Source organism: Leptonychotes weddellii, chromosome 9 (genome assembly GCF_054177405.1).
Source record: "Leptonychotes weddellii isolate Sample4059 chromosome 9, ASM5417740v2, whole genome shotgun sequence".
Taxonomy (NCBI): Eukaryota; Metazoa; Chordata; class Mammalia; order Carnivora; family Phocidae; genus Leptonychotes; species Leptonychotes weddellii.
In genome coordinates this window covers 39,168,567-39,240,655 of record NC_138377.1, presented here as the reverse complement: position 1 = coordinate 39,240,655, position 72,089 = coordinate 39,168,567, and positions in this window count along the sequence as shown.

The following is a 72,089-nucleotide window of genomic DNA, read 5'->3' as shown; positions in this document are numbered from 1 at the left end:
TCAATTCAGGGCTTGAGGAGGCAAAGCAGACAAGGTGTGTTATGAACATGCTGTGCAAGTAACAGCATTTCTAAGAAAGGCTTTATGATTATGATTAGTCCTGAAATGTTTCTGTGAACATGACTCCCCTCTAACCAGCAGCTTAAGATGTCAGGTTTAAGCAGAGAACAGAAACTGAAGGCTCATCCTAGCAGTTGAAGAAATTGTCACCACTCAGTGTTTTGTTTACCATTTACATAAGAAATCACAGTCTGCCAGAGCTGTCTGATGACTGAGCCAGGCTAACCAGATGATAGTTTGCCCTTACATGAAAACTGAGCTGCATTTGATTTATCATCCTCGGTTGTCACTTCTCACCTCCACCGAACCTTTCCTGAGACCACTGTTGATGTCACTTCAAAGGATCAGACCTGGATTTCATCTGTGAAGAGTGTATTAATCCTAAAACAGCCTCCTTCAGACAAAGAAGCATCTGTAGTTAGTGTTGGGGGTGGGGAGAGCATATGGAGAAAGTTCCTCGAACTTTATATCATGAAGGAAGCATTGGGCAAATTGTGAGGTTAACTTTATCCACATCCCACAAGACCAAGAGGCTCTGGCGCTATAACCATGTTCCTGGTGCTGGGTTGTGTCTTGGGACCCACTAGAGTCCAGATGCTTCCAGTTACTTTAAAGACAACAAATTCTTGTCTTGTTGGAGGAAATTGGGGCTGTTTGGCTGGAAAAGAGAAAGTTTGGTGGGAGAGGGCAGATATTTGACAGCTTTGGGAAAAGGAATTACTCGTTCTGTATAGTTGAAAAGCGCAGAGTTAGAACACAGTTTTAGCTCAGACTAAAGACATATTTAATGAGATTGTGGCATCATTAATAAGACACAGACATCAGACTGTTTCCCTATGGAAACATTTATTGAGTACCTATTTTGGGTCAAGCACTGTCACTTATATTATTTCATTTAAATTTCACAGCATTCCTGCAAGGTAAGTCTTACTAGCTTGTTCTAAACGTGGTGTGTCCCTGCCGCAAGGCCTGATGACAGCAGCTGGGGGTGAGGAAGCCATTCGCCCTGTTGCTGGGACCTGCTGAGTACTCAGCTTTCCCAGCAGGCTCTGTGCCCCAGACAGGAAATCAAATGTAAATGTCATTTGCTTTCTGTGCTGGATGGGAAAAGAGAAAATGTGTGTGTTCTGTACAGCGGAACTTGAATTTAACATGAGAGAAACACTAAAACAACTAGCACAAAGTTGCAGAAGGTTTTTATTTAAACCAGTACTTCCCATTCTCACTAATAATGTATGTCATGTCAGAGTCTAAATTCTCTTCTCTATGTGCATTTTAAACTTTTTTCTAGCCTGTACAAATTGCATGTCCATAATCACTTTTTTTTTTTCGATTTGTATTTATTTATTTGACAGAGAGACAGCGAGAGAGGGAACACAAGCAGGGGGTGTGGGAGAGGGAGAAGCAGGCTTCCCGCGGAGCAGGGAGCCCAATGCGGGGCTCGATCCCAGGACCCTGGGATCATGACCTGAGCCGAAGGCAGATGCTTAACGACTGAGCCACCCAGGCACCCCTCCATAATCACTTTTTTTGTTGAGATATATCATGTAGTGTCCATGAAAGAATATGTTCACAATGCAGTTCTAAAATGGATGTTGGTTTTTCTTTTGTCCTATAGGCAGAATGGGTTGAGGCTAGAGCTGCCTCCTAGCTCTTGTGGCAGGAAGTGGACATAGATATCTGTATGTGATACAAACATATAAAATATTAAATGGCTAATATTAACAAGTACTTATTATGTGGCAGGCATTGTTCTAAGGGCTATGGGTCTCAACTCATTGTTTCTGACTTATTTCCCATAACGTAGATACTGTTAGAACCCCCACTTTATAGAAGAGGAAACTGAAGCACAGAGAGGTACATCACTTGCCCGGGGTCACAAAGGTAGTAAGTGGTAGTCAAGATTCAAACCAGCTATTCTAACTCAAGACACCATAAACACAAGAGCTATCTTGTCTCTTGGTGTGGCATAGCATAATTTTTCTCCTACTCTAGCAGAGAACAAGCACACTCGTAAGGCCCTAATAGAGACTAGACTTGCATAGTCCAATGTGGTCACCACACATGACTAATGAGTGCTTGAAATGAGGCCAGTCCAAACTGTGATGTGCTATAAGAATAAAATGCATATTGGATTTTGAGGACTTCATATGAGAAAAAGAATGAGGGGTGCCTGGGTGGCTTAGTCGGTTAAGCATCGGACTCTTGATTTCCCCTCAGGTCATGATCTCAGGGCGCTGGGCATGGAGCCTGCTTGGGAGTCTCTCTCTACCGCTCCCTCTGCCCCTCCTCCCTCTCTCTCTCTCTATCTTAAAAAAAAAAGAATGCAAAACATCTCTTTTGTAATTATTTCATATTGATTAAATATTGAAATAATTCAGGAATATTGGGCTAAATAAAATCTATTAAAATTAATTTCACCCATTTGTTTTAACTTTTTAAAGTATGGCTTCTAGAAAATTTAACACATATGACTTGCCTTTGTGACTAACATTTCTATTGGACAGCACTGGCCTTGACATTTGCTTATTCACTTGTTCACTCCTTCGTTCCTATGTCTTGGTACCCAGGAGGCACGAAGGATGGAATCTAGCAGTCAACAAGACAGACTTGGCATCTGTTCTCATGTCGCTCAGTACCCTGGAGAGGCTGGTGGGTTGGGGGTGGGAATGGACTCTAAGAAGTAATTACCTAAGGAGTTAATTAGTTACCATCATTACTATTAAATAGGAGAAGGAGTTTGCTATGAAAGAATACGCCATGGGCACCTAACCCTTGGGTGCCACGCAATAAATATTATTCATTCAGTAAATATTTGTTGAGTGAAAGATTGAATCTGGGGGATTAAGGAGGCTTCCCTGAGGAAATAACTTCCAGAGAGAGTTCCAAGGAATGAGGAGAGAAGAGAAATATTGGGAGCTTCTGCTGTGAGCACAGGCCCTGCGGGGCTGGGTGGCTTTGGCTGATTCTCCCCTTACAACAGGAACAGACGACTCTGGGCTGGTTTGATGGCACAGCTGTGCCCACGCATTTTGTGGGGTGCGCAGACATGTGGGGGAACTGTGCTCTGCCCTGGAGGCATTTCAGGGAGCTGGGCAGGACGGGGGCACCCTTGCCTCCCCCCAGCCGCAGGCAGTGCTCAGCACCCCCAGCTCCAGGACCTCAGTTTCCTCACGTGGTGATGGCTGCCGGGGCTTCCTCTCCTGCTCCTCTGTGCCCCCACCACTAGTTTTGCCTCAGCAGCATTTCCCTTCATTGCATGATTTTATTTTGTTGTTGTTGCTGCCCAGTATAAATGAGACCTCGAGGAGGGAGAATGACTTTTAAATCTTTTGTGACCCTGGAGTACAAAATGTTCCCAATTTCTTCGCCTGAGCAGTTTGCATTTCTGTAGCAAGCAACAGAAGAGTGCTTATTCTTGTTGCTAACAGTGTAGCTTCCAGGAGAGGAGAGGGGAGGGGGTGAACCTGCCCTCTGGGTGCCCAGGCTGGGTGGCTGTAGCCTGCCCCAAGGAGGAGAGAGCGGGGAGCAGGGCTGGGGGCAGCGGGCGGCTTTGGGCAGCTTGCGAGGAAGGCTGGGCACTTGCCCTTGGGCTTCAGGTTGTGTGGAACCTCACGCCTGTGCAGTCTCTCGGGAGTTGATTCTTGGACGAGTCTCCTTCAGTTTTCTGTGCACCTGATCCCAGGTTGCCAAGTTACCCAATGAGCCAGAAAACAATAAAACCACCATAAACCCAGCTGGGGGTGGTTTTTTTGGGTTCTGAGCCTGTATATCTTGCCTGGATCTTATATTGGGCTTGAACACAAAGAGGGCTATCCCAGGGTGGGTAACGGTTTCAACAGGGAAATTACGCCTAGTGCCCTGAACACACTGGGCACCCGACAAATATTTGTTAAACCAACAAATAAGAATTTGCAGGAAGGAATACCATTTTAGTTAATTTGCTACACATGTACTATCTGGGCGGGAGGTCAAGCCAGCAAAGTATTATGTTGTGGTTTGGTAAACACTGTGTAGCTTTATTCTCATTGTCATGAAAACCCAACTGAGTCTCAGTTGGGCTCGTTTCTGAAGTCTCTTCCTGCTCAGATTCTGTGATTCTTTGAAGGATGCTTGGGCCAGGGACAGGCTTCAGATCTGTAGGAGGGTTATCATCAGGCTTTCTATCTAGCGGTGGCAACTGCTTCTTTGCTGCAGGGTGTTTCAACTTCACTACTGTCTTTGGGGCTGGATGATTCTTTGTAGTGGGGGCCACCCTGCATGTTGTAGGATGTTTAGCAGCATCACTGGCCTCCTACATTTCCCCATCTGACCCAAGTGAGGAAAAGCACGCCGCTTCCCGACATTCTCCAGTGCCGCCTGGGAGGCGAAACTGCCCCTTCCTGAGAACCCCTGTTCTGTAGGAATAAAGGAGACAGCACTGCAGACGGGGTGAAAAAGCCCATTATGCAAAAAGCAGTTTCTGCTGGAATCTCTCATACAGCATGCAGGTTTGTGCATCTATTTTCCCAAACCATTTTATTTAGCACACATTAAAATCGACCTTTCTTAGTGCTCACTGCTTGCGGTGGGTGGAGGGGTGGAGGGCCCCTGAAGCACAGCGAGGTTCTAGGGGTGAATAACTCAACATGGGCGATGTCTGCCCGCTGTGTCATCCTTCTGTCCATCCTTCCTCCTCTATTCCTTGTGTACGGTAGTGGTTCTAGACCTTGAATGTACACTAGAATCATCTGGGAGGCTTCTCCAAAAATAACATGCCTGGCTCCCTGGCCAGGATTCGGACTGGACATCCGTTATCAACTGTGAAGCTAGGGCTGGGAGCCTTTGGTGTGGCAAAGAGCGTGGGCCTTGGGACATGCTGGGCTTTAGTCTCAGTGGGCCAGACTTCTCTGAGTTTATTGTTCAGGAAACGGAGTAATTATAGCTTTCCTGTGTGGTGATAAGTAAATGATGTAACGTTCGAAGGAATGCACCTTATTGTGAGGTGTGTATGAAGTGCTCAATAAATGCCCTTGCCTTCCTGGCCTGTTTTTCCTGATCTACTTCCTCTCTGCCTGTCTTTTTCCCACTGGGCCCCAGGCAGTCGCAGGCCAGTCTGGTATCTCCGTGTGGCCGATGTTGTGAGGTTGTCTCTCACACAACTCACAGTGGAGCCACGCAAGCTCCCTGGCACCTGGAAAGCGGCAGTTTCTGCACATTTCTGAGGCACTAGGCCATGGCAGGGCTCAGGGGGCTCTGCCGGTGTATTCCTGGAGAAGTGATCAGGGGAGTCAGCAGTGAGCTGCCAGGTGGGACCAGGGAAGCACATTTCTGTCCAGGAGTGTGTCTTGATCACAATGTATTTTTGTTTGTTTTTGAACGGGGAGGCGGATGGCTGCGGCGGGGCCTGTGCACTCAGGAGTCTGAGTCAGCAGAAGCTGCTGTGAGGAGAGGTGCCATTTATTCTTTCATTCATTTACCTATTTAAGTCATTGCCTTTTTAAAGGCCCCTGGAATTGGAACAGCACCTGTGTTATGTTGACCTGGAAGGTGATAAATACCCTTGGAAATAGTGTTCTTGTGTATGTCTGTTGGCCCTCCTGGAGGCTACTGACCAGCCATAATGTTTAATCAAGAGCCGGGGGTCCCTGGGAACCTATCTGTGCCTGGGCTTTAGAAAACCCCACCATTTTATCAGGCAGAAATTAGTAGCCACAGATGTATTGGCTGGGAGTTGAAGTAGGCTTGTAAAGAAGTACAAAAGTTATACCCTCACCAAATTATTTCCCCCATTAATTCTCTTCCCTTGGAATGCACTGCTTATAAAAATATGAGAAGAATGTTTTTCAGTGGTTTGCCTGAAAAAGCTAACTCTGGGCAGGTGCTTTGTAACCAGAAGCTCTGGGTAGATTGTTTGACCCTGCCTAAGAAACCCACTATGGACGTTTCATTAGACCATGGTTCTCAACCAGGGGTGACTTTGTCGCTCAGGCAACATTTGGAGATGCCTGGAAACACTTTTGGTTGTCACAATTAGGGGAGGATGCTCCTGGCACCTAGAGACCAGAGGCCATGGATGCTGCTGCTAACCATCCTGTAAGGCACAGGACAGGCCTGTCCAACAAAGAACTACCTAGTCCAGAATGTCAGCAGCGTCAGAGTTGAGGAACCCCATGTTAGACACACCGGTGTCTAGGGCGGGCTCTGTGCTGGCGCTGGCTTGTGAGCCACAGGCGCCTCTGCCCACCCAGAGTCCGGCTCTCACCTGCTCAGACAGCTTGCTCGGCTTGCTGATGGTCCTCGTTAGATCTGGGCGCACTGTGGCCAAACCGTGGTGGTGACAACCGTATGCACAACTCTTTCGTTAATTCCTACTCTGTGCCTTCACCGACATTATCTTCCTGAATTCTCACAGCGGTCCCGGATCACAGAGAGGAGGGTACAGAGCCTCAGACAACTGAAATTGCCTGGCCAAGGCCACACGACTCCTAAGTAAAGGAGTCAGGGTTTATACCCAGGTCTTTTCCCTCCAGAGCTGGGGTCGCTTGTTCCTGAGAAAACCAAGGGGAATGGCAGTGGCTAAGCCATTCTTTTCCTCTTTCATTCAGCTTGGAGATAGATTTTGCCCAACAGTTGGTTTTCCCTTCCTTTAGGTAACCTGTAGTTGGACTAAATTTTCACCTTTGTAACTTTTTAACTCTCCCTCGATTCCTTATTTATGAGTAGTGATTTTGTCCAGTACCCTTACCTAAGTAACAGCAATATCATGTCACACAATGGGTAGGGTGACTTGCTTGAATTTCTCAATATGGAGGCTAGCTAAGGAAAGTGGGCTGCAGTGTTCCTTGGCTTTCTCTGGATACCTCCAGATGTTCCTCATCTGGCCAGGATGACACTGCTCCTATGTACATCAGCTGTGAGGAGGCAGAAGCTCGGTGACCCCCGCCCCAGGCTGCCCATGTCCAGTGTCTGGGAAGATTTGTCACCCACACAGCCATTGTGACTCTGAGACCCCTCTGAGCAGCTATGGGGAGGTCGCCTGGGGCCCTGGGTACATGGGTAGCCAGGCCATATACTTGATTCTAAGATAGGTTCCAGCAAGTAGGCTTGTCACACTGCCTCTTTGGGACTCAGTTTCTGTATCTGAAAATGAGGAGACGTGCTCTTTGCCACTCTGTGCTTTTCTATCTCTGTAATCTTATAGTTCAAGGCAGAGAGAAGTTTGAGTTCCAATGTAAGGAGTAGGGCTGGAGGGAAAAAGTCCAGAGAAATTTTTATTTGCCAAATCAGAAGGGAGGAAGAAACTTCAGACTAGGGCTCCCATGATTTGACTTTAAGTAAGCTTCTGTGACCTCCGCAACTTCCCACTTTTGTTATTTTGTTTTCTCTTTATTGATTAGCAGAAAACCCTGAAAGTGGGGTATAAACAGAGAGGAAAGAGGCAGACTGTTTCTGGAACTCTCAAAGACACTATCCCTTAGATCTGACTTCATGCTCGCTCCTCCCCAGAGTAGCTCTCTTCTGGAGAAGGCCTGCGGAAACTTTCTCTGGTTCTTCAGGCTAAATACCCCTGAGTAAAAGCTCTCTCTTCCTCCTCCTCCACCTTCTGCCCAAAGACTTTGGTCTGGCCCCCAATATCTCCTCCACAGAGAAGGAGAATCTGCCCCTATTCACAGGCCCTGTCACACAGGCAAGCATGACACGGCCCTGTATTGCCTGGATCCCGCTGACAGTTTGGGGGCTATCCCTCATGTGGAGGGAGGTCCTTAGGGTAGATTGTCCAGTGAGCGAGGCCTGTTAGATTCCCTCTCTGGGGAAACTTTGAATTAGGAGTCATAGGGGAACAGGGAACATTCAGCTAAAAGATCCTGAGCATAAAGGTTAACAGTCTGTTTTCCAGGTGAAGAAATTGAAAGATGGAAGATGCTCAGTGAGGGTTAAGATTTGCATTCATGGTAGAACCTGGGAAGTCTGGGTGTGCTATTTCCTGCCTTGATCATCTGCTGTTCTGGCTGCTTTGGGGTAGACAAAACAAGTTAGGCCCCTGCCCTGGCAATTTATGCTACGAGGCACAGCTATTAGAAGAGGCTCCAGCAGTATTTGTTTTCTGACTTGCTCTTTGCTTGGAAGTCTCCTAGTACAAGTGGGAATTTGGATTTCACAAAGAACAGTGCAAGTGTAAAATCCACTCTTTAAAGCCCAGCTTGGAGCAGGCCTTAGGCAAGGTTGTAATGGCTGTGAAGTTGCTTTCTAGTTCCACGAAGGCCTTTTTTTCTCTGTTCTTCCATCTATTCCCCTAGCTCCACAGCTACTTTTTACAAAATTTCCCAAAGTAGGAAAGGAAAAAATGACTGTTAACATATTACTAAGTGAAAGAAGTCAGTCTGAGAAGGCTATAGGCTATCTGATCAACTCTGTGATGTTCTGGAAAAGGCACAACTATGGAGATAGAGAAAGATCGGTGGCTGGGAGGGGTTGGGGGCAGAGGGGAGAGATGAATAGGCAGAGCACAGAGGATTCTCTGTGTGATACTGTAACGATGGATATATGTCCTTATACGTTTGTCCAAACCCATAGGAGGTATAACACCAAGAGTGAACCCCAAGTAAACCATGTACTTTGGATGGTAACGATGTATCCATGTAGGTTCATGGGTTGTAACAAATGTTCTACTCTGTGAGGGAATGTGGGTCATATGTGGGGGTAGAGGGTTACAGGAAATCTCTGGGCCTTCCTCTCAATTTTGCTGTGAACTTTAAACTGCTTAAAAAAAAAAAGTCTTAAAAAAAATAGTCCAAACACAACAAAAACAAAAAATGACTGTTAAGAGAGAGTGTTCCTTATATTCCTAGATAATTTTACCTTTTGAAGACCTATACATACCCTTTAAACCAAAAAAAGAGTTGCAAATTGTGTATCAGAAAAAACTGCATCACAATAAAAAGTAGTTAATAGTCAGCAGCTTCTCTGTACCTGGCAGCTGTGGTCGATAGTGTTGCTTCCTAACTCTCAGTCATTCCACACCATGTTCTCCTACTTGCTAGCAGAGGCTTGGTGTCCAGTTGCCCACCCCCCGCCTCCCCCCACCGACTCCCTGTCCATGTGCTCCAGGAAGGTGACTGTACCTCAGTATCAGGAGGTGCGTGTTCCATAGGTCTAAGCTAATCATGCTACCTGGATTCTTGTTGCCAGGAATTCTTTTAGATATGGGAATACAATGCAGACCTGGTCAGTGAGACAGAAGGGGGCTCTTAGGAAAGGTTTCTTCCTTGTTGTAAAGACTTTTTCAGGCCAGATCCGCCATTCCACTCTTCTGCTGGTCATTGTTGCATGAGGTAGTGTTGTTTGGAGCGTCTTCTGCCATGTTGCATCCAGTGGGAGACACATTGCTGATGGCACAGCAGAACTAAGGAGAGTGTGAATCCTTGATGATGTAAAAAACTGCTCAACCAGGGACACCTGGGTGGCTCAGTCGGTTAAGCGTCTGCCTTCGGCTCAAGTCATGATCCCGGGGTCCTGGGATCAAGTCACTGGGCTCCCTGCTTCGGGGGATCCTGCTTCTCCCTCTCCCACTCCCCCTGCTTGTGTGTGCGCTTTCTCTTTGTCAAATAAATAAATAAATAAAATCTTAAAAAAAAAAAAACACCAAAAAACTGCTCAACCTTGGAACAGCCCATTTCTGAACTTAATATAATTCCTTATTGTTTTATCATTATACTTTTATTTGGGTCTTCTTAGTTATTTAAAGCTGAAAGCATCCTAATGGATGCTGTGCTAAATGCTTTGTGGTCTAAATGCGTCATCTCAAATGATTCTCACTACTTTATATTGATGAGAAAATGGTGGCTTAGAGAGTTAAGTAGCTTTTTCCAAATGACACAAGCAGCAACTGGGACCTCATACCTAGACACCTGCTTTCAAAGAGCCTGGCTCTCACCCATTATGGTCAAAAAACTGTCTCTTGCTTCTGCCTTCCTCTGGGACCTTAAGTCAGTGTCTCAAACTTGCTGAGTTTCAAGTTTCTCATCTGTGAAGAAAGACAGTACTGGACGGCATCAGATGTCTTCCCCAACTCTAAAATTGTAGGAATACAGTTCCAAATCTGAAATTCCTGGTCCCCAGTCTAGGCGCCATTGTGTAAGAATGGAGGTGGGAAAGTCCAACTCCGGATAACATAAGCAGAAAAGGAGTTTGTTGTAACATATCGGGTGGATTACAGTCCAAGTCTGATGAGGAAGTCACTGTCACCGCTAAGGCTGCCCACTGGTTCTACAGGCAGCACCAGTGCCACCACCTTGGTGGACACAGGAGGTCCTTGCTGGTGGTCTCAGAATGAGTCTTAGACTGTTCTTAACTCTTCACTTGCTCCAGGGTAAAAATTGCAGATGGTGGCATTTAGGTCATATGGACTTCAATTGTATGACCTGGTTGCCAGGGGCTGGGGTCCAAGCTCAGGTGGGGTTCCCCCAGAAGCAACCCCAAAACAAGGCTTTACGGTACAAGTGGTTTGTTTGGGAGAGTGGTCCAAGGAGACACTGGTAGGTGAGTGGGAAAGTCAGGCAGGGAAGAGAATGCATCAGTAAAGCTTCTGTTACCAAGCAAGTTACCCCTGTGGACAATTCGAGCTTAATCCCACTGGGGAGTTCTGGGAGACAGTGCAGACCATGCGCCTCAAAGTTGTCCCACTGATGGACAAAGGAGCTAGGGTATTTTCCCATCAGCTCTTGCTGGTCATTGGTTGCAGGCTGCTGCAGGGTAGGAGGTGCACTGCACATTCCCTGGCGCTCCCCGCCTGTCCTGCGTCCTGCAGGAGCAAAGCCAGGGTCAGAGAAAGCCCTCGGGCAGTGAGCCTGAGGAGCTGGCAGTTGGAATCTGATGGTGCACGAATGCCTGACATTTGCTGACTCTCACCAACATTTCCACAAACATAGGAAGGCAGTTCAGAAGCCAGGCAACCCGCACAGTCAGTGTCTGTCATGGGGTCCTTGTGAAATCACGTCAGATAGGCAGCCACACCGCGCGTGTGTGGGGGGGCCCCACACAGACTGGGTCCTCCGGGCGCTACCAGCCACCGAGGCCAGGCGCACTTGTTAGAAATGTGGCCCGTGCAGGCTGTGGTGTCCCATGGCTCCCCACTTGTCATTTCATCGCTTACGTCACCGTAAGCTTTTCGAGGGGAGATACCATCTTTGACATTTTTTACTCTCCTGTCTCTTACCAGTCGCATTCTTTACAGTGCGAGGCACATAGCAGCCACTAATATGTTTAAAAATTAAATTCAGTGTTTTTATAAATACTATTATTGGTAGTCTGTGTAGACTGATGGAAAACTAGAATCGTAACTATGTGGAAGGACCCTGTGAGTCCCGTAGAACACACCTTTTCTACACCGGAACCCCTATGTAGCATTCCTGTCACAACGGATAGTCATGCTCTCATCCTGGCTTCCAGGGGCCGGTGTTGGTGGCGTGGTGGAGTGTGGCTCTACAGTCAGCCTGCCTGCTTTCGAATCGTGGCTGAGCCTTTTACTCCATTTGTGGCCTTGGCCAAATTAGGTAATGTTGTGGAGCCTTAGTTTTCTTATCTACACAACGGGAATAATGGTAATGTCTCCTTCCTTAGGGTTGGGAAGGTTAATTGGAAAAAATGGATATAAATATCAATACATACGCACATAACATATATACACATATATTGTATATCTATATCTGTACTTAGTAGATAAGAGTCAGCAAGTAGCAAACACCGCGTTGGGGCAGCTATTACTGCTATTCCAGAAACAGGTTATTCAGTCTCCTTGAAGATGGACTTCATTTGGGAGCAGCTGCTATTGTTAGCAAGTACTTCAATATATCAAGTCCAGATCTTTTTTTCTCTAACTTCCACACAAAGATTCAATATTGAAACTAAATTATAAATTCCCTTCTCCCAAAGGAGTGATTTTTAAACATGCATTCATCTTGTTTTGCCTTCTCAAACTAGAGAGAATTCTTTTTCATTTGCATGATTTGCTGTCAAATAAGAGAAGTACATTATCACTCCTAAGTCAGTGTTTCCCAAAATGTCTTCTGAAAACTCTACTCTCCAGAGGAAAAAGCCTCTCCTCAAGTCACAATGCCCATTTGTACATTAAAGCCTCTCAGAAGTCCCACAATAAATCCTTCCCCAAATTAAGTTGGCATGGAATCTTTTTGTCATGTCACATTTATTAATATCCCTGCAATATCCTGGCTCAGATTTTGATTTGTTTGACCTCTTTTCTACAAGGTTTTTGGTATTGGGTATCAACCAATACTACAGATATAGAAGATAAGTGCTTCATTTTCACACAAAAAAATTGAATAACATTTTGCAGTCGAAAACTTCTTTTCCCACCTCTTCCTTTTGCTCTTTTCAGAAGGACATTTTTCACTGTCTGCAAAACTGGGAAGACAGGAGGGGAAAGCAGAAGAGCCTGCTCTCTCTGCACCTGCTCTCCCCTCACCTCTCACCAGTAAAGTTGCTCCTGCTTCTTGAAGATCAGCTGCTCCCACCACAGCAGCAGATCAAGGAAGAGTTCTGCACAGAGAAAACTTGCTGCCCTTTTATTCCCACTGTCCTTGGTGGGGAGGGGTTCCCCCTAGTGAGCATGAAAAATTAAACCTGAAAAGGAGGGCATATTTTCACTAGAACATATTCTTCAAACTCATCCTAATGCTCCTAAAAACTGGCTCTGAGGAATATCTGCTCCATTCATGAAATGAGTGAGTAGGCTCCTCACCCAAAGCTGAAGTTGAGAAAAACGTCATTTCATGATTTGAATGACAATGGCTCTTCCTTATTGTCTCTGCCTCATAAAGGCAGGTAACACTCCTTTTGCAGGTAGGCTCTATAATTAGGTTTGGGGGACAGTGCCTGGGAGACACACCGAGCCACAGGATCTCAGCACTGGATCGTCAAGCCCAGACTTTCCACTTTATAAATGAAAGAGTTATGGTCCGGAGAGGTTAGATGTTTTAACGTTAAGTCACACAGTAGAGATAGCTTCTTCCTCCTGCTCTAATGATACCTTTTTTTTTTTTGCTTTCCTTTCTGCTCTTTCGTGTGTGTGGATTGTGGGGAGGAGAGGGGTCATATGGCTTCACAAATATGATTTTTACCTTTCCCATTTGCAGCCAAGAAGTATATTGCTGGGTTTAAGGTCTTTCTCACTCATTCAATAAATATTTATTTAAGTGCTTACTGGGTGTCAGGCATTGTGCCAGGACATTCTTCCACTGTGTCTGTTAAACAAACATGATTTATTTCCTTCTGAAGCAGGTAGAATGAGGCCCTAGGCCAGTTGCTGTATGCACCCCAAAATGCTATTTTGTATTTTCTGGTTCCTGGCAGCAGACACTTTGGCTCCCATCACTGAAGAACCCCACTGATGTTTCCAGTCCCTTGGTTTCCCTTGAACCGATTCAGTTCATGTCTGAGACCTCAGGCTCGGAGTTTTACAGAGTGGCCTGCAGGGTTTCTCCTTGAAGGGGACAAGGAGTGCTCCTCTTCCTTGAGGACTGGGGGAGTGTGGGTCTGAAGGTGGTGTCCTTGTGCCAGCCCCTCGTCTCCACAGTGTGAGGGACCTGGCTCAGCTGAATGGGGGTGTCCTCCAGATCTGTCCAGACTCCCAGATGTGAGCAGACTGATGCCAGGAGGAGGGCAAGGGAAGGAAGGTGCGTGCTCTGGCTTGTGGTGACCCTGGGTTTGGGTCCTGCCCTGAGGTGTTCAGACTTAGATTCAACAGTTATTTCCTGAGTGCCTTCTCTAGTGCCGGTCACAAGTCTAGGTGCTTGCATACATCTGTAAATAAAACAGGCAGAGGTCTCTGCCCTTGTGGAATGTTCATATGAACACAGAATGTACATATGAGTGTGGAACGTTCACAGGAGTGTGGGATATACACATGAATGTGGACTGTACCCACGAATGTAGGATATTCACATGAATGTGGAAGGTACACATACATGTGGAATGTTCAGATGAGCGTGAATGTGCATATGGCAGCTTGCTGTGGATTCATTGATATGATAACTCAGTCCAGAGAAAGAATGAGGCACAGGACAGGCCCCTGAGGCTGCTTACCAGAATGGCGTAAGGGGGAGGCAATGCGGGTTTCCAAAGGAATACTTTATTCGCCTCCCGAGTTTTGCTGGGCCCTGACCTGCAGTGCTCTCAACATTAAGCAGGACTTGCCAGTGTCTTTCCTTTTAATTGAGAACACTCATCTCCTGACAATCTTGGGTAGTAGCAGGAGGGAACACCAGCCCACAGCACCTTACCTTCGTCATTCTGCCTATCCAGGGGGCTTTTTGGTGACTGGGGTCAATGTGTCAAACTTGTTTCTGCCATCAATATGAGGAAAAGAGTCTGGAAGGATGCTCCTATAACTTTTTAGAACTTGGAAATATTAAAAGGCCAACATTTCTCTGCCTAATCAAGTCGAAAGACTGAAGAAGAAGCTGTTTCATTAGAGCCAAGATTTTTAAAGTGTGATCTTTGGACCAGCACCCTCAGGATCACCCAGTGTGTTAGTTATATATTGTTGCTTAACAGATTACCTTCAAACTTAGTGGTTTAAAACAGCAAGTGTGTGTGCTCGCTTCGGCAGCACATATACTGAAACAGCAAGTGTGTATTATCCCACTCTCTGTGGATCAGGAATCTGGGTGTGGCTTAACTGGGAGCCCCAGGCTCAAGATCTCTCGTGAGGTTGCAGCAAAGCTGTCAGCAGGGCCTGTAGTCTCATCTGAAGGCTTGTCTCAGTTTGGGCGGAAACCCACTTCCACAACTTAACTCATGTGCTTGGGCCTCAGACTTTGTCCACATGAGCCTCCTAAAACTAGGACTTTTCATAACATGACAGCTGGCTTCCCCTAGGGCAAGCAGTCCAACAGAGAGTGAGAAATCACCCAAGAGGGAAACCTTTATAAAACGTGAACTTGGAATTGACATCCCGTCACTTCTGCCATATTCTGTGTTTAGAAATGAATCAGTAAGTTCAGCTTACGCTGAGAGGAGGGTGTGAAGCAGGGCGTGACTCCCAGGAGGTAAGGATGATTGCATGCCATCGGAGAGGCTGTCTGCCACCCCCGGGCACATGTAGAAAAGCAAATTGTCAGGCCCCGTCCCAGACCTACTGAATCAGAATCTCTGAGTGTGGGGCCCAAGAGTATGTGTCCTAATGAGCCTCCCGGGAGATTCTGATACATGCTAAGGTGGTAATAGTTGTCTGAGAGTGCTGGTTATTCAGTTCTCAATAGGACTTATCCTTTGGAGAATGAGCAGCTCCCAAATTTCGCAACCAAAGAAAAAGAGGGTTGTATTTGGAAAGTTGATTTCAACTGGGTATATAGGCTTATTTCAAGTTAGAATAAAGTAATAACTGTAGAAAAGGGGCTGGGCAAGTAACATGAGTTAAGGGGCAGGATGAATGCAATAGGGACTGGTGAGGACTAGGGAAAAATGGAAAGTGAAGGCCCCATTTATAGGGGGCAGCCACTCTGTTCTCACTTGTGGCCAAATTGGTAATTGTTGCTACATCTTCACACTTTTAAAGAAAATACCGAAATCTAGACTTTTAACTGAACTTTCCCATTTACAAAATACTGGTAACTAATTTAGAAAATTTAAAGGCACTTTGTTGGCCCATTGAAACATGCACACACACACACACACACACACACACACACGTGGGCAAAGTGCCTCTGGCAGAGGATCTGTAAGAGATACAGCCTGGAGATTGTACACTTGTCCTGAGCAACATTTCTCCTTATTGGTTTAGTTTGAGGGCCATATCAAGAAGAAATAGAACAAGGGCAGGGAGACATTGGGTTTTTATGGAATGTTATAGGGTAAAATAGTTCTGAAAAAATAATACAAACTTTCAAAACAAGAGTTTATTTATTTATTTAAGAGAGAGGAAGGGAATGAGTGGAAAGAAGGGCAGAGGGATTCTCAAGCAGACTCTGCTCTGATCTTGGAACCTGACATGGGGCTCGATCTCATGACCCTGAGATCATGACCTGAGCTAAAATCAAATCAAGAGTTGGATGCTTAACCAACTGAGCCACCCAGGTGCCCCAAAATAATGTAAACTTTTATCCTTACTTTTTCAGTCACAAATACAGAAATGTCACTTATGTGAATACTGACCTTTCAGGAAATGATGGAACTAAGTTTTGATGAGCTTTACATTAAAGAGCAAAGAAATGGCCGTGTCTCCTCAGCTGGCTGTTTGAGGGTCAGGGTGCTTTCCTGTTTTAAAGAGGAGGAAGTAGACATTCATTGAGGTTCCTTTACAAACTGAAATCCCAAAGAAATCCTGTTCTTGAACCGAGACAGTACTAAAAATACCTGTGCTTGCATCCAGGTTAATCTACATGAGAAAAAGAGAAATAATTATGTTAACGGTAAAGTCAGCAAAGCAAGAGATATTTAGGTTAGACACAAGGAAGTACTTAGAGAATAAGAAGACTTAAAGGCACTGGAACAACAGAGAGAAGCTCAAAGTTTGTTTGCTATTCTAGAGTTTCTAAAAGGAAGACTTAAAAGCTTCCTGCCTGATCTGCTCTGTAAGCAGTCCTGTTCAGAGAGGGGCGGGTGAAGGAGGCACCGTTTGGACCCTTTTTTATCCTGTGATTTCTTTTTGGACCCAGCGAACAAAGGACCCCCAATCTACTAACTCACCCAAATGATTTACCAGCTTTGCCTTCCCCTAGGAGGTAAACAGGCAATAAAATAAATGAAATTCCTATTCTTTCTTACTTGACTCCCATAAATCATCGTTCACTCTGGATGAGCACTTATCTCTAAGGCATCACACAATATTTAAAATGCCATCTCCTTTAGTATGAATGAAATAGAAGGAATGAGCAAAAATCCCAGTGATGATGTATCTTCCTGCAAGGACAATTCCACGGCAATAACTATTAAATTTCAGAAAAATGGGAGCTCTTCTGTGTGTGTGTATGTGTGAGGGGGAGTGAGGATTCTTCGGGGGGCTTCTCAGTTTTCTCCATTCTGTTCCAAACCTTTCCTAGGATTAGATTCACTTTTGGAACTTTAGGTCCTCACAGAGCAATGCATAGATAAAATCATATGGGATATTACTTTCCATATTTGGTTACTTATAAAGTCTATCTCCAACTAAAAGCTTATTATGCCAAAATAGGGGGCTTTTGTGTGGTGCTGGTGAGCAGGCGGGTGCTAGCCTGTCACCATGACAACAGGCATTTGCATTAGAGCAGGCTCCTCAGACCACCTTACAGTCACCCAGAGGGACCCCTTTGAAGCCCTTGTAATCTTTTCCCTAAGCATGATCGTTAACATCTTCTGAACATAATCATTAACCATGTTCCGTAACAGATAATTACCTACTGTAGTTAGCATTTTCTATTCCTGAGTGCTCTGTGGGATTCACAGAGTGCATGACCCACTCTACTGTTACTTTACCTAACCAAGTAAAATAAAGCAATTTGGCTTCTTGAAACCTGGGAAAGTTTTATTTCACACAAAAATATTGTGTTGACCTGGACAGCATGTGTATCTGTCACGTGCACCAGGGTGTTCTTCATCCCTGTCCTTGCATACCCCTTGAAGGCAGCTTCCGAAATGCCAAGGGCTCCCTTCTGTCTGTGTCAGCTCTTTCCGCCTTGATGTCTGCTCACTTATGGAACTTCTAGTGTCAATTTATTTTTATTTCAGATTTATTGCACTCACTTGCCAGAATATATGGGGATTTTTTTCTGTTTATAGAAGTTTTTCCTATAGATTTCTCTTTATACCTAACGTTATTCCTTAAGACTCCCAAGGCTTGTGTCATGACCCAGGGGAGTCATATTTCTCTCTTGGCCCTGGTTTGCCCAGGAAAGTCTCTTGCACAGGAGAAAGCCTCCAATTTCAGGTTTCCTGACTCCGTTTTATCTTTGGGGGAACACTCAAAACTTCAGGGGAGCTAGATGAAATGGATGTTAGAAAGAGAGCATGTGAGAGAAAAAGGAAAGAAAAAAGAAAACCCCAAGCCACTAACATCCTTCCAAGGCTTTGATTAAAGCACTGCACTCCAGTGCCCCCGGTGGCTCAGTCGGTTACGCGTCTGCCTTCAGCTCAGGTCAGGATGCCAGGGTCCCGGGATGGAGCCCCACGTCGGGCTCTCTGCTCGGCGGGGAGCCTGCTTCTCCTTCTCCTTCTGCCTGCTGCTTTCCCTGCTTGTGCTCTCTCTCTCTCTTTCTCTCTCAAGTAAGTAAATAAAATCTTAAAAAAAAAGAAAGCACTGCACTATATTACCCTATAGCTATACAAATAGGATGTGGAATCATTATGATGATTAAGAGTGCTTAGGTGTTGTATTTTTTCTACCTCTTTTTTTTTTTTTTTTAAGAGAGGGAGAGAGAGAGAGAGAGGCAGAGGGGCAGAGGGAGAGGGAGAGAGAATCTTAAGCAGGCTCCACGCCCAGCACAGAGCCCGACATGGGGCTTGATCTCACAACCTTGAGATCATGACCTGAGCTGAAATCAAGAGTTGACACTTAACCAACTGAGCCATCCAGGCGCCCCAAGTGTGCTTAGGTGTTTTAAATGGTACCTTGCTGGGTACCTGGATTCTAAAGGTGAAACAATAACCTTTAGTAACCTAGGCCATCTCTTGTGGAATATGTTGGGACATGAAGAAGAATGTGAATCATACAACATGTTTACTTCCTGCCCTGATGATCTTTCTTTGCTGATAAAATGGACTAAAATGCGCTTTTAGAGTTATATTGGTGCCATATTGTCTGAACTCCAAATCAGGACCCGTGGCAAAGCCATCATACTGTGTGAGTGGTGGAATCAGTATCTCCAAAGTCATGTGACTGAAGGAAGTGGTCAGAACTCTACTCTGAAAGGGACGAAGGCCCAGAAGAGGCTGCAGAAGGTCATTCTGCTGGAGGAGGGGGTATGGGGTATCTTGGGGAGAGGCGCTCTCGTGCTGAATACATATATAATGTATACACATGTATCGTGTATGTATATATGCGTGGATGGGCATGTGCATATGTGTATACTATATATATATCGAATTTTTAAAAAATGAGCCACTCAGGTCTTTAAAACAGCAGCTGGCTAGACCACCTCTATCTCTTCTATTTGCTTTTGGCTTCAAGTGACTTGATTCCTACAGCATTACAGCTCCCCTTTCTCTACCCTTCCTCTCAAAAGCCTAGAAAATGGGGCCAGTCCCCTATTTGTATGGCACTCCAGGCAAAGCTTCTATCATAATGAGCTCCCTTGTGATGCAGAAACCAATAAACCTCTGCCATGAACACCCAGTAGTGACCAAATTACACATTTCTCTCAACTGAGTATTGCTTTATTTAATATGTTCATACCTTTCTAATGGTAGGTATAAAATTGTCATGTGTATGGGAAAAACATATTTGCCTGTGTGTGTGTGTGTAAACTTCTCTAACACTATCACAAGTAAAGGTTCTTCTGGGATGAGGCATTGAGACTGGAGGCACTGAGACCCCATCCAGTCATGTTTCTGAAGGCTGAAGGCAGAGGAAATTCTTAACATACAGAATACAATTACCCAGTTGGAAGGTAGCCAAGGTGCTGGAGTTAAGATTTCTTGTTCTTACACACAGCGGGGTATTTCAAGAACCTCCTTGTCATAACCAGTTGCCAGAGATGAATGTGCTGGGGCAGGAAGACATCAGCTGGTAGTTTGGCCAGTCCATTGTTTTGCATTAATTTGACTTTTTTTTTGGGGGGGGGGCAGAACCCAGGTGGTGATGAACTCATTTAGATTCTCTCTGCCTGCCACATGTCAGTTCAGAAATACCCCAGTGCAGGGTGGCATTACTTACGTGCTATGGGATCCAGGCCAACCAGTTGGATCGAGTGAATGTGGATAAGCTGTATTCGTTGGCAAAATTAATAAACAGTCCCTGTGACTGGAGCCAGTCAGAAGGCAGCTTATTCACCACATTTCGGGGCCCCTGGGATGAACCGGTCTAGTCCTTGATTGGCTTCAGTCACACAAGAGGGCTGCTGTGTGACCAATCAGTGTGTTGGGGTCGCAGGGGCGCTGTCACAGCTCTGCACTGATATCCGTCAGAGCATCTGATTAAATCTGCATTCATCACAGGGCCCAGTGCAAGTGCAGCCAGTGCCCTTGGAGATTGCCAGGAGGATCCAGGGTGTTGCTTTAGAGAAAGAAATGCATTTCTGTCATTGCTGAAAGTAATTACTTGGTGGCAGCGTTCTAGTAGATTGCTGTTATCTTTTAATTAATGAGCAGGAATAAATTCTGGCCAAACCATGTGTACAAGCTATTCAGATCCGGGAGCAGGTAGAAAGAGAGACGGAGTAACACACACATAGGTTTTTCAGTTATTAAGACTCGACATTATTGACTTCTGTCTGTCTGATCATTCCCTGTGCCTCTCCCTTTACGTGTACACTCTCCCCTGATGCAGGTTGTTTCCAGCCTGAGGATTTCACACTCGATATCCTCTGCCTGGAGTGCTTTGGCCCCCCAGAGGTTTGCATGCCTGGCTCTTTCTTGTCATTCACATCTCTTCCGCAGAGAGACCTCTGATCCCCACATCGTGTTGCCCCCGTTCCTTCACTCCGCATCACATCCTCCTGTTGTGTTTCCTTCATCACATTTATTGCCATCTGAAATGCTTGTTGAATAGGTTATTTGTCTGTAACATGGCCCCACTGAGTTCACCACTGTATCCCCAGGCTCTAGCACAGAGTCTGGCGCACACTGGGTCCTTAAACATTGTTGAGTGCATTAGTTTCTCTGTGTCCTGTAATGGTTTTTGACTAAGTCAGTGGACATGTGGTTCCGAGGAAAGAAAGAACACTTCATCAGAGGGCTTGACTGCTTTAACTCTAGACTCAGCCCCTAAACTACAGGATGGCTCTGAGGAAGTCACTCAACTTTTGGGGGCTAATTGACTACGTCGAGGCACCTCAGCTCGAAGACAAGGTTTCCAGATGTTGGTTTTTGGTTGAGAGGGGAGCAAGTTGGGTAATGGGTATTTTCTGTTTTAGTCATTAGAGTTTTAACCTTGAAGGGGATGGAGTAGGCCATGCCCTGGAAGCTTATCTTAGAATGAGATGGTAAGAACTACCTATTAGGGTATCAGCCTGCAACTCATTTAATAGCATCCATACTATTTAGCAGATATCCAGTCAAGATTCCCATACGGGAGATTGGTTTTCTCTCTTTGGCAACCTGTGGCCCAATGAGTACTTTACAGGCCAGTAAAATTTAGATTATTAGTAAATGTAAAAACTAACACGCACTGTAGAGTAGTTTCTGCTAGATCCCCCAGTGTCCGCTTCCCCTCAGGGAGCTTGTGAAGGGAGCGGAGGAGAACTGTGTGGAGAAGCTGAGCTGTGAGAAGGAGCTGCAAGGGCCACAGGGCTCCTCTCCCTCTGGGGTGGGGGGTGCGCAGAAGCCCACTCTTGGATCCTGTGCTGGTGACAGCCTTCACCCCTTACTCTCCGCAAACACGTTCACGCGCAGGACACCTGGAAAGCAGATTCATGAGGTTGGATGGCCATGTCATTCCCAGCTTTAAAAAGAACTGCACCTTAATCAGTTTTAAAGGACCCAGGCGATTTGAAAAGCAGCAAAATACAAGTGGCAGAGTGCTGGTGTGGGAGCACAGATAATAATCCCAAGGTTGGAGACAGAACGCGATCTTTTGAAAGAAACAAAAAATGAGGCTGTTAAACCCAAAACAAGAACAGGAAGTTCAGCCCCACATAAATTCTTCAGAGAAAATAAGATGTGAAATGCAGTAGAAGTTTTGGAGCAATAGTTTTGTTTCAATAGATATGACTTGTTCTGATGCAATTTTCTGATATCATAGCTTGTTTCTTGGGCAGCAGCTCTACATCCTGCCCTACCACATAAACACACTAAAGGAGTATGTTCTGTTTTTCTCCCGAAAAAGAAAACATGAAAAAAGTAACTCTTCAGAGGTGCTTTCTATTCCAAGAAAACTCTGCCGCCAGTGAAGAATTTTCCTGGGTGCTATGTGAAAAATAGTTATCTTATTCCAATCAGCTAACATTCCTCAAGAAAGTATTTTATTGGAAGGAGAACACAATACTTTAAAAAAAATGTTTTGGATTTTAAAAATGGATCCCTTTGACACTTCAACTATTATTGGGTAAGGGCAGGGTTTGACATTGATTCCTGTCCAAATAGGAGTTACATTTAAATGGTCTGAGGTAGACAACAACCAAACAAATGATGAGCACTTTGAAGGAAAATGAAGCGGGTAGAAGGAGAGAAAGGAGAGAGATTACCTTTTCTGACAAACTGATTGGGGGGGGGGTCTCCTCTCAGAGTGGATGGTATTTGAGCAGATCTACATGATGTGAGGGAGCAAGTCATATAAGTATTTGGGAGAAGAGCATTCTAGGCTTCAGGCAACAAGACCAGCCTTGTCGGAACAGAAAGAGTAGAAGGGAGAATGAGGTTGGGACAAATAGTCAAGCCATGGTGAGGACTTCACATTTTACTTCCATGTTGACTACTTTGGAGGACTCTGAGCAGAGAAGTAACAGGGTCTGGCCTAAGTTTTAAAATAATGACTCTGGGGGCGCCTGGGTGGCTCAGTTGGTTAAGCGACTGCCTTCGGCTCAGGTCATGATCCTGGAGTCCCGGGATCAAGTCCCACATCGGGCTCCCTGCTCGGCGGGGAGTCTGCTTCTCTCTCTGACCCTCCCCCTCTCATGCTCTCTCTCTCTATCTCATTCTCTCTCTCAAATAAATAAAATCTTTAGTATATGTGCTGCCGAAGCGAGCACAATAAATAAAATCTTTAAAAAAAAAATAAATAAAATAATGACTCTGAGTACTATGTGGAGAATAAAGGGTACTTAGAGTGGAATCAGGGACACTATCCAAGAATGTATTAGTTCAGGCAAGATAGTGGCTTGAAATAGGATGTTAGAGGTGAGTTAGTGAGAAATGATTATATTTGGAACATATATTTAAAATAAAGGTAACAGGATTTATTGATAGATTATTTGTGTGGGATGAGGGAAAGACAGGACCTAATAATGAGTCTAAAATCCTTAGAAACTGTAGGAATGGCGGAAAGGTTTTGCATTTCCAATGCACTGGATAAATACTGACAGAGTGCAGGCAATGAGAATGTAGGTCTGGGCACCCAGCATAGGTACAGTGTGGAGTGTGGCCAGGAAAGTTCACTGCTTTCCCTTCACGTGCTAGTTCATTGCCTTTTTGGCTTTGGCTGAGCCTATCTTTCTGACTTTGTGAGATTTTTTTGGTTTGGTTTGGTTTTTTTGGACAGGGGTGTGGTGGGGTAGAATTTAGTTTTGTTTTTTTTGTTTTTAACTGAAATATAATTGACAGTAACATTGTGTAAGAGCTCAGAGATCAGAGATGGGAAAGGGACCGCTTTAATCAAATGTGCCTCATGGGTCATGCTGTTAGAGCTGAGAAGGAACTCAGAAGCTATTCAGTCCAATCCTTTAATTAGATTATGGGGAGGAGAAGACTTAAGTAGAATTCTAGATACAAATTTACGTATACATTTGAAGACTTATTTAACCACTCTAGGCAAACTGTGTGACTGGCCTCTTAATTTGCTATTTCTGCTGGGTGCATGTCTGAATGAAGGGAAATTAGACCCTTATGGTATACATCCTTTGTCATTTCCTGTCAGTCCTTCATTAATTAGAAAAATTTTCACTGAGTACCTGTCACACATCTGGAACTGTTCTCAGCTGACCATACAGCAGTTAACAAGATGGACATATAAAGGGAAGAGACAAAAAAATAGTCAAGTTCATTATTTAGAAATTGGTATAGGTTTATAAAGGAAACACAAGAAGGATGCTATAAACTAGTGAAAAACAGAGGGAGCTACTTTAGCTAAGAAGATCAAGGAAGAAGTCTCAGAAGAATGGAATAATTCAAAGAATTTAGCTCAAGGTAGTCCGAGAAAATTCCAGCAGGCCTAGTTCAGCTACTGCCCCAGAGGATAGTGCAGGTCTGGACATTTGAGATGATCCTATAGCTGTTCTTCTTGTCGGACTACCTGCAGGTTAAGGATTCTCTCAGCTGCTGGGAGCTAACCAACTCTACAAGCCCAATTTATGGAGACCATAATCAAGAATGGCCCAAGAGCCAGCTGACTATTTGGGGGATGTGTGTTCAGATTCCGGGTTGTGTCTCGTACAGCTCCAGGGTCACCATTCACACAGACTGAATTGAACAGAGCTGTATGTGGTGGCTTTGACCAAGACAAGGATTTAACCTGGTTTTCTCCTTTATTTTTATTTATTATTTTTTAAAGATTTTATTTGTTTGACAGAGAGAGAGCACAAGTAGGCAGAGCGGCAGGCAGAGGGAGAGGGAGAAGCAGGCTCCCGCAGAGAAGGGAGCCCGACGTGGGGCTTGATCCCAGGACCTTGGGATCATGACCTGAGCCGAAGGCAGATGCTTAACTGACTGAGCCACCCAGGCGCCCCTGGTTTTCCCCTTTAATTTATTATGCAAGATGGTCTGGGTCTGCCCAGGGAAATAATGGTAGGGGAGGAAGATTGAAGAAGACAGTAGATTCAGTTTAGTCTACTTAGTGCCTGCCCCCCAGATAAACTCCATGGTGGTGGTCTGAACATTCCAGTTTTGTGAACTTTAGCCCTGTATGTTTTCAAACAGAATCATCACTGCAGAATATGGAGTCCAAAAGCCTTGAGGGGCTCCTAACTAGTTCTTTGTTCTAGGAAAAAAGTCCAGAAGCTTAATACTGTTGACAAAACTTCCAAATATAATGAATCACTTGGAAAGCTCAGGTATCATCAGCACCACCCTCCCACCCCCACCTAGTGATACTATATATTTATTTCACTTGCCTTTTTCTGTCCTCTCTCATCCCCCAAATTTAAGCTACCTGAGAACAGAATCTTTGATTCATTCATGCCTCCCAGAGCCCCCAGAACAGCACTGCCTTACATGTAGTTGGTGTTCAATAACTGCTTATTCTGTCAATTAATGTGGAAATTCGCAGAGGTTATGTGATCATGAGTCAGGGCTTTTTCATCTGGGGCCTCCCAGAAAGGGTTCTAGTCCTCCAGCAGAATAATCCTATCTCTGGGAGCTGGGAACCATCTGGAGGCTCTCAGCTGGGGAAGATGGAAAATCCAGCATCAGGGTTAAGGTAGGCTGGAACCAGGATGCCCCCGTAACTCATATCTCAGTGACATCCCCAAGCCCTTTGCCTGAGTAGGGGTGGTAGTTAGGGATTGGGGGCTTCTTGGGAGCTCTCTTCACTCTCAGTGGCTGTGGGCTGAGCACTGCACCAGCACTATTCATCCATCAGGCTCAGGATTCTGTCCCAGAATTTGTATTTAAAGGGAACCCTACTTTCCCTTGCTTTTCCTTTTCAGCCTTTGAATCAAAAGGAAAACCTATTTTATTCTAAATCAAGAATGTACTTAGTGACCTTTCCCAAATAGAAGCAAGGTGCCCACAGCCCACAATTTTAATTTAAATCAATTCCTTTCCTAGCGTGAAAAACAAACACAAATAACTTCCCAGGAAGGACTTGGGGGTACTTTCAGTGTTCAGTAGTTGATCTTTTACAAAGGTAAACAGGAACTTACCTTGCTGGTTTCTGAGAAGTTTGTGTGTGTACCAAGCTTCAGCAAAACACCGTTGTGAGGCCGAGTGCCAAGTTCTTTGCGTGAAGGGCAAATCCGTGTTGGTGTAGGGTTGCGGCCACATATGGTGCAGATGCTTGCTGTTTGGAAAGAACTGCAGTGCAATTAAAAGACTTTTTGAGACTTGGCAATATTGTTAATTCCTTTGCCATTTTATATGAGCAGGAGGATTAATTAGCATTGGCTTTATAAAGTTATATCTAAATGCATATGTTTTGGGTTAGATATTTCTTTTTACTAGATTAGTCAGACTTGTTCCCAACTGTGAAGGCTGCCTCATGGGATTCATTCGTGCCTGCCTGAATGCTTCTTGTTTGCTGGAGTGTGCTATCCAGGGCTGACACCAGAACCGTTTATAGTGAGGCTGACTCTGTTCTTACCTTGCAAAATTACTTTTGATGAAGAAATCAGAAGGCAAGTGGGTAGGGATTTTAGAATACAGGGGCAGACTCAGTCACAGAATACCTTTTGTTTTTGTTCATTTCTGCAAATGACTTTTTTAAGCAGTCTAATTTTCCCAATTGCATTTCCTTGATATTTCTTTGTTTTCACACTTTTGTAGGAGAGAGAAAAAGAGACAAAACTCTTTGCAGCAGGGACATCTTCTAATGAGGCTTAGAATAGCCCTCCAGGGGCGCCTGGGTGGCTCAGTCATTAAGCGTCTGCCTTCGGCTCGGATCATGATCCTAGGGTCCTGGGATCGAGCCCCACATCGGGCTCCCTGCTCCGCAGGAGGCCTGCTTCTCCCTCTCCCACTCCCCCTGCTTGTGTTCCCTCTCTCACTGTGTCTCTCTCTGTCAAATAAATAAATAAAATCTTTAAAAAAAAAAAAAAAAGAAGAGCCCTCCAGAGCTACTTATTCAGACCTCTTCAGTGTTCAAATTTGAGCCCAGGAGGTTCCCAGTTCGTCTGTCAATTAAGCCATAATTAGTAGAATAGTTTTTCATGGATGCTTTGGTGACCTTGGAAACATAGGGTATTCCAGAAATAGATGTATTCATGATTCTCTTTCTTATTGCTCATGGTAATGAGGGTAGTTTACTCACCTCCCAGCACTGGGCCTAATATGTTGGAGGTGTACAGTAAATGTTCGTTGAATGAATAGATGTTTGGCTTGGTGCTTGGAACCTTGTCTGGGTGCAGTGACTGTCAATTTAGCCTGCATGAGGTTCACCAAGACAGCTTATTAACAGAGTCATTCCAGGCACCAGCCTCAAGTTATGATTTGGAAGTCAGAGGAAGCCTGCAAAATTCCCACCTCCTAATGGATTTGGATGGAGGTTACCTTTGGACTTCACCCACTGGGGAAGGAAACTGCTGTGGGGGATATGGCATTTCAGAGCTTTAGAGGAAACGTTTCTTCTGATCAGCTTAGCCTCCTTCCCGTTTCCATCTGTGCTCATAGCCTCCTCTGAGGATCCTCCATGATGACTCCCTTTCTCTCAAGCTGTGGCTCAGACAGTCTGTCTATGTGCCACTTCCTAGTCTTCCACTTCCTGACCATTGCCGAGTCCACTCTGCTGCAGATCAGATTCTTGCTCTTCCTCGGGAGCTACCTGAGAACAGCATCATTGGATCACACCCATTTTTGTTTTACTTTGGGATTGTACAAATTTACTGGTGGCCAGGGTGCCTTGTGCTTATTAGTCTGGTTTAGGTCACCTTTCTAGGCACCGGGGCTGTGTGTTTGCACAAGACATTGAATGAAGGTAGTCATATGTGCTTAGGTGTATAAATGAGAGGATGAATTTAAATTTCTTAGCACAGCTCAGGGTATATAACATATACTCCATATATTGTAGATGTTTTTCCCTCCATGAATTATAAACTCCTTGAGGGGCATTCCAGGGACACAAACTAGAATCAAACTAGATTTCCCAAGGGATGAAGCCAGAGCTGATATTCACCTGAAAGTTGGACATTAGTCTGACATAGTCATAAAATAAATAAATAGCAAAACCCCAGGGATGCATCAAGTGCGCAGTTTTTAGCAACAACGGATGCTGTCTACTGAGAGGGGTGTTGGTAAAGTGATAGAGGAAGTAACTATGCACAAAAGCCTCCTAAGTAGACTCAGCAGGACAATGTCAGCTTCACACTCAAAAGCGAGGGATGTTCCTCACCTTCTCCTGGCCACTGTAGGAGCAAAGAAGGCATTCTGTAGCAGGCCGACTTTGTTGGATCTCATTAAATGAGAGTTATACTTCCTATAAGAGCATAAATGTGTGCGCTAGTGAATAGGAGCGGAAGTAGCAGCACAACAAAGATGTAGCCACCGAAGAATACATTTTAAAATCTCAAATGTTGGCCACAGCAGACAGAGACTGAGAATTCTCTCTAGTTTTCCCAGCTCTAATTCTCTTGCTCCTTAGGACACTCAGTGTGCACAGCCTGAAGAGAAGTCATGGGATGTCCTTTCAAAGCCTGTGGAATACGTGATGTTAGGGCATATTGGGTAGTCTGCCGTAGTCCGCAGATTGCCAGTCAACTAGGCTAAGAGTGGCTGAAGGCAAAGGAGAACTTACTCTTAACAAGGAGTTGGTGGTTTGCAGTTTTAGAGTTTGTTCAGCAGATCAACTGTGATTCTTCAGTTCTTTTGGCCTTTTTGTTGAGATCACAAGGTGGTCATCACAGTTCTGAGGTTTTGTTCCATACAACAGGGTTACCAAGAGGGAAGAAAAGGGTATTTTCTCTCTCTTTCCCCCTTCCCTTGTCCGTCTGTCTCCTCTTCCAACGTCTCTCTCACCTTTTCTCTTTCTCCTCCTTTTCCCCAATTTTGCCCTCCTCTCTTCCCTGTCTCCTTCTCCTTTCTCCCTCTCTCCCTCTTCCATCTAGGATAAAAATCCCTCAGAAGCTTCCAAAATGTTTACCGTACCTCTCTTTGGTGAGAACCAAGTCATGTGCTCACCTCAGACCAATCACTAGCCAGTGCCTAGAGGGTTACCATATTGGTTTAGACCTATCATGGCTTCTTTCCTGGGTCTAGAGAGGGGCTCCCTTTTCTGAGCCTGTAGCTTCGTGTATGCTATCAAGACTCAACGTGCCAAGAAAGAAAGAGGAATGACTGTCTGATAGGCAGCTGTAATAGGTTTCTAAAGCTGTTATAACAAAGTATCACAAACTGGGTGACTTAAATAATCGAAAATTATTGTCTTGCAATTCTGGAGACTAGAAGTCTGAGATCAAGGTGTTGGTAGGGTTGGTCTGAGGTCTGTGAGGAAGAATCTGTTCCATGCCTTTCCCATAGCTTCTGGTAGTTTGTTAGCAATCGTAGGCATTCCTCAGCTTGTAAGAGCATCATCCCGATCTCTGCTTTCATCTCCACATCCTGTTTTCCTTGTGCGAGTCTTTGTCCAAATTTCCCCTTTTTATAAGGACACTAGTCATAGTGGATTAGGGGCCCACCCTACTTCAATATGGCCTCATCTTAATTAATTACATTTATGATGACCCTATTCCGAAATAAGATCACTTTCTGACATGCTAAGGTCTAGGACTTCAGCATATGAATTTTGGTGGGGGGGTGGGGGTGGGGGACACAATTCAACCCATAACAGCAGTCAGTAGTGTCTGCCATGTGAGGTAAAGTGGCTGGGTTGACCTGAACATGATGGCCTCAGCTACCCTATTTTCTTGTTTGCATTTAGCATTTAATTCTAAAGAGTCTAAAGAGAACTTTTATTCTTCCAATGTTAGAAAATAATAATAATAATCTAAGAAAAGCAAGTGAGAAAAAAGGGCACAAACTAGAAACTTCCAAGAACATAAAAAATTAAAAAATCATCACTGTCATTATCATCATCAGTCCATCCATTTTTGCGTCTGCCTACTTCCTCCCTATAAATAGCAGTAGAAAACCATGGCCACTCAACTGGCAAATACTGGGAAAGCTCTCAGATAGAAATCTAAGAAGCAATAACACTGTATAGTTACTAAACTCCATACTCATGAGGATCATTAAGTAACTCTAATCATTTATGAAATTTAGTCTAGTGGAGTCATAAAATTGATTTTTCAAACATTTATATTCATTATTTAAACATTTTTTCCTAGACTTGGCCATAGAGAACACATAGAAAAGTCCGTTTACTCATTTTAGACGTTTTGGGACTATGTATATGTCAAAGTTTATAAATATTTAAAATACCTTTTAGAGCTATAAATGTTATGTAACATTCTTCTCTTAAAGTAACTGAGTCTATCTATTCCAGCTTTTTATTTAAATGGAAAGTATACTTCCAAGAAGATGAGCATGACATTTTCTGCCTAACATGTTTTTTAAAAAGTCATTAATAGGTGTCATATAAAGATCATAAAGCACCCTGTGACAGAATTATTTTGAAGTTATTGTAATAAATTTTTTGGTCAACACTGCTGTTCTGTGGTGCTTTCTGATGGGTGCTCCTGACAGGGAGAAAGAGGCACCTGACACGTGGGTCATGTCTGTCCCGATAAGAGAAGACGTGTGTTGGGTCGGAGGAAGCTGGCTCTACTGAGTTGTGGGCTATTGTTTAAGGGGAGAGGCCCAATTCACGCAGTGCTCTGCCCTCCACATCATGAATTTGAGCTTCACTTGAAGCCGTGGGCTCTGCTCCACCCAGTGCATGGTCTTTCTCTGTCTTCAGTGATGTTATGCAAATGAGGTCTCTACTGAGCAAAACTGTCATAGGTGACTGACACCTCTTCTTTGGCTGGGCCACCAAGAAAGGGTCTGTACTTCGGCAAGAATATATTTTCTCAAGCCCTTCCCCAGGGAGGGCAGACCTGCTAAAATTTTTCCATGGGCTATGCCCAGGCTCTCTGCTGGACTGCAGAGCCTGGGAAATCTGTCCTGAGCTCCCCTCTTCCCAGCAGTCTGCCCTCTGATGCATTTAAGGGTCAACAGTTGCTTTAATTGTCCTGCTTCCACTGTCCATCTCTCTACCCGCCACATGAGCATGGAGAGCATCCATTTGAGTGAGGCTATGACTTTGTTAAAAATTAAGGTGAAATCCAGGGGCACCTGGGTGGCTCAGTCGGTTAAGCGTCTGCCTTCGGCTCAGGTCATGATCCCAGGGTCCTGGGATCGAGCCCCGCATCGGGCTCCCTACTCTGCGGGAAGCCTGCTTCTCCCTTTCCCCCTGCTTGTGTTCCCTCTCTCGCTGTGTCTCTCTCTGTCAAATAAATAAAATCTTTAAAAATAAATAAATAAAATCTTAAAAAAAATTAAGGTGAAATCCACTTTAAGGTGAACAATTCAGTGGCATTTATACATTCATAATATTGTACAACCATTACTTCTGTCGAGTCTCAAAACATTTTCATCACCCAAACAGAAACCTCCTTACCTTTTATCCAGCAGTCACTCCTCATTCTCCCTTCTGCCCCTCACCTCCCAGCCCCTGGCAACCACTAATCTGGTTTCTGTGGCTATGGATTTACCTATTCTGGACATCTCAGATAAAAGGAATCATAAAATATGTAGCCCTTTGTGTTTGGCTTCTTAGCGTAAATTTTTTTCAAGATTCATCCATATTGTAGTGTGTATCACTTCCTTCCTTTTTAATAACCAGATATTCCACTATATGGATATGCTGTATGTTGTTTATCCATTCATCTGTTGGTGAACATTTATTTGGTTATTTCTCCTTTTGGCTATTGCTATGACTTTTTTTTTTTTTTTTTTTTTTTTTAGGGCTGTGTCTTCCCCTTGTAGGCAGAGAACTATAGGCTAAAATCCTCAACCATGGACTCATAAGAGTCTTGAAAAGGTGGCATGCACAGTTTCCGGACTCTGGGGTTCTAGCTTCAGCGGCTCCAGAAAGTATTTCCCAGTCTTTCTTAAAAGACTTTCTGACCCCATCAGCCACCTGCTTGGGACCAAGAGCCCTGGCCACGCTTTCTTCTTTGCATCAGTACCATGTGTACGTCTGCTGGATGAGTTTGTCTCCACTTCCTTCCATAGTGATGCAGTATCCCTCTTGCAGGTGGCCTTTCCTGTCCTATAAGCTTGCCCTTGGCTTTTGTTCATTGCTCTTGGATTTCTCCAGGGACTCAGAGCTTCTCATACTCTAGGCCCAGAACTAGGATTTGGAGGTTAGGATTTAAGCCCAGTGAAATGGCTAGCTCTCTTTAGCATTTAAGTTTCCCAGACTTGAAAGCAGGGCCCATGGGAATGTTAAACTGTCTCAGTGGTTTTAAAAATGCCAAGTGTTAAAAAGATTATGTGCAAAATGGAAGGCCTAGGTGAATGTGATTTTTAAAAACCTCAGCTGTTGGGCCCCCTGTGGCTAAGGGCAATAACAAACTGCCGCCCTGCTGGGCTTTGAATGACAGGCCATAATTCTCTGTGGCCCTTCTGCTGACTCCACAAGCCATTTGAGCCCAGTTTTAAGTTTTATAATGTCACCAGGACCCCCATTGGTGTTATAGCCCACGTCTGCCTGAGAATTCTCTTCTGTCAGTTACAGGGAGCGTGCTCCTTTTTAAGGCTGTTCCCTGGATGGCCAGTGTTCAGGGCTAACACGTGTTTCGGCTTACTTTCCATGTCGAGACAGTTTAGAATTGCCCAGAACTGACCCTACACATTTACAAAGCCTCAATATGCTGACGTGATTAAGTGATAATTCTTTAAACGTGGGGAATGTTTTTCTGCCACGAAGCCCAGACGGGCCTTGATGACATATGGGAAAACCACTGCCATCTGCATCACGTCTCTGGGGGCCTCTTGTTGCCCACGTCATGGGCACCCCCTCTAGCTTGTATTTGTAGCATTGTAAGAGTAAGAAGATGACATCACAAAGGAAAAATTTTAGCTCCATTGTGGATGAAAGAAAGTTTACCTTACCACTCCCTCCCTAAACAAGCCTAATGAAAAACCTATAAAGCTTTCCTGTCACCAGGAGGCTCGATCCACCTGTTTATTCAGGCTTTTCCTGAAGCTGGGATGACTACTGACATGGTTGGGTGTGATGGAAGGGCCTAATGGGTGACGTCTGGGCCACTATGTTTTAAGACAATATCCTTTAGTTCAGAGCTGTGGAGAGGAAGGAATGTTTTCATCTCAAAGCTTTGTGCAGCTTTATGAGAAAAGGAAGTCGGAAATCTTCTGACTCCCAAACCACTCTGCAGGCACAGGACCGAAGGCGGCACTCTGTTTCCTCTGCTCCCTCCTGCCCACCTCTCCCCCTCAGTACGGCCCCAATTTATTTATAAGCAAAACCCAGAAGAAATTCTTTCCCACCACTTCCCTCTACATCGTTAACCAGGACACTTTCCAGAAAGAACTCGAGGGCCAGCTCCGAGAATTCCAGGGCAACATGCTTTACAGGGCCTTGTGACCTGTAGGGGAAGAAACTTTGGGCCTTGTGCCCATAGGCTGCTGGTAAAAAAGGTTAGCTATTATTGCCAACAGGGCGGGGGAACCCGTCAATAAACAAGAGGAAGTAAGATTTGTGACAACTTTTTTGACTTGATTAAATGGGGAGATCTCTACTGGGAAATTGTATACTCACGTGGGGCTCGCCCTAACTCCGTAGTCCCAGCATTGTCCTCTCCTCCCCCTTGCCCCTTTCCTACCGGTGCCTTTCCTTCTGGAATGATTGGCCCAGTGTTGTCCAGCAAGCTCATACCCCAGTGATCTCTTCTGGGCAAAAGTAGTCAGTTAGAAATGTTTCTTTGTGAAATGTGATCTGAGTTCCTGAGGTCCTTAGGCTTGGCGCAGGGAGCAAGGTTGGTGGGAAGGGATCCAGTACCTGGCGAGCCCCTTCCTGCCCTGCTGCAGGCCTTCCACTAGGCCATTATGCAGGCTGACTTAATCTGTCCTCCCTGCCATCCTGTGAAGGAAGAGTTATTATCATCTTTTCTAGATGAGGAGACACAGTCTCAGAGAAGTTAAGTTTTTTTGCTCCCTGTTGCTCTTTGACGGATTTGAGGTAGTTAACAAAAGCACTTGCAAGTCAAAAGGAAAACAATAAAGACTTGATGCAGAGAGGTGGAATGAAGGCAATGCATGGAAGGAATGATAAGCCACCCAGAAACACACACCACACAAGTAGAGTGGTTAGAAGTGGCCATAAATTTAGCTCAGGGTTTCCTAGAAGCCAAGACAGACGGAATAACAATTTATAGTTAGAAAAGTTAAACAACTTACGTAATTGGTAGAGGAGCCAGGATTTGAACCCAGTTTTGTTAGATGCCAAAGTTCATTCATTCATTCGTTCATTTACAGGATAGGCCTTGTGCTGTGGTCTTGAATGGTGGCTAAGGCCCAAGTCTACAACAAGAAGCTAAGCAACAGGTCCTGAAGATTTGGGCCAGACACTGCATGCCAGGCTTAACAAGAAGCTGCAGGATGGGGCCTGCCAGAGCCCACCCCCTTCCCACCACCCCCTCCCCAGGCTCTGCCCTCCCACCAGCCCCTCTCCAGGCCAGGCCAGGAGGAGGACTGGGAGAGTGGTCTTCCTAGCACTCAGGCCCTATGTGTGGTCAGGAGCTGGTATCTCACCATGGGGAGGGGGGGCTTTTACTTCTTCAGTGTGCAAAGACTGGGGACCCATGGACAGGGAAACTAGCTGCTGGAGGTTTGCTGAGCTGCAGAACCCACAGGTTTACCCTGTGCCATTAGCAGAATTCAGAATGTTGAAGGAGGTCTTGGAAAGGCCAACCTGGATCCCCTGAAGTTGAGCAAGTGTGGATATAAAGACTGGTTCACACATGGGCCTAGACAGTTGTGAAGATGGAAGACACACTGGAGTTGCTGGTGCCAGTGAGAGTGTGGGATTGTGGGGCAGTGTCCCTGGGAAGAGGAGGAGCATCTCCCACCCGATCTTGTTCTCCACAGGGCTTGCAGGGTAGTAAAAGTATCCTTACAGCTTTAATTCTTCGTTCCTTCTTAAAAGAGTGACGTGGGCAGGTGAAAACAAAAGCTACAAAACAAAAAACCTTTAATTTAGAGACTTTAAGCAAATTATTGACATCTGCTGTATCCTCATTTTTGCTGTCTATAAAATGGGCACAGGACTTGCCACCTCCTCCTCCCACCAAGATTTTGTGAGGCTTCCCTGAGACCAGCACAGGATGCGTCTCAGGCCTGGCTCACACAGGACACTCAAAACATGGTGTGGAATCTGTTTCCTGTGATCTTTCTTCCATAATTTCTCTCACCTCCTTTCTCTGAGTCTGTTCTGTCCTGAGGAATCCCTAGGATATCCTGTTCCTGTGGATTAGAGCCGTCTCTCTTTGGGCTATTGATTATAGAATCTTCAGGAGAATTGTAAAAACAGAGATTTCTTGAGCCCATTCAAGGTGCTTCTCACTCAATAGCCTAGTGTGACGGTAGGAATCAGAAGCTTTAAAAGCTCCTCAGGTGATTCTGATTCATCGCCAGGTGTGAGCACTCCCTGTCTCAGGCTCTCCTTGAAAATTCTGATTGTTACAGCCTTTCATATAGTTTGACGGGGGTGCCACCTCTCTTTGTTCAAATATCACTTCTTTGTTTCTACAAAATGTGTGAAGTTCCCATGAGGTTCTCACCTTTGCCTGAAAGGCAAAGTTACCTCAAAAGATGGGTGCAGAGAGCCCTGACTCACTGCTAACACTCCGTCTCAGGCTGGCTTATCAGATTAGCCCCTGTCAACCTCACAGGTCCCTGAGGAATGGGACTGGCATAGAGTCCTTCTGATGAGCAATAGGATGAGGGGGTTCCAAGCCTGGGAATCCTGTTTAGGAGACCAGAACGTGGCCCTGAGAAGCCAGGGGACAGCCAACAAGATGTGGTATCTTGAGGAAGTGAAAAGGGAATGGAGCAGGAACACGGTCACCCCTCACTTAATAAATATTTACATCATTCATTTTTTTAAACTTTTTATTTTGATATAATTTCAGGCTTACAAAAGAAGTTGACAAAATAGTACAAAGGTTCCCTACACCCTTCACTCAGCATCTTCAAATATTAACCTCTTAAAAACTATAGTCAAATGATCAAAACCAGGACATTGACACTGATATGATACTATTATTGCTACAGATTAATTCTGTAGAATTATATTCAAATTCAATTTCAAATTAAATCATTCATACTTCTCTGTCCCATGGCTGCCCTTTCTCTGGTCTAGGATCCAATCCAGGATCCCATAGCATAGTTAGTTGTATTTCCTTAGCCTCCTTGAACACAGAACAGTTCCTCAGTCTGTCTGTCTTTCATGAATGAGGCTTTTGAAGAGTGCAAAAAAAAAAAAAAAGTTGTTTTGTAGAATGTCCACCAGTTTGGTTTTGTCTGGTCTGGTGTTTCCTCATGATTAAATTCAGGTTATTAATTTTGGCAAGAATACCACAAGAGATGATGTTGTTCCCTTCTCAGGGCATGATAGGAGGTGGTATGAGATTTTTTTTTTCCCCCAGAAAAGCATGTTAGAAGAAAATACACCTATTTTAGCAGTTAACAATCTATTTTAGCAATGACAAAGAAGAGATGAAGCTCCATCTTAAACCAGAGCTATATGGGACCCTGCTCTGCTATCCTGCACCACCTCTTAAGCTGAGGGCTCATCGTTCTCCTTCTAGACACTTCCTTCCTCCAGCTTGTTCACCTGTTGTGTGAGGCCTTCTCTTAGGGAGGCAAAATACTTTGTACAATCTCCTATGAAAATAGGTCCGAAAGTAATAAAGATGTAGCTACTGCCTTTAGTTGAGCATAGTTTTCTTTTGGAAGAAAATTGGATGTAATAAAAAGAATTGAAAAAACTAATGATGTACTGTATGGTGATTAACATAACAAAATAAAAAAAATGTTAAAAAAAATAAAAAGAATTGAATGTAGTTGGAGAAACAGAGATATTTATGCTTGTATGTGTGCAAGATTTGCCAGTAAGGAAAAAACTAAACAAACTGCAGAAAATATAATTGTTGGTACCAAATTAGCTCATGTTCCGAGGGGGTAGGAGAGAAATATTTCAAAATACTATAGGGAGAGAAGAAGCTGAGTGGAAATGTGAGTGCAGGAACGAGAGCCAGGATATGTTTTTGCCTCTCCTGCACAGTTAGAGGTCATATAATTATAGGATGACCTTTGCTAGAGTGGCAATATCCAGAATGTGCTTGTGTTACATGGATGCATATATATTTTAAAAGGTTTATTCATTGATTTGAGAGAGCGAGCATGAGTGGGGGTTGGAGCAGAGGGAGAGGGCGTCTCCAGCAGTCTCCATACCCAGCACGGAGCCCCACTTGGGGTTTGATTGCATGACTTTGGCTAAGATCATGACCTGAGCTGAAACCAAGAGTCAGATGCTTACCTGACTGAGCCACCCAAGCGCCCCTTCATGGATATATTTTTGCCTTGTTTGGGTCCTTTTGGAATAAATTAAGAGGTTTAACAGAGGTGAAGTGTTAAGAACATCAGGTTGAACTTCAGTTTAGTACTTGTTTGTCCATTTGGTGATGCTGACCTAAGTGCAGAGGAAAAGTACCCAGAGAATAGGCCTTTATTCTTACACAGTAATGTCAGTGACCTTATTTTTGGAGAAAATTATATTTGCTCAATTTAAGAGAATAAAGTAAAAGAGAAAAGGATAAAATATACAGAAAAAAGGAGGTAAAACATTTCTGGATCAAACACTTGTAGCATTTGGCATCTTTTAAGATCTCTTTTTATCCATATACTCACATCAGAGGTATGCTATCTTTTGAAGGTGAGATATTGCACATGTTGGTTTGTGTCCTGTTACTTTTTTAGTCTCTTTTTCTGCTTAAAATTATTAAATTCTTATTGTAAAAAAAGGTGCAAACACTTCAGGATATGTAAGGCAGGATGTGAAAGTCTCTCCAGTGAACACCATCTTAATAGTTTGGTGTACGTTCTCTCTGATTTTCTCTATACTGTCCCGGAACTTAATGTTTTCACTTAAAGTATCTTGGACTTGGTGACTTTCTAATGGATGTTGGTGGGGTCACGTGACCTTTTTCGTATTCAAAGTTTCTTTTCTTTGGATTATGGGGGTCAAAAATGTTCATTGATCACCTGTCTTGTAAATATTTCTCTCATTTCCCACCTTGTTCAGTATTTTGGGGACATGTGTCTCCACTGACTATCCCAACCTTCTTCAAAATTCTCCTGCTTTGGGGTGCCTGGGTGGCTCAGTTGGTTGAATGTCTGGCTTTGGCTCTGGTCATGATTCCAGGGTCCTGGGATCGAGCCCCTGTGCTGGGCTCCCTGCTCAGCAGGGAGTCTGCTTCTCCCTCTGCCTCTGCCCCTCCCTCTGCTCATGCTCTCTCTCTTTCTCTCTCTCTCTCTCAAATAAATAAATAAAATTAAAAAAAATTCTCCTTCGAAGAACTGCCCTCCCTCTTGCCACCTACCCAGCCATCTCCCCTCCATTCTGCACACATTCTCTTTGAACCAAAAGGTCCTTCCCTTTTCCTGATCTCTCATCCAGTGTCCCCCTCTGGCTGCTCAGCTTGCTTCTCACATTTTCTTTGCCCTCATTCTGTTTATATCTTTCTTCCCTTCTCTGAGTCTTCTAGAAGGATGGCTGCGCACCTCCTACAGTTCCAGCTCTTACATTGATCCCTAATGAGGAATCTGTTTGTATAGTTTCCAAGGGCTCTCGTAACAAAGCACCACAAACTGGGCAGTCTAAAACCACAGAAGCTTCCTTGTTAACTATTCTGGGGGCCAGAAGTCTGAAATCAAATGTCAGCAAGCTCATGCTTTCTCTGAAGGCTCCAGGGGAGAAATCCTTCCTCGCTTCTTCTGGCTTTTGGTGCTTGCTGGCAGTCCTTGATGTTTCTTGGTTTGTACCTGCATCACTCCTATTTCTGCCTCTGTCTTCATATGGTCTTCACCTCTTTATGTGTCGTGTCCAGATTTCCGTCTTTTTGTCAGGACACCAGACATTGGATTAGGGCCCACCTTAACCTCGTGTTACCTCACCTTAACTTGATAAATATATCTGCAAAGACTGTTTTCCCATATAGGGGAAGGGAGGGAAAACGGAATGGAAAGACATCAGAGAGACAAACCGTGAGAGACTTTTAAATATGGGAAACAAAGTGAGGGTTGCTAGAGGGGCGGGGGGGGGTGGGAGGATGGGGTGACTGGGTGATGGGCATTAAGGAGGGCATGTGGTGTGATGAGCACTGGGTGTTATACGCAACTGATGAATTACTGAACTCTACATCTGAAACTAGTGATGTACATATATATGTTGGCTAATTGAATTTAAATTAAAAAAAAGACTGTATTTTGAAATAAGGTCCCATCCTGAGGTTCCAGGTGAATATGAATTTTGGAGGGACACTGTTGAGCTTAGTACCCTGCTCTAGATCCATATTATTACTTCTCTTTTAGACATTTCCTTGTGGATATACCACTGAGTCTCCCACTAAACATATCAAAAAATGAGGTCATTATCTTACCGGTCCTCTGAGGAACCCTGGCAAGAAGTAGCTAAACAAATTCAAAGTTATCAAGAAAGACTCTTTGAAATTTAAATTTTACATGCAATTTTGAAGTATAAATGTACATTGTGTTTGGAGGATGGGCTTCTGCTAGTATGAAGCTATCACAACCTGTAAGACATTTGAGTAATATAATCTCATCCTCTTTAGTTTGTATTTTCCTGTATATTTCATTTTATATATGCATAAATATGTGTGTGTGTGTGTGTGTGTATGGTATGATGCATTGATATACTAGATCAGGTATATACTTTATAAGTAAATACATGCATATACCTGTATTAGGGTGTGCGCTCAGAGAGTTTTTCAGTGAATGGAGTGTGTGATCAAGAGTTTGGAGAACAGTGGTCTGCAGAGTCAGGTTCCTTTTCCTTAGCACTGCATACAAGGCCTTCACTTTACAGCCCCTACCTTTTTTTTTTTTTTTTTGAAGATTTTATTTTTTTAGAGCAGTTTTAGGTTCACAGCAAAACTGAGAAGTAACAGATTTCCTCTCTACTCTGCCCCCATACATGCATAGCATCCCCTTACCAACATCCCACACCAGAATGGTACATTTGTTACAACTGATGAACCTACATTGACACATCTTAATCACCCAAAGTCCATAGTTTACCTTAGAGTTCACACTTGGTGGTGTACACCCTGTGGGTTGGGACAAGTGTCTAATGGCATGTATCCACGATTTTGGTGGTACAGAGTCATCTCACTGCCTTAAAATCCTCTGTGCTTCACTTAGTCATCCCTCACTCCTGCCAACCCCTGGCAACCACTACTCTTTTACTGTCTCCATAGTTTTGCTTTTTCCAAAACGTCACAGAGTCAGAATCCTATGGGCTGTAACCTTCAACCTTCATTTCAACCTTGTCTCCTGTATCCTGTATCCCTCTATGCCAACGCAGCCTCTGCCCCATGCACCCATTACACACTTCGTTCCTTGGCTCTGGCTGTCTTCTCCATTGTCAGTGCCTCTTCTCGTGGTCCACTCTCCTCTTCTGCAGCCCTTCTCTTCTCTCCAAGGTGGGGTCAATCCTCTCTCCTCCCTGAGTCTGTCTTTACTTTCAGGCGCTCTGTCATTCCCTCCTCTGCTCTCACACTGTGGTTTCTCACACTGCTGTTCAGCTTCTCTGTTAGGGTAGGTGTTGTTGTTGGCTCTGTGTGTGTGTGTGTGTGTGTGTGTGTGTGTGTGTGTATGTCTTGACCCCACGCTAGCTGGGAAGCTCCTTGAGGATGGAGCCAGTCCTCACTCTTGGTCACCCTCATCTCCCCTTCTCTATTTCAGTTAGACACTTAATATTTGTTCAATACATTTTTGCAGAATTGACTTGTTATTTAAAAGTTCTCAAGTTAGGGCGCCTAGGTGGCTCAGTCAGTTAAGCGTCTGCCTTCGGCTCAGGTTGTGATCCCAGGGTCCTGGGATCGAGCCCCACGTCAGGCTCCATGCTCAGTGGGGAGCCTGCTTCTCCCTCTCCCTCTGCCTGCCACTCCCCCTGCTTGTGCTCTCTCTCTGTCAAATAAATAAATAAAATCTTAAAAAAAAATGAAAGTTCTCAAGTTAATGACATTTTGTATTTGAGCACGGTCTACATTTCCTATACAAAGAAGGGAAATCATTAGTAAATGAGGACATGCTAAAATCCTGCAATCCCTCTCTTTCTCCCCAGAACTGTTAGTGGGTAAGTTTTCACAGTGATTGAACATGGCAGAAGAGCAGAGGACACAATCTCAGATGGGACAATGAAATAAAAATTGAATGTTTTCCATTCTGATTCTTTTGTTACAAAAACCGGGTTTTGTGAACAGTGTTTCCCTGTTTGCCAATAGCACTAGTCACTTCCCTTAACTAGAAAATAATTTTCTTTTCTTTTTTTCAGTTCTCTAAGACATACATGTTTCATCCATTTTTAGCTTTTTTTTTTTTTTTTTGGCAAAAGAAAAACTTAAAAAAAAATTGGGTATGTATAAGTTGCAAATGTTAAATGCAAAAGGAATGAGCTTTTGTAGTCGCTAGAACCTCTGTACTCATCTCAGACATGGCTAGTGAGGTGAGCAGTGTGTGGCCACTGGTTATATGGCTTTCGTTTTTGTCTGCTTCAGTAGTTCTAAGGGCTGTCTAGAATGACATTTGTTATTTATACTTGGCCTGCACATAAGAACCAGACAAAAAGGTAATTTTCAGCCATATCTATGTTCAAGCAAGTGTCAGAACACGCATGTATATCATATAAAAATAATAAAATGGTAATACTCAGTTTTGGCTAGGTGGTGGAGCAAATTATGCTTTCATCTCCTGTTGGCAGGAATTTGGAATGGTATAATGTTTCTGGAAAGCAATTTGGAAAAATGGATCAAAGCCTCATAAAATGTGTGTATCCTTTGATCTAACAATTCCATTCTTAAAAATGTGTTCTAAAGATATCATTACAGTTTTGGACAAAGATTTAATACAGATATGTTCATTGCAGCATTGTTTATAATAGTGATAAAAATTTAGAAATGACCTGCATGTCCAATAGGAGGAAATTGGTAAAACAAAGTATGGCTTTTCCATATGATAAAATACTTAGAGGCCAGTACGAATTGCATTGTAGATGAATTTTTAAGATACAACATATTGCTAAGTGAATTAAGCAGGCTATAAACAGTATGTTCAGTTTGATTATAATTTGTTATTAAAAAAAGTGTGTAACTTTGATTTTCCAGCTTCCTCTACCCTCAAGAGGCTACCTTGCCTTTAATATTCATATCCTGTGGCTCAAGCCTCCATTCAGCTTGACTGTAAGAGGTTCTTTCTTCTAGAAGATTCCCCTGCTCTTTCTCTCATCACCTTCTCTGGCATTTCGCCCCTTTGCAGGTCACCTGTTGCTCTCTTGAAGCCATCTTCTCTGGGTTAATTATCTTTCTCCTTATGAAGCTTTGCAGAATCATGGACAACAATTGGTTTCCTGTAATGCCCCAAACACAGGTCAGACTAAGCTGTGATACTCAGTACAATTTTCCCGAATGCTTAGGTATAATATATGGGAATGGCAAAGCAAAAAGGGAAAACTTAAAATTGGATGCTAGGTATGTTTGCTCCCAGAAAAGTTACCCTTGAGTCAGTCTCACCCATGTATCCATGTGTCTGTCCTCCATTGGTTGTGTTTCTCCTTTTCCTCCTACTGGTCACCATTTTGCAAGGACCATCTTTTACTCCTCTCTCAAGAGTGTTCTTAAGTTTATGTCCCCTTCCAGGAATTTTTGCCACCAATCCCTCTAAGACTCTGGAGAGGGGAAAACTGTTTTCCTAAAAGGAAACATAATTTGTATAAATTAATTCCACCCACACTGAGGATAATAACATTTACATTATTATGCATAGTGATTTAACTTAGTATCTGAAGCCTCCCCATTTCAGAATGGGCTCTTATAAATTGCGTGACCAAAAGGACATGAAAGAGACCCTTCCCCCTGTTCCCCGTACTTCCCAAACTAAAGGGACAATTTGGCTCAAAAAGAAATACAGCTGTCATTCTGGAATGTAAACATTTCTTATAGTAATAAAAGGAAACATTGTACTTCTGCCTTTGCTTTTTACCAGTAGTGCTTAAAAAAAAGAATTCGATTTCTACTAGAATATATAGATATTTAGAATATATATATGGGTATAGAAAAGCCCTTGAGGAGATATACTCTAAAATATAAACAATAATGATCTTTAGGTGAAGAATATATTAGTTATCTATTGCTGTGTAACAAATTACCCTAAAACTTAGCTTAAAACAACAAATGCTTAATATCTCACCATTTCTTTGGGTCAGGAATCCAGATGCGGCTTAGTTGGGTATCCTCTGGTTCAGCATCCCTCGTGAGGCTATGGTCCAGGTGCTGGGAGGGCCTTGGTCATCTCAAGGCCCAATTGGAGAAGGATGTGCAAGAGAGGGAGAAAGAGAAAGAGAGAAGTCATAGTCTTTTGGTAGCCAAATGTGTCAGGGGTCCCCAAGACCCACCCCCAGGTTTGATGATTCTCTAGGAGGGCTCACAGGGCTCAGCACATAGTCATATTCTATATAGTCATAGCATACGGACTATGATTTATTACAGTGAAAGGATGCACAGCAAAATCAGCAAAGGGAAAAGGTGCATGAGGTGAAGTCTGGAGGAAACCAGGTACGAGCTTCCAAGAGTCCTCTCCCAGTGGAGTCATCAGGGCACACTGAATTCCCCCAGCAGTGAGTTGTGACAACATGTATGAAATGTTGTTTACCAGGGACCCTCATTAACAATTCAGTGCCCAGGGATTTTAGTAGGAGCTGGTCACATAGGCACCCTCTGCCCAGTATGTATCAAAATTCCAGACTCCCAGAGGGAAGACTGGTACTCAGCTTAAGCCATATTGTTTGCCCAAACAAGTTTAGGTACACTGAGCCCTTCTTATCAGGGAATGGTGGGAAAACTCTTGAAATCCAAGTTCCCAGACACCAGCCAAAGGACAACCTTATAAGCAGGGCTTTCTAAGAGTAACAGTCTTAGGCCTGCTGTGCTAACTCTTTTTTGTACGCCTAATCTCAGAAGTGATATCCATGACTTTTCTATATTCTGTTCATTAGGTGTGAGTCACTAGGTCTAGTCTACAGGCCATGGAAGGGATTTCACAAGGACATGACTATCCAGAGGAAGGATCACTGGGGGGCATCTTAGAGACTCCTTACTATAGGGGGTGACTTTGCTTTTCCTTTTTGTATTTTCTATTTTCTCTCTAAGGACATGTGGTATTATTTTTTTTATGTACTATTTTCATAATAAGAAAAAGCTATTTGAAAAATGTGATTAATTATATATGTATATAAATTATATATATATACATATATATATATACACACACATACACATGTACTGCTGGTGGAAGAAAGAGTGTATTTCTTGGTGGAACAAAACTGGATTTTCTATAGGCACCGTCAGATTTTCTATAGGCACCACTACTCAGAGGTGTGGATTCTTATGGTCTAATAAATCTTGTTGATGTTTGAGATGGTGAGGTTACCTGGGAGGAAAATGTTTCTAGTTATATTTATAAGAATAAATGTAGGATTGGAAAAAAAGTTTAGTGTTTTAGAAACAGCAACAGTTAACGGCAGGAGGGCCGAAGCAGACAATGATTCGTGAAGTGGCAGGATGTGGAGGCTAGGGGAAGCCTCACCAGGCTCCAGGAAGCTTCAGACCAAGGCAGATATTATGCCTCCAAATATCTGGCAAGAAACTCTGCAGGTCGTTGATCAATGTGGGAAGTGTGGGGGCAGGGTGAAGGGGGCCTGGGGGGGGTTGGAACTGGGCACTGCCCCCCTTGGCTGGGGGTGATGGCATCCTCCCTGCTGCTCTAATGAGAAGAGATGAGGGGAAGGGAACTTCTTTGCTCTTCTGAGCTCTGGATTTCAGAGAGGAAGGGAGCCTGGCCTGGGGGAAGATGGAGTATCACAGAGTGAGTGAGAGTTGCTGTCTGCTGGTCTGCTCGCTACCCATGGTGGAAAAGATGCTCAGTAACCTGACGAGGGTGGTCACACGGGGGTCCAGTGTTACCACTGCTGCCAGGCAGTGTCCGGAACCCCAAGGGCATTAGGACAGCGCCTGGGCCACAAATAGGCATTTAGTGAGAGAGAGGGAGAGACGTACAAATGTATTCTGGAGGCGGCTCAGGGGCCTCCTCCAGCATCTGCAATCCCCCAAATCTGCTCTTTTTCACACATGTTAATTACAATATTCTAATATGATATTATTATTATTACTTTGGTACGATTCTCCCCACCATAATGTAAGTTCTATGAGGGCAGGGATTGTCTCTGTTTTGTGTCTGACATATAAGAAGCACTCAATAAATGTAGTAGAATTGAGTTTAAAAAACACATTGATGCCAGAACCTCATGTTTTTTGCCTCCCTTCTATTGCCTAGTGGTATTTAAATAAAAACTGCATATGTTTGCCTTTCAGTTTAGTGGATTTCATCTGCTGAACTCCATGAACTTTAAAGAAAATCTGCCAATATTATACTAAGTGAAAGAAGCCAGACACAAAGGCCACACATTGTGTGATTCCATTTATGTGAAATGTCCAGGATAGGCCAATCGGTAGAGACAGAAAGTAGACTAGTGGTTGCCAGGGGCTTCAGGGAGGAGGGAACAGGGAGTGAGTGCTAAGGGGTGTGGGATTTCTTTTTGAGGGTGGTAAGAATGTTCTGGAATCAGATAGTGGTTATAGTTGTACAACTTTGTGAATATACTAAAACCCACAAAATTGTACATTTTAAAAGTGGTATGGGAATTATGTCTCAACAAAACTGTTATTCTAAAAATACAGATTTGTCATTAATTTCTCATGAGGCAGGGGTGGCTGTTTCTTTTATTGCAGTTCCACAGATAAATAAAAGGAGCCTTTTTAGCAGTGCAGTGTGATACAAATGGTGTGGATTTTAGAGTCAGACACACCTAGATTTGTATCTGGCTCCTTACCATGGTGTAACCTTAGGCAAGTTACTGTTCAGACCTCATTTCCCTTCTTGGAAAAATGGGTATACTAATACCTGAGACATAGGACTGTGTGAAGGTCAACTGCATTAACCCATGAAAAATGCCCAGCCCCGGGCTTGACAGCCTGACAATGAGCTTAGTCCCTTTCCTTTCGCCTACTGCCGTGGAAGACCTGCACGGTGCCCAGGTGAGTGGCAGAGCAAGTAATCAGAATCTTTTTTTTTTTTTTTTTAGGTAATTAGAATCTGATTACTGAGGTAGGATACATTTTGTTGCACCCAAAATGATGAATCTGCCTCTTGAAGCCCATTTGTCTGCAGTGGTTCAGCATTGTTGTGTGCATTATTTGCTGTGGAAAGTCACTGTCCCTTGGTCTCTTTTCTCATCCAATTCAGAACAAAAGTTCTACCAGTATCACTGAGCATACCCAATGGGTCTTGTCACTGCTCTGGAGATTGGGGCCATCCCTGTCCTTTCTGAGAAGGAAAGAGGTGGGCAGACAGAACTCATTCCACTGATTCTTGTTTGCTGAGTGGTTCTGCAGCATTTCCCCATCACACAGTGGTATGTTGGTAGTGTTAACAATCAGTTTTCCGGAACATAAAAGCGTCCTGATGTGTAGTGTGTGGCAGTTTCCATGGTGGAAATCCTTTCTCCGGGGCTCACGTCAGCTTACCAAGGTGATATCACTGAATGTGGAATTGGGAAGAGACGCACTTGATCAGTCCACTCAAGCTGGGGCCATGGGCTCCAGCATATCACTGCCTTTATGGGGTAATTACACCACCATGGCTCAGCAGAGCTTCAAGGCAACTTATCGACATGACCACTTAGGAAGGAAGGGGTTTCCTCGCACAGATTTTTACAGCATGACACTTCTCTTGTGCCTGCCTTCTGCCTCCTGAGCACTCAGCATAGACGGCACAAAGCTGTGAGCTTGGCGGTGAGGTCAGGAATCCGCACAGGCACTTCCTGGAGAGGGGGGTAGGGGTGGTTAAGAGTCCAAGCTAAGTCTGTTTGGAAGATGTATTTTTTGACCATATGTGAGGTCGTATTGGAGTCAGCACATTGAGACCACTCAGAAAGCCTCATACACTGTCTCTTGTAACCTGCTGGAATTGAGTGCATGCATATTTGACAAGGTCAGAGTCACACAACTAATGTCTAAGGATTATTGGATGCATGTTAAGGAGAGAGGCAAAGGTGTCTGGCAAGTGGGCAGCCTTACAAACACAAGCGATGCAAACCAAACTAAGGAAACCCCCACTCCTCCAGGGGGCTGACCCATCTCCTATGGGTAGCAGGTTACAGATACAATATATCCCTGGAAACAAAGCAATATTGGTGAAGGTGATTATGGAAATAATCTTGAATTCTGGGGCTGTTTAGAGTTTGCAGGATGCTGTGTATTGGTGTGGGGAGTATGGTTTTGTTTTTTTGTTTTGTTTTGCCATGAGAGTAATGGCTGGGCTCAAACTCTTCTAATCAAGGACAGTGGGTTAGAGCAAGCTAGCTGCTATAGCGAACTCCAGGGATTTAATACAAACATCTTATTTCTTAGGACTTTCTTCTGCTTGGCTGATGGGGTGGCTCTACCTTCCCTTGGCTTCCAGGGATCCAGGTTGAAAGAGGCTCTGTTATCTTCAGTGCATGGCTCCCAGCATTTCCCTGCTATCAATAGCCAGCCAGTGAATGGGAGAAGGACCAAGAAATAGAGAAAACATGTTTGCTTTTCAACCACATCCATTCCACTTACATTCCTCGATGGTCCCCCTTTTGCATGAGAAATAATTTCTGGAACTAGGTGAGCATTTATTAAAGACCCTCTGCCTTTATGGAAAGATCTTCAATTTTTTAGATCAGTGAGTAGGCCCTGGCTGGGCTGCTACTTCCCAAGAACAACTGTGTACTATGAGGGGGGCAAAAGCTTTGGTGCGCAGCAAGCTGTGTTTGCCAGAGACAGGCATGCTTCTGTGGTCAGAATGGTGCTGACCAAGAGTGTCCTTTGGTTAAGAGTATCTTTACTCACAGATTGAGTGTGTTAGCATTTTTCTCATATGTTTCCTTTCGAGAGGAAACTTAAATTTAGTCAAGAAAGCATGGTAGTTTGTTAAGCCAAGAATTGCATTTGGTCTGTGTTCCCCCAGTGGGACAGTTCTGGAAGGTGTGGCCTTTCAGCCCTGGGGGAGCCATTAACTGAAGGCCCCCTGTCCTTTCTGCCTTAGCAACTTCTCTGCTTCTTAGATCCCTAGGCTCTTGTTAAGTCCACTAATTTACTAATTCACTGCCCTGGAGATTTTAATTGAAGCCAGCATGAATAACAGTTTAGGTCTCATGGCAACAATTGGGGCAAATAAAGTAACCCCTTCCAACCACCAAAGCTGCTTACTAAGGATTCAAGCCTTATCTATTTTTTCTCATGCCCAGAGATTTCTAGAAGATTTATTTCTCCAGGTTCATGCCTTAAGAGATAATGAACAGTAGATGAACACATTGAAAACTGGCTTTTTTGGCCAGAGGGAACATCTGTGCCTCAGTGCTTTGCATATATAGTGGAAAGAGAGCCACTTCATTTGTTTACATTTTGTAGGAAAGCAGATAGGTAATTTAGAATGGGACAGTCAGGGCACACATGACCCTTCAGCTGCCCCCAAAAAGGTCAGCAGCTCTGTATTCAAATGTGAAGAACAGTAACTTCACACCCAAAGGGCTATTTTGATGATGTTCTAAAATCCATTTGGTGAGATTTAATCTTTGTGGCTTGAGACAGTCTTTTAGGCTTCCCAAAGGGGATCATAGGTTAATGCTACCAAGTATTTCCAGGCAGCTAAGGTAGTGGGGGCTAAAAATGTTGAAGGTTTCTGTACTGGAAGTCTACTCTTCCTATCCCACTCTCTGTTGTCCTTCTGTGGCTTCTTCTTCTTGTTTTTGGTCTTCTTTTTTTTTTCTTTCTTTCTTTCCATGTTGTCCTTGATATTTGTGATAGTTCATTTTATGTATCAACTTGATTAGATCACAAGATACTCAGTTATCGGGTTAAACATTATTTCTGGATATGTCTGTGATGGTGTTTCTGACAGAGGTTAGCATCTGAATCAGTAGACTGAGTAAAGTAGATTGCCCTCCCCAATGTGGGTAGGCCTCATCTAGTCCATTGGGGGCTTACATAGAACAAAAAAATGGAGGAAGGTTAAACTGACACTGCCTGTCTGAGCTGGAACATCAGTCTTCTCCTGCTGTGGTACCCCTGGTTCTCAGGCCTTCAGGCTCTAACTGGAATCTACACTCTTACTTTCAACCATATGACTGGCTCTGCTGGGTCTCCAGCTTGCAGATGGCAGATCATGGGACTTCTTAGCCTCTATAATCACGTGAGCCAGTTCCATATAATAAATCTCTCTCTCTCCCTCCCTCCCTTTTTTTTTTTTCCCCATCCCTCCCTTTTTAAGTAGGCTCCACGCTGGGCATGGAGCCCAACATGGGGCTCGAACGCATAACCCTGAGATCAAGACCTGGGCTGAGATCAAGAGTCAGACACTTAACTGACTGAGCCACCCAGGTACCCCAATAAATCTCTCTTTATATTTAATCTCCTATTGGTTCTGTTTCTCTGGGGAACCCATTCTAATATAATATTTCACCTGTGTGAAGTCGATGGAAAAGTTTGACCCCCCAGACGATGAACCAGATCCCAGACACTGGACACTTCTAGAGTTAGCACTGGTTAAATGTGTCTACTTGCGGGTCTGGGGATATGCCTCAGAGCTGGTTTTCTTCTACATGGGTTGAGATTAGAAATGTAATGACTTCCACAAGGGTATAGAAATGTGTATTTGCCTGCAGGGACTCCAAGTGGTCTGATCTTATGGGGTCTTCACTGATCAAATGTATTTCTTGCCCTAGTCAGGTTGATAAAAATCCAGATTCTTATGTAGACTAGATTAAAAGATTCAGTCATGTTTATATTTATCTTTTCTGAGTGACAAATAGTCTACCTTTTAGTGTTTCCCTTACTATAAAGGGTGACTGTTGGGAAAATCCTAGTTTGTCTAGGTATGGCAAATAGGTATTTCACATGTGAGCGCCAGTAGATTGGTGGTGCCTGTCTGGAGAGTTATGCTGAGAAGAATTCTGATTCTGCATCCACTGTCAGTATGAACTACTTGCACAGTTGGTTAGCAGTGCCTGCCAGAAGAGCAGAAGTCAGAAGCAGTGACATGTTTGCCACATCCATTCGTTCAGCCACTAAATAAGGAGTGCTGGGTACACGCATGGCACTGTTCTAGGGCTGAGGGCATTTTGCTGCCTAGCCTCTATTGTAGGTACAGGGGCACTGTTGTAGGAGCTGACTCTTTGTTACCCTGACTGATTCATTATTTTACAGGTCTAGATAGGTCAAATGATTCATCTGAGGCCACAAAATTAGTTAGAAGAGTGTCAGCCAGAACATAAGACTCTTGACTTCCTAAGTGTCCATCCTGTGACCCTCTCACCGTTACCTGGGTGAGCTGATTGTAAGCATTCTTTTTCTAGGCAACTTAATGGTTGTAGAAAAATTCTTGACTTTCTTGCATGTCTTTCATAAAGGGATGACCCTCAACTTGGGCTGCAGCCTAGGAGTAAGGAGACTTGTCCTTCTTTCTTGGAATCTTCCATGCTGAATCACCTGCCCCTTTTGAGAATGTAACAGAGGCAACAGTGCCTGTGGAAAATTCTTCTTTGTTGGCAAATATCAATGTAGTATTTAGTTAAAGCAGGATATTATCCAAAGACCCTATAGAGGTTACAGGGTACCTGAGGGGGGTTGGGAGCTCCGTGGATCAAAGTATCAAATGGTAGTTGGGTGAATTTTTCCATGGCTAAATTCCAGGAAAATGATCTCTGATATGGTTCTGTTGTTCAAAGTCAGCCTGTTCCTGTCCAGGGCTTGTGAGAGTAGTCATGTCCAGATGGGTGGGTGGAGAGGCACTTGGGAGGAGAGATTATTTTTTCTCATTAGGATCCAGTTTATTTCACCAGTTCCTGAGCTCACTTTACCCTGTACTTAGGGAAAGGGTGTGTGCCTCCCCGCTACGATTTCAATCTGAACTTCAAACCTTTGCAAAACAGGCTACTCTATCTCTCTTCCTGCTTGGTCTTCATGGAAAACTGGTGAGATCTGACCTCCTCCCGAAGTGTTCAAAGCAAAGTGTCTACTCAGAACTCTGTGGGCTCTTACCACAATTCCAGGGAGGACAGAACTCAGGCCACTAGTGGAGAAGGCTTTGCTTGCCCATGAATCTTTCTTTCAAAGATATCATAGGCTGATTTATATAACCATGTCTCTTTAAGGGTTGTTGAAAGGATTTCTGGGAAGTTAAGACAAATCTGAAATGGGGCATTATTTTTAAGAAGCTCATTAGTGGTCATTAGAAAGCCTGAGGTAGCAGGATTTGTCTGGCCTGGCTTAGATCCCTTTGGCCCACCCTGAACATCACCCACAGACAGATCCTGTATGGGTCCAATGGCTTCCTGGACTCTCTGCCTGATAACATTCTGTGGCAGTGTTTTCTGGGCACAGGCTGGGGAGTTAACCCCCAGGAGCAACCCTCAGTCAGTAAGAGATAGGAGTTGGTGGGTAAATCCTCCAGCTTCTTCACCCCACAGTGATGAGTCCTGAGGTGGGTCTCTAAGAGGTCTCAATGGGACAGAGCCCCAGCTGTCTGCAGCCAGAAGTTTCTCATTTATACCCCTTAACGGGCTTGCCTCCCTTCACAGTCTCAGTTTCCAGCTTTGTCATCATGAGTTCTGGTCACCACTTGTACCCAAATCCTGGTGTCAGGCTTATGAGGAAACCCAAATAAGACCTGACAGACCTCTGTGTCTTTTCCTGCCTGAGCGGGAATATCTAGAAGGTAGAAGAGGTGGGGGGTCTATAACTGGTTATTCTGGCCAAGATGAGAGAACTTCCTGAAGCCTTCTCTGCTCTCCTTTGTTGGCAGGTAGACCGATGTTTGTCCACCTGGGGGTTTAATCTTCTCCAGGGTGGGAGACAGAGCACCACAATGTAAACAAAGTAAGAATCACTTTGGGGAAATCGGATTGACCTGGAGACACAGTATTTGACTTGGCAGTAATAAAGGTGCTAGATCTCAGGCCATGGAAATGACCCCACGCTGTTCATTGAAATACCAGGTAGTGTCTGTGGATCACAGCCTAAGAGCATCAGCTGGGTCTTGATAGGAGGTTCAAAGCGGCTGGTTGGTTTGGGAAGGGGAGGTGCTTGCAGTGCTAAGACTTGGGGTATGGTGGGGAGAGGGTGTGATAGAGATAATCTCTGGTGCAGACCAGGAGTACACAGTCCTTTTTCCTTGTGAAAATTGGTGTCTCCATTCCTTTTATGTAGCCAGATTAACCCAGGCAATGCCAAATCCCAGGGCACAGTGGCTTTGTTTCTCCAGTGCATAGAATGTTAATGATGTCAAAGGCTTGAGCCCATACTGAACTGGGGTCATAACCAAAGGAGACTGACCTCTCTCCTTTTCTTGTCCCATCTGAGATTAATGTGACTTATCAGATGTTTTTGCTTGCCTTATTTTTAGGTGACACAGCTCAGAGGGAACTGTCCCTTGTCCCTTAGCCTCAGGCAAGGTCGTGAAACAGCCCTGGTTGGAGCATTAAGCTGCCCTGTCTATAGAGCATCGCTTTGACCTCTGGCCCCTGCTGCTTGGTAACCAGGATAGGGCCCGGCTCAGTTCTGTGGAGTTGGCAGGGACAGGAGGAGAAGAGGAAGGGGAAGGGGAAGGAAAGAGCCTTTCTGAAAGGAGTAGTTCTTATTTGGGAAATAGCAGGTGTTCCTTTCCTGGCCTGATTCCATGCGCTCTTCTGTGACCTTTCCTGCTCTGGAACACTGCCCTACAGTGCCTCCCCTCTGCTGCCCTTCTCTGTGGTCTGGACCCCTCTGCCTCCTTTCAGGGCCCCGCTAGGCTGGGAGGCTAGTGAATATTGGGAGGTGACCAGAGAGCTAATGGACCAACATGTTGCTAATGGTAATAGCTAACGCTTCTTGAGTGTCCACTCTGTGCCGGGCACTCTGCTAAGGACGGTACGAGGATTATCTTGTCGAATCCTTTAATAATCCCACAAATTAGGCACTGTGATTATCCCTGTTTTTTTTTTTTAAAGATTTTATTTATTTATTCATGAGAGACAGAGAGAGAGAGAGAGAGAGGCAGAGGGAGAAGCAGGCTCCCAAGGAGCAGGAAGCCCGATGCGGGACTCGATCCCAGGACCCTGAGATCATGACCTGAGCCGAAGGCAGACGCTTAACCATCTGAGCCACCCAGGCGCCCGTGATTATCCCTGTTTTTAAGATAAGAAACCAAGGCATAAAGAAGTTAAGTAATCTTCCCAAGGTCACACAATCAGTCAGTACTGGGGCCAGTACACAAACTCCGTGTTTTCAGCAAATATTTATTTAGCACCTACTGTGTACCAGGCCCTTATTCCAGGTGGACAAGACAGGCAACACCGTTGTGCCCCTTCTGCAAACTCTCAGTCATAGCGCCATGCAGAGAATTAAAATAAGCTGATATGGTAGAGCTTCTGGGTGGCCACTTTAACCTGGGAGGTCAGGGAAGCCTTCTTGGAGGAGGTGACATTTAAGCTGCTATCTGAAGGACAAGGAGCCAGACTCCAAAGATGATGGGGAAGAAAAGTCCTGCAGGTGAACAGCCGGGGCGACAAACCAGTCAAGGCAAGAACAGAAAGGAGAGGATGAGCCCGATTTCTGTGAGAGGAGGGGAGAGGCAGGAGGGCCCCTTCTGGAGCTTCCCAGTTGCCATTCTTCATTTGATCAGGTCTTTCAAAATTCAAAGGGGCTCCGTGGCTCCCCTGTGGGAATTTGGGGCCCAAAGGGCCTTTTCAGCTCGTGATACCGGCCATATGGGTCCCGTGACTGGGACCAGGGTGGGAGCCCAGGGCACGCCCAGCTGCTCCCTGGCTTGCTGCACTCTGACCTCATGGCGGAAGCTGGCAGTGCTGTAGGCTGGGAGCCTCCCAGAGACGTGGTGGGAGGGCTTTGTGTCAGGTCGGTCCTATCTCCATCCCTGGCAGGACAAGGCCTGTGCAGCCACCTCTGGGCTTGATGCCAGCACCTCTTATTGAAAAACAGCGGGACTGATTGCAATGATGTTTTGCAAAGGAAACAAGGGAGAGAATGTGACGTGGGCTGAGATTACAGCTCACAACATTTCAGGCCTGGGCCAGTTTCAATAGTGAAGGTTCAAACTCCTCCCAGAGAGTGTTACCAGGAAACCCCAGGGTATGAAACTGTCGTGCCAGATGTTCTAGTGAAAGGAAAACCTCCCTGAGCAAATAATAATAACAGAAGGGCAAATTACTCCTTCAGGTGAGAGAGCAGGAGTGAGCGAGAGAGCTCTAAGACTGTAACTGCATCTGGATGAATTCCGTTTGCCTTGGTGCTTTTCACTCTCTAACCCTTTTCCTCCCTGTGATCTTGGGACCAATCCTTCTGAACTGCTGAGGTACCAGTCATCAAGAGGCAAGCAGCTGGAGAGGGCATTTGCAGCCACCTGCAAGCAGCACCTTTCACACATTAAGAAAATACTCCTGATGGCATGTGTAGAGTGCACAGCCAAGGCAAAACTCACTTCCTAGGTCCCGAGCTAGAATTCCGTGCTGTGGACGGTGGGGACATGCGGCATATTGAGTCATCAATACATCAGGGTGCTTGGATGGAACACCTCTCCCAAAAGAGACAGAGAGGGGTGAGTTATTTTGAAAAATAAATGCCCGAAGAAAAGCAAAGGACATACCTGGAGTGTAGGGGATATGAAGAGCTGTTAACCAAACCTCATTTGCCTTGGGCACTTTAGCAGTGGGTCCAGAAAAATGTTGTGTTCACACCAGTCCCAGCATAAGCCTGGATTTTCCTTTATGCTCAAGGAAGGCTTGATGTTCTGACAAAACTATTGCAATCTGGGCAGGAGTTAAGGTTTCAGTGGAATGGGCTCTCTTAGTCTTCGTGTTTCTGGTGATGGAAAGGACAGAGAATTTGTCACAGATTGGTATAGAGTCAAGTAGGGACTTCCTGCACAGTGGTGCAGGTTTTACCCTGCACAATGTTTGGTTTAAGTGGTGCATTTGGGGGCCAAAATCCAGCTAGCACTGTTAGCAAAGCTATTTGCCTGGTATGCAGCTGTGTCAGCCCAAAGAAGGGACACATTTTAAAAGCTGGTTCTTCTAGCAGGATACCTGTTTCTAATTCCCAGAAGGGTGTCATTGTGTGAGTCTTTGTCATCAAAGAAAATGTTTCTCATATTTCCTTTTTGTATACTTTCTCTCTCCCTCTTCTTTTTCTCTCTCAGAACACTTCCCCAGATGTCTTCTGGGAAATTGATAGGTGATATATAAAACAAGCGTTCAGTGGTAAAATAAGTTTGGGAAATGCTACAGATTTATTTGAATAGTAGGATTTCTTTTTTTTTTTTTTTAGATTTCATTTATCTGAGAGAGAGAGTGAGCGAGTACAAATGCACGAGTGGGGGGAGGGGCAGAGGGAGAGGGAGAAGCAGACTCCCCACTGAGCAGGGAGCTGGATGTGGGGCTTGATCCCAGGACCCCAGGGCCATGACCTGAGCCGAAGGCAGACGCTCAACTGCCTGAGCCACCCAGGTGCCCCCCAAATAGTAGGATTTCTAACAGCATTTCATATGTGACCTGTATTATGATTCTCTGAGAGGTGGTTGTGGGGTAAGCAGAATTTCCCAAATGTTTATGGCCATGGAAGCATCTTGGGGGACTAATGTTCTGTGAACACATACAATACTGTTTTTGTTTTGTTTTTGGTTTCAAGCTTTTATTTAAATTCTCCTTAGTTAACATATAGTATAATATTGGTTTCAGGAGTAGAATTTAGTGGATTCATCACTTACATATAACACCCACTGCTCATCACAACAAGTGCCCTCCTTAATACTCATCACCCATCTAGCCTATCCCCCTACCTACCCTCCCCTCCAGCAACCCTCAGTTTGTTCCCTGTGGTTAAGAGTCTTCATGGTTTGCCTCCTTCTCTTTTATCCCCCTTCCCCCATGTGTTCATCTGTTTTGTTTCTTAAATTCCACGTATGAATTAAATCATATGGTATTTGTCTTTCTCTGACTGCCTTATTTAGCTTAGCATAATACAACTTTAGCTCCATCCACATCATTACAAATGGCAAGATTTCATTCTTTTTGATGGCTGAGTAATATTCCTCTGCGTGTGTGTGTGCACGTGTGTGCACATGTATGTGTGTATACACATACATACACACCACGTCTTCCTTATCCATTCATCAGTCAGTGGACATTTGGGCTCTCTCTATAGTTTGGCTATTGCTGATAATGCTGTTATCAACGTTGGGGTGCATGTGCCTCTTTGAATCAGTGTTTTTGTATTCTTTGGGTAAATACCTAGTAGTGTGATTGCTTGATCATAACATAGTTCTTTTTTAACTTTTTGAGCAACCTCCACACTGTTTTCCAGAGTTGCTGCACCAGTTTGTATTCTCACACTGTAAGAGGATTCCCCTTTCTCCACATCCTCACCAACATCTGTTGTTTCTTAAGTTGTTAATTTTAGCCATTCTGACAGGTGTGAGGTGGTATCTCATCATGGTTTTGATTTGTAGTTCCCTGATATGAGTGTTGCTGAGCATCTTTTCATGTGTCTTTTGGCCATTTGGATATCTTCTTTGGAGAAATGCCTATGCATGTCTTCTGCCCATTTCTTAACTGGATTATTTGTTTCTTGGGTGTTGAGTTTGTTAAGTTTTTATAGATTCTAGATACCAATCGTTTATCAGATAAGTCATTTGCAAATATCTTCTCCCATTCCAAAGGTTGCCTTTTAGTTTTGTTGATTGTTTCCTTTGCTGTGCAGAAGCTTTTTATCTTGATGAAATCCAAATTGTTCATTTTTGCTCTTGTCTCCCTTGCCTCCAGAGATGTGTCTGGTAAGAAGTTGCTACTGTCGAGGTTCTCCTTTAGGATTTTGATGGTTTCCTGACTCACATTTAGGTCTTTCATCCCTTTTAAATGTATTTTTGTGTATGGTGTAAGAAAGTGGTCCAACTTCATTCGACTGCGTGTGGCTGTCCTGTTTTCCCAACAGCATTTGTTGAAGAGACTGTCTTTTTCCCATTGGATATTCTTTACTGCTTTGTCGAAGATTAGTTGACCATATAATTGTGTGACACATATAATACTATTTTAAATGATCCATACTGCATCCCTTAGATTTTCAGTTAGGAGAGGATTACTCTGGAAGCATGCCATTGTTTGTTTTTTTATCAATTGGGGGCCTAGGATAAATGTCAACCAACTGCCTTGACCTCCAGTGGAGTCATGGCCTCCTTGGTGAAGGAGACAGCATTCTTTTCTACAAGCACTGCTGAAATATTCGAGGGTGCACAAAGCGTTTAGCATGTGGGAGGGCATCTTCTTGGGTGGATGATTGGGGTTTAAAAGCCACTTATCCTTGTTATCCTCCATAGATGGGATTCTTCAAGCATCAACAATGAAATGGCTCCCTAGGGAGCCAAGAATTTTTGGTGTTATCATTCAAGAAAGAGAATAGGAAGAGGTAGTAGAAAAAGGAATTTATTCTTAAAAACCCACAAGTTTTAAGTTTGCTAGCAATAAGGAATCATCCAGAAAATATCTGATTACTTCTTTGATATGAGTCTTCCAAATATGGAGAAATGTCTACCCCCCACCCCCAAACAAGCAAATGAACAAACAAAAAGGATATTCTGTGCTTCTCTGTTGCTTTTCCATGTACCTCACTGGAGTCTCTGTAAGACCAAGAGAAGTTTATCAAGGACTAAAGAGTTTCTATTCAGACTGATGGACCATAGATTTCCTTGTGGCCCTAAGGGGTGAAAAGGGCCTGGCTCCCAAGTTGGTCCTGTCATCACTGGCACAGCTCTCTGCTCCACTGGCCACAGCTGGTTTAGAGCCAGCCTCGAGTCCAGCTCAGAGTGGAATTTGAGAATGTGTTTTGTAGGTACAGTTACTGCACCTAGAAAGCTGAAAAAGAGCAGGTTTTCCAGCAATCCATAGGTCAGGAAGGGTGCTGATATGCCTCCCGCTCACCCACATATTGGGGTCCCATGGATCATCCCTTCTAAATCTAGATAGACTTGTTATTTTATTTTGTTCATTCAACTTTGTGATTCATGCAAACCGGAAGCATCCTGACGTAGAAAATCACCGAAAATATAGCAACTACTACTGTTTTTGCTGAATGTATTATTTTGGTTTGTTCTGTATGGATCTGTAACTAGCCCCCAAATTTAAAGGACATTGCAGAATCATAATAATCAGGCACACCAGCGAGAGGTTATTTCTGCTTTTGTGCTTGGAGAAGGGAAGATTCCTTACACTGAGTGGAAAAACAGATGAATTCAAATGCAAATCCCCTTGCCTCCATGAGGGATTAGAGAAGGTGTACATTATAACAATTTGAATACCCATTTAAATTTGACTGTATTTGTCTTCCCAGATTTTACTCCTATCTATCCTCGTTGTGTTTGCCAGACAGATAATAAAGAACTTGGTGAGCTTTAAAAGTTATTTCCCTTTTTGTACCCTGAGCTGGCCTCATAGAAGAAGTTTCACAGGTTTATGAGTAGAATGACCATATGTTTTCGTTTGCCTGGACAGTCCTGGTCTATGTTGTTGATGGATTAATGATTGTTGATTATTTTTAGCCCCCACTTTCACTCTCCTAAGTGTCCTATTTGGATGATAAATTATATGGTTTCTCTACTCATGAGTGGGAGAAGTGGGTAGGTGGAAGAAATACCACAGTTGGTACATCTCCCCTTTTAAATCATTTTGGCGACCACCATCATTTAAATAATACACACATATTTATGTACACACATATACATTTATTTCTTGAGTCATTAACTTTAGGCAGTATGTATTAATTCCAGGCTGTGTAAAATGAGACAAATGGAACATCGTCCACATAATAGCGTTTCCTCCACTTCCATCACCCTTGCTCCCTCCTAGCTTTGGCCAATCATTATATTACTTTCACATTGTCAAGATTTACATTTGTTAGTTGCCAGTATATTCTGTTGTGTAACTTCAGTCAAGCTTTCTGCTTTGTCTGTAGGTAGTTCTAAAAGTTGAAGCGCAGTGAACAACATTTATAATATCATAATTACATAACTCTTATTCCCAGTAGAACCAAGTAGCATGAATGAACCTTTAAAGAAGGATATCCATCCTATGCCATAATCAGGACAGTGTTTCAACTCAAGTGAATTGAGGGGGGGATGCAGGGGCGGGGGAGGGAGAGGGAGAGAAGCAGATTTCCCACTGAGCACAGAACCTGACGCAGGGCTTGATCTCAGGACCCTGAGATCATGACCTGAGCCCAAATCAAGTGTTGGATGCTTAACCAACTGAGCCACGAAGATGCCCCCAAAATATTTATTTTAATACTGATTTAGAAATATCTTTGAGTATTTATGAAAATGTACATGTAGGATAATAGTCCTAAAAGTGTACCAAATGGTGTTCAGTCTTAATTTGAGAATCACTGACTTAGCTGGTGGGAGGAATTGTGGCTGACTCAATTATTAGCAATTTCAGGGCTTTTTAAACAATTACAGTCATTGCTTCTCTTCCACCTGTATTTCCTTAAGTGACTGCCCAGAAGTATCTTTATGGCAGAGGTAGGGAGACAAGCCCTTCTGGGGAGGTGGGTCTCATGCCACCATGAGCTTCACCCTTGATTCACTGTGTGACCCTAGGTAGTAACCATAACTGCTCCTGCTGTCTCAAGGGCTTCCTATTGGCCAGGCACTGTGCCAAGCCCTCTACAAGCATATTCCTAATCACCTCTTATAACAGCTTCATGAGGACAGGACCATAATCATCCCCAGACTTACTGAGGCTCAGAAAGGTATGCTGTGATGGTTTCACAACTTTGTGAACACATTAAAACCACTGAATTATACATTTTAAAAGGGGAGATTTTATGGTATGTGAATTATATCTCAATAAAGTGGTTATTAATTTTTTTTTTACCAACCTGAGGTGGAAGTAATTAAAATTATGAATGAGGTTAAGCATCTTTTCTTTTGCATAGCAGAAATTTTTGTTTTTCTTTTCATGTCTTTCATTCACTTAAAAATGGGGTTATTGGTCTTTTACTCACTGATTCATAAGAGGTCGTTTGATCTATCATATATGTTGCAAATATTCCATGTTGCTATTTGACTTTTGACTTTATTCATGTTCTTTTGTTGACCAGAAAATGCTAATTTTTATTGAGATAGATTTATCAATTTTTTCTTTATGTGTTTGGTGTTTTATGTTATGGTTATAAAGGCCATTTTAACCCTATCATTAGTTTCAAGATGATTTTTTTTAAAAAAAGCATCCATGCTTTCTTCTAGTATATTTATGATTTGTTTTAAAAATATTTAATGTTTTATCCATTTGGAATTGGAATAAAGTATAAAAATCTAGTCTGTTTTCTTCCAGATGGTTGGCCAACTGTCCCACCATCATATAATGATTAATATATCTTAGCTTCTTCTATGAGAAAGTCACTTCTATCATGTATTAAACTCCCATATGTGTTTGGTTCTATATACCCTTTATTCTGTTTCATTGATGTTTCTGTCAGTTCATTCATCAAACTCTTATTGTTGTAGCTTTATAATCAATTAAAAACATGGTAAAGTTCTTGCTCTGTTTGCTTTTATTTGGGAATTTTCATGGCTTGTTTCTTACATTTATTTTTTTAATAGGTGACGTTAGTTTAAAAGATCGAGTTCCAACAAAAAATTTGTTGTTTTTTAGTTTTATAGCATGAAATTTACACATTTAATTAGGGGCCTATTCCCTATATGGTTAAAGATGCCCTCTTTTTGGCTTCCCTCTACTTCTTGATACTCCTCTGTGTCTCCTTTACTCTTGTTTGATGGTCCCCAGAGTTGGGTTATTGGCTAGGAGGACTATAAAATTTATTGTTTAAACCAGGACACTTTTGAAATTAAACAGGTTGCTATGGATAATTATGCTAGGACAACAGGTGTAAACCAGGACTGTCCTGGGCAATCTGGGATATATGGTCTTCCTAGTCATTGGTCCCTTTCCAATTAATAATTTTTTCCCTTTTGTGATCTTACATATTGCCATTATATCAACTACAGTCCACATGTTAGTGATTCCCAGATTTGCATCCAACTTCTCTTGAATTCTTGATCCATATTTCCAGCCCTATGCCAGACATCTCATCCACATGCCCCACAGTCATCTCAAACTCAAGTTAGATTCAGCTTCCCTTTATAACTGGGTCCTCCTTGCTTGTTACCCAGTGAAGTCAGCCATCTAGTCTTTTGAGCTATAATCTGGAACTCATCCCTCTCCCATATTGCCTCCACTGGTTTCCAGGTCTTTTCAGTTCTATTACTGAAATAGTTTCTAAATCCAATCCCACTTCTTTTTTTTTTTTTTATTTTTTTTTATTTTTATTCTTATGTTAATCCCCATACATTACATCATTAGTTCTAGATGAAGTGTTCCATGATTCATTGTTCGTGCACAACACCCAGTGCTCCATGCAGAACGTGCCCTCCTCAATACCCACCACCAGGCCAACCCATCCTCCCACCCCCCTCCCCTCTAGAACCCTCAGTTTGTTTCCAATCCCACTTCTTACTGCCACTGTCTTTTCTTTATTAGGGTCCTTCCGAGTCTCTTTTCTGGATTATTACAGTGGCTTCCTTTCTGGTCATCCTGCCTCAAGGCTTTCCTTACTTCAGTCCGGCCTCCAGTCTCTTTTAGAGTGAAAACGTAAACCTGATCTTGTTATTCATCTGCTGAAAGATTTGTGCTGGCACCACCTTGCCAAACCCTTACCATGCTATGCAAGGCTGTCACAGCCGGGTTCTGTCCTCCTGTTTAAGTTCTCACCTCTCCTGATACAAATGCCCCTGGTTAGCCTGAAAGTCATTCCATCTTCCAACTCTGCACAGACTGAGCTCACTAAAATGCCCTTTCTGCTCTTTCTCTCTGTTGTTGTTGTTGTTTTTTTCCCCAAAACCAGCCACCTCAGACACTGAGGTCAAGCCTTGCCTCCCTGATTCACCCTTTGCAGTGCTCCTGCAGCTCCCCCTTCACACTGTTTACCAACTCATCACCCAGTGATTGCCTCTCTGTGTACATGTCTCCCTCACTCTCTCTACTGGTCACTTCTTTTTTTTTTTTTAATTTTTAAAATTTTTTTAATTTTATTATGTTATGTTAATCACCATACATTACATCATTAGTTTTTGACGTAGTGTTCCGTGATTCATTATTTGTGTATAACACCCAGTGCTCCATGCAGTACGTGCCCTCTTTAATACCCATCACCAGGCTAACCCATCCCCCCACCCCCTTCCCTCTAGAACCCTCAGTTTGTTTCTCAGAGTCCATCGTCTCTCATGGTTCGTCTCCCCCTCCAATTTCCTACTGGTCACTTCTTATTTCCCCAGAGCCTGGTACTTAGCAGATGTTCAATAAATTTTTGTTGGCTAAACCCATGAAAGATACTGTGAGTGGTGGTTTTGTGACTACTTGTGGTTACTTGCAAATTCCATCTGGAATGCAGCCCAGGGCAAGCTTGCTTATTTTTAATACTATAAATTACAACAATAAATTCAAATTATTAATAGTAGAAGTTATGGAGGACTTGCTTTATTTAGGTATTATTATAGGCCCTTCAAGAGGCATTTTCTCCTATAATCTTAAAAATAGCCTATCAAGATAGGTTTTTCTCTAGCCATTCTATGATTAAGGAAGCTAAGGTTTTTCTCTAGCTATTCTATGATTAAGGCAGCTATGGTTGAAAGCAGTTGAGTAGCTTTTCTTAAGAGCAGTAGCTAGTAGATGGGATTACAACCAGCTGTATTTGACTTCAGAATTCACAGTCTTTTCTAAGTTCATTTGGAGGCAACTTTTCCCTCCTAATGATTTTTTTGGGATCACATTTCTTCCTCACCATCCCTGACCTCTTTATCTCTTTATCCAGAGGCTGGTTCTGAGCAGCCCACCATGAGGGCCTACCCTCTTTGATTCATGACCCCCATCTCCCCACCCTGGGTAGTCCCCAGCACCCTCAAGCCATTAAAGAGTCACCTGTTAACTGATGCCCAAGGTGAGAATGAACTAATCTGAGCGCGAAATCTGTGTACCAATGGAAAGGTCTAGACAAGGCTCTCAGGTCTCCTGCTTTCCTCCCAAAGCACACAGAGGCATTTAACAGTGGCCTCCTGGGGACACCATTTTGTTTGTTGTTAGCACAGAGAGGGTGGGATGAATGACAGGAATTGGGGAGAAGGGTTTATGGTTATAAGAGAGCTGCTGCTCAGAGAGATATTTGGGGTTGTAGGAGGCTCAGGCAGTGTCAGAGGCTACCTGCTCTGGGCGGAGCAGGTTCAGTTCATAATCCTATTTAAATTTTAGTCCAAAAACTAATACATGCTAACTGTAGGAAACTTAAAAAATAAGGCGACAGTAAGGAAAAAAATACCACGTTTAATCCTTTTGTGGTGTATGTATCTTAAAACATTTTTCTTGTTTTTTTTTTTTAAAGATTTTTATTTATTTATTTGACACAGAGAGAGAGAGAGACAGCGAGAAAGGGAATGCAAGTAGGGGGAGTGGGAGAGGGAGGGAGAAGTAGGTCTCCTGCCGAGCAGGGAGCCCGACACAGGGCTCTATCCCAGGACCCCGGGACCATGACCTGAGCTGAAGGCAGACGCCTAATGACTGAGCCACCCAGGTGCCCCAAAACATTTTTCTATGCATACACCTCTCCCCTGCCCACTTTTCCTTTTATAGAAATAAGATCATACTCTGTATAAGTTATGTTATATATATTTCATATTATTGAACCATCTTCCTCCACACCATTTTGCATGCCTTCATAGTGGTCATGTGAACAGTTGTCCGATGTTGTTTTGGTGTGGCATCCCATGGTTTAGAAATGAATGGGCAAGATGGGGATGAGGAGGCAAATGGTGGCACCCAGGTTTAAATGGCTGACCTGAGACCACCTCACCAACCTATGACATCTGGCTCAGACACTATAAGTTAGGACCAGAAGGGACTTCAGCAGTGACTTCACTGGCCACTTCCTTTTACATTTGGGGGCACTGAACCAAAAAGGGGAGGTTCTTTTTTGTTTGTTTGTTTTTAAAGATTTATTTATTTTAGAGTGAGAAAGTGAGAATATGAGCAGGGGGAGGGGCAGAGGGAAAGGAAGAGAGAGAATCCCAAGCAGCCTTCATGCCCAGCAAGAGCCCAATGCCAGGCTCGAGCTCACGACCCTGAGATCATGACCTGAGCCGCAATCAAGAGTTGGACGCTCAACTGACTGAGCTACCCAGGCGCCTCTGTTTTTGTTTTTGTTTCAAAAAGTGCAGGTTTATGGATTAACATAAGAATAAAAAAAAAATAGCAGAAAAAAAAAAAAGAACTAATGATGTAATGTATGGGGATTAACATAAGAATAAAAAAAAATAGCAGAAAAAAAAAAAAAGTGCAGGTTTTTGCCCAAGGTCACTGAGGCTGACACTGGCAGGTCAAGCCCAGAACCCAGGGTTCCTGGTTCTTTGTCCAGAGCTTTTTCTGCTCTTCTACTAAATAGTCTCACATTCTTAGAAGAATGTGATGAATTTGGAAAAATTTTACTTACCATGCTCATGTAGAGGTTGGAAAGTGAGAGCTTTGGGGGAAGACAAAAGCAGAAATTATCTAGACAAGAGAAAAACAAAGTATGAGTGATCATGATCATCATTAAGCGTTTGAAGTAATAACATAAAGTGAGCATGACCTGTTAGGCATTCTAAAGGAAGAACTGGATCAAAGGATATATTTGCTTATTGTTGGCAAATGGGTTTTAAAGGGTTATAGCTGACAGTCACTATAGCTAACCATGTGTGAGGTCAGTGGATTTAAAGATCTTCAAGGTAAGTAATAGTCTCCCTATTTTTGGAAGGTTAATAGAGGCCTAGAGACATCCAGTAACTTCCCCAAGATCACAGAGCTGATTGGCCACTTTTTTTTTTTTTTTAAGATTTTATTTATTTGCGAGAGAGAGAATGAGAGACAGAGAGCATAAGAGGGAGGAGGGTCAGAGGGAGAAGCAGACTCCCCGCCGAGCAGGGAGCCCGATGCGGGACTCGATCCCGGGACTCCAGGATCATGACCTGAGCCGAAGGCAGTCGCTTAACCAACTGAGCCACCCAGGCGCCCCAAGATTGGCCACTTCTAGGGGTAACTGGGTGCTCTTGCTCAGAAGCCCATCAGAGATATAGAACTATCTGCCTGGGGAAGGAAGGAGGAAGCATCGATCTGTTGACTTATTTCCCTGTGGTCAGGTGGTGCTCCATGGGTATTACTTCTCCTGCACTTCTGCTTGTTCCTGTGTGGGCCCGTGCTTCTGGTCGGACAAACCCCAGGGCAGGCTGTGAGGAGATTGTGTAGAGGTGCTCCTTTCGAGCAGTACCTGTGTGAGCCATCCAGAGCCCGTGCAGAACGGGTGGCAGCCGCTGTGGATGGATGAGAGGTGAGGAGGAGAAACTCTGGAGTTGTGTACAATGCGTATGCTATGTATTCAGACTAGAACTCAAACCTGCACAGGTAGAACATGCTGTGCAGCTGAGACTTCTTTTATCTGTGGAGGCCTTTCTGAAATATGGAACCTCAAAACTTAGACTCTTTCCCTAATGGCCCAGGGAGCAGGTTGCCATGACTGTTGCTGTTTGGATCAGGAGGCATCTCTAGACAATCACTGTGGCCAGGGAGGCATGGTCTATAAAATGACAGATGCGGTTGTTTAATCATATTTAGAGTTTAATGAAAGGTACTAAAGGTTCTGGGAAGTCAAACAGTAGATGTCCATTAAGACAGCAACTAATAATGCATTTATCAAAACTTCTTTGACCCAAAGTTCAAAGTGCTTTAATTTTTATTTAAATCTTGGTCTTTGCAGGAACTCATTGAGGTAGTTAGGTAAAAAATATTTCATACAGGAAATAAGGAAAAACAGCATCCCTTTGGAAGAAAGCCTCTAAAGCATTTGCATGGTTTCTCTTGTTTCTCCCCTCCATAAAGTGCACAGAAAGAATACCTTGAATATTGCATCCAGAAGGCTGGGCAGAGTTGGTTCTGTTCGAACCAAACTGGAATGGAATTTCAGAGACAGACTTAAGAATAACTTCTAATGGCTATATCCCACAATAGCTTTCCAAGATAGAGTCAATTCAGCATTCCAAGTGGGTATAAAGTTGGCTGAAACAGGAAGGGATTATTTCCCTGAATGGTTTTGGACAGTTTAACCAAAGGATGTGGGCCCCTGTCCATGAATTAAGTGTCAGAGTGTACCTGTCTGCATGTCTGAGACTTATGTCCCCACTACCTTTCTGTCCCTGGTACTCACAGCTTCTTTGGGTGAGTCCAGGGGCAGACTCAAAATCTTCTTGCCTGGTTTTAATTGGACTTTAATCTTATCCTTTGTTCTTGTGGATTTTTCTGAAGAAACCAAGAGAAGCAGGTGGCTTCATGTAGTGTAGTTGCCTTTGTTACGATGAAAGGCTGCAATTAAAACAAATTTGCAAACCTAGTTTTAAACTCAGGTCTACCTTTCTTAACCACATGCCAAGTCCTTTGTAAAAAAAGAAGAAGAAGAAGATTTTTTTCTTTTTCTTTCCTTTTTTTTTTTTTTTTTAGTAAAATTTGGTTAAGGAGGGACAGCTACACTCACATTTGTATTTTGGATAGAGTCATGTCATTTTCTCAAGTAAAAAGTACATTTGCTTTCAAGTTTTTCTTGTTTTTTGTTTTTTTTTCCCCTGGTGCTAGAGCTCTCAGGCTTCTGACTTAGATAAGTTCTTGATATTTCACCTAGTTGAACTGTGTGTTGGGGGCTAGATTTTCCTCTCCCCTCATCTCAGCATTTGCTTCTTAACTCCTTATTTTGCATCTTCATCTCCCTGGGTTTTTCTTTCTCCATTTAGTCCTTTCTCCAGAAATCTCCCTATAGAGCAGAAAGGAAAAGAGATGTTCTTGATTTGACTTTGGTGCTGGATGTGAAGGCAGAGGACAGAAGGTCCCACCTCCGAATAAAGAAGTATTAAGGCAAGGGTGGTGATGAGAAATCCTGAAACACTTGGGGTCATTTTTTGGCATTTTTCCCTAGAAGAGGATGAGAATCAATGTGTTGGAGCCAGCTCTAAATCCAAGTTCAGTGATCTCATTTTGGTAGCTAGAGATTAGCCATGAGGAAAGTCTGTACACCACGGAGACTGACTCACATCACAGATCTTCCTGGAGAGCTGGTTGTTCACCCTTTCCCAGAGACTCATAGGTGTTACCACCAAGCGCCTGCATCATTACACTGGGAGGCCTGGATTATAATGTCTCTGTAATAGATTTTCTGTAAAACACTCGTTTGCTCCACTCCCCTTCCCCATATCAGATTCCACTGGGTGAGGTGTCAGAGGCTCTGTATCAGATGCTAGGGGAACGTGGGTCTGATCCAAGCTGTTCTGTCTGCCTGGAACTCTTCCCCCAGAGAGCAGCATGGCTCACATTCCTTCTCGTCCTCCAGTCTGAGTTTAAAACTCCCCATCTCAATGAGGCCTTTTCTGACTGCCCATGTATCCCTGTGACCTGCTCACACCCCTGCCACTGTACTTCCCGTCCCACTCCATGCTTTACTTTCATTTGCCTTGTCCCTTATCATGGTCTAACACACTCCACACTTAGCTTATTGATCATGTTTATTGTGTGTCTCCCCTTCTGCAATGTGAGCTCCTCCACCTTAGAAGTCTTTGTTTTGTTCCCTGGTATATCCCAAACACCTCGCATAGTGTCTGGCACATAGCAAGTGCTGAATAAATATTTGTTGAGTGAATCAAATGAACAAGCAATCCTTTGCTTGGTGGAAGGTATAAGAAGGCAACGACTCCCTGGCCCATGGGTCCTTGCCCTACTCTGAAGGAGGCCTTTCTTGGGAGTCCCCTGGAGGGTGCCGACCAGAGGCCTCACAGCTGAAAGTGGTTGCCCGAAGGATGACAGTGGAGACAGGTTACTGTCTGCTGCTGGCTCTGTCCCTGTATGGTTACCATCTTGATGTATTTGTGAAAGGCTTTTCAGCAAGAAATAAACACAGAATAATGCAGCCAGGTGGAGGAAGAAGGGAAAAGGACAGACTCCCATGCTGGACGGACATCAGCCTCTCAATCTGCTCGCCTGGCTCGGTTGGACAGATCTCCTCTGGGCAGTGGTGCTGTTAGATATGTTTACGTGATCCCTCAGCCCAAGGACAGACCACTAACCAGTGGGCTTGAGGACACCTCGGGGCTGAGTTTTTCTCTCCTCTTTTTGGACAAAAGGAATAGAGCAGTGGAATTCCTTTTTTTTTTTTTTTTTACTTCTTTGGTTTGGACAGAAGGTATGGAATGGCAACTCCAGTCTTCTAATCTGCAAAATAATGATATATTTGGTTTTATCTCATGAGATTTTCACTAGGCTCAAATGGGAAAATAAACAGTAAAGTCATATTTTAAAAGTACAAGGAAGTTTGCCGAAGTAAAAGGCATTGTATCGAGTGTAATAAATTCCTTATAAAAACCAACCACATTATGTAAATTTGAATTCATTTTTCCTTCCAGGAATTACCTTCATAGGGAAGGAAGGAGGGAGGGAAGAACGATGTGGAAAGAATGGAAGAAAGAGAATAACAAGGAACAGAATAGGCTGCCCCAGACAGAGTCTGTCCTTGTTAGTGTACATTAATGCATTTCCATGATTGAGATGAGGGTTGAAACTGCCCCTCGGGCTTGGCCAATGGCGTGGTTATGCCACAAAAAAGGCATTGCTCTCTGTGAATAAAATGCTACTCTTTTAAAGACAAGGGATTCTTACAGCACCAGGAAAGATCAGTTATTAATTGATATCTGGAAAATGAGATTCACCTCATGGGGGGAGATGATTGACTTCCAAAGAGCTGCATCTGCGATTGCAGGTAAAACTAGTGATTGCATAGCTTTATGTACAGTGGTCCCTCCTGTTCGTGGCTTACTTTCTGTGGTCTCAGTTACCTATGGTCAACTGTGGTCTAGAAACAGATGATCCTCCTTCTGACAGATCTTCAGGTCAGTAGTAGCCTATTACTACATCTCATCATGGAGGCATTTTATCATCTCACAACATCACAAGAAGGGTGAGTATGTATAATAAGATTTTTTGAGAGCCGCATTCACATGACTTTTATTACAGTGTATTATTGTCAATCTTGTACTGTGCCTAATTTATAAATTAAACTCTATCATAGGTATTCTGTATAGGAAAAAAGGGTTCAGTAATATCCACTGTTTCAGCCATCCATTAGGGGTCTTGGAATATATCTCCCCCATGGATAGTGGGGGACTCCTGTATCTGTGAAACACCGCTGACACCAAGTGCCCTGTTGTAGTATGGTTTTATAGAGAAAACTATAAAATAAGATGCCAAGGAGAATCAACATCCATCCATCTACCCATCCATCCATCCATAATGGTTAAGAGGAGGAACTGAATCCTGGGTGTGAATTTCACCTCTACTACTTAATAGCTGTATTATCTTAAACATGTTCTTTAACCTCTTCATGAAGTTTCTTCATCTATAAAATTGGAATAATATTAGTTCCTACCTTACAGCATTGGTCTGAGAATTTAGTGATTAATATATGTAAGGCTCTCAAATAGAGCCTGGCAGATAATAAGGATTCTATGTGTTAGCTATTATTCATTTAACCAATGTTTATAGAATCCCTAGTATGTACTGGGCACACTTTTCCCTGTCATTAAATATTCATCTGCAAGAACAGTGTCAATGGTTGCATACTATTCCGTGAAATATATACAGATTTATCTTTTTACAGTCATTCTTAAATTTTAACCTGTGTCAGAATCACCTGAAGGGCTTGTTAAAACAGATGACTGGACCTACCTCTAGAGTTTCTAAATGAGGAGGCCTGAGGCACATCCTAAGAATCTGCATTTGTAACAAGTTCCCAGGGGCTGCTGATGCTGCCCATTGGGAACGACACTTCAAAGGCCACTGCCTTAGTATATTTAACTAATTTAGTTAAACTTTCGAATATTTAGATAATTTCAGGAAACCTCTGGGCAACCAGAATTCCTACCAGTCACTGAGAGATAAGTGGGAGTTAGTTTATCACATAAATGAGGAACGTGATTTAGACAATGTCTGAGATCCCTACGTCAGATACTTAGGAAGCATTGCTTCCGATCCTCTTAGCCTCACCTGTGTCATATTCTGGCTACTGCCGTGGGGACCAGTTGAGTGAGAGCTCAGTGCAGCTTCGTGCATGTGCAGTGAGCTAGGCCTCACCTCAGGCACACCTCTTGCATCTCTCAACACTCACCCTAGGGCGTGGCTTGGGGTTCCTCAGATGTTTACTAGCCTTTCAGGTTGTACCACCCAAGGCAGTTTATGTTCTCCCGCCTCCCTTTCAGCTTGATAGACTCCATGATGCACCCTATACCCTTCTCCCAAGTGGTCCCTGGGACCACACTTTCCAGTCAAGTGCTGGCTGTTAAGGCTTTGTCTCAGGCTCTGCTTTGTGAAGAACCTGTGTTGGACAGTCCTTTTCAGTGTAAAGTTTAAGTTTTCTGACTGCTTTCCCCCATGATTGCTTAGTGGGAGAAAGGCAGAAAGCAAGAAGAGTTCTAAAATTGGGATGGGTGGATAAGGTTTTAGGAAGTCTGAGAACTCTCTCAAATTGGATGCAAAATTGTGTGCGTGCTTGCATTTTTTTTTTTTCCTGAGAGAAGTCCATTGCATTCAACAGATTGTCAAAGTAATCAGTAACATGCCATCTTCTTCTTCTTTTTTTTTTTTAACATATAATCGGAGGGGGAGATGAACCATGAGAGACGATGGACTCTGAAAAACAAACTGAAGGTTCTAGAGGGGAGGGCGGTGGGAGGAGGGGTTAGCCTGGTGATGGGTATTAAAGAGGGCACGTTCTGCATGGAGCACTGGGTTTTATACGCAAACAATGAATCATGGATCACTACATCAAAAACTAATGATGTAATGTATGGTGATTAACATAACATAAAAAAAACAACAATCAGTAACGTGGAGAGAAGAAGGAGAAGGAAGGAAAGGAGAAATCTGGGTTCTAAGGTAGTGTTTCAGAGAGTAGATAGAGAGGGGACACCTTGGCATAGATGCTGGTGGTGGCACCAGGGAGAGGGAAGAGTGGGAAAAAAAAGAAAAAAAGCAGTAGGAGTAGGTGGAAAACACATTTCTTTGATTTTGCCTCTGGACCTAGCCGGGAAGCCTCTAGCATTCACTGCAGGCTTTTACCCACTCTTCAGATAGCCGATGCCGATAAGTGGGATCTGAAGGAGATCAAGAAACAGAGGCTCAGTTACAGAGACAAGTGGGATCTCCTGGTTTGTCAAAGAAGGGGATTGACGTTAAGGATTTCTAAAGCACTTTTAACAAGAAAATACTTGCCTCCTCTGGTTCATGTCCTTGTGGTTTGATTTCTGGTGACTTTTCTCTTGGGAAGATGGAGCATTTTCAGTTTTGCCACAAGTGGAGGAACCCCAGCCCAGTCCTTGGTGAGGGCCCTACCTGTCTAGCCCTCACCACGTGAAGTGTCGCACTGGAATGAAAATTATGTTAATTGAATTTTGGGGCAGTGTGCCTTTGGAGCAAGCAACTAGAGAGTCAAAATCTAATCTACATACTGATAAGAGTTGAAAAATGATGTTTTCTAATGAACAAAATGCCTGCAACTGGTCTGGCTTAACATTAGCATAAAAGTGTCATCACATTGGCATACAGTTAGAATGCTGGGTAAATTTGCCTCTAAAAATTCACTGAAGCAGAGGTCTCTCTCCATTTTTGGTTTCTATGTACTTTATAGGTATTTTGGCAGGTCTGAAAGCAGAACCGGAATCTGATTAAAGACCAATGTTTGACCTTATTCTATTGGTTGGTTATATTTGTTTGATTGGTGAGAGCCCTGGAGAGTGAGAAGGGAAATCCATAACTGGTCTGCAACATAGCAACTCATGGTGACATTGGCTGGAAGATCCTAGCTTAGGCAGGACTAAGTTTCTCCCCTCCTACCCCCTTGAAACGTGGGGTCTGAACAGCTCTGGGCTGACCAGACTTCTGCAAGCTTCACAGGACTGTTTAGAAATGAAGGTTTATTGGGGCGCCTGGGTGGCTCAGTCGTTAAGCGTCTGCCTTCGGCTTGGGTCATGATCCCAGGGTCCTGGGATCGAGCCGTGCGTCAGGCTCC